This window comes from Perna viridis, chromosome 8 (genome assembly GCF_037379345.1).
Source record: "Perna viridis isolate PV_CMFRI_1.1 ecotype Kerala chromosome 8, ASM3737934v1, whole genome shotgun sequence".
Classification (NCBI taxonomy): Eukaryota; Metazoa; Mollusca; class Bivalvia; order Mytilida; family Mytilidae; genus Perna; species Perna viridis.
The window spans coordinates 17948807-18009889 of record NC_142452.1 but is presented as its reverse complement, the minus strand read 5'-3'; the positions used below and the strand labels follow the sequence as shown (position 1 = coordinate 18009889).

Below are 61083 nucleotides of genomic sequence, written 5' to 3'. Positions count from 1 at the left end.
TTTTTTTTTAATTTTTGTTAATGTTGGTATAAGATTCAAGTCATCAATACTGAAGTTTTATGGTCGTCATCATGAATTCGTGGATCGTTACGGTTTGTCCATTCGCACCATGAACACTGATTTGTTCGTCGTGTCATAGTTTTACTTTACTCTTTCGTCTACTATGTACTTGAAATTTTATGGGCAACACGGCGGTTGATTCTAGTAGAGGACGCTTACCCTAAATGTGCACTTTTTTATGCTCCCCAATTTTTTGTGGAATCCCAGTTGCTCATTTACTTTTTCATGTTGCTTTGTATGTATTATTGTTGGTAATTGTTGTGTTCTTTTTTGTGTGTGTCTGTTTTCTATGTTTGGTCTCTCTCGCTGGATAACATTCTTTTGATTTCCTCTAGAATCTTGGTTCCCTCGATTACTCTATAATATAAATTATATACGCAAATTAAACTTTTAAAGTTATTGAAATATGTGTCAGTTGAGGTTTTAACATTTGTAACATATCAATTATCAATTCTGACATACTGATTAGCTGATATGTATAAATTCTATAGCTGTTACTCATGTACAACATAATCATGTTTTCTGTGAGAAGCCCTCTGGGTCTATAAACAATCATATAAAAAAATCTTTGTGGCCATGTTCAGCTGTCTAGTGAGTTAACGTACATAATACGATGCATCTTAATGATAGCTACATTATTTTTTAGTTGTTTACTGATTGAGATTGAAAACTATGTAGTCAATATATAGATATTTGATGCTGGCAAATTCAAAGATACTTTTAAAAATATGGCTTGCTCAATTCACTTGCCAGATATTTTGATTATTATATAATCTTGACAAAAGCATGGTGTTTTGTTTGATAATAGTTTTGCTTAAAAAAAAATTTTGGAAGGCTATATACAGTATATCTATAAGAGATCGCAGGATCACATTTGAAAGTTTTTGAGTCTTTCCGCTTAATTAAGGAGGTAGACCTAGGGTAAGGGACACAACTCTTAAAAATCATCGGAACGTTTGTATTCAGCATTTTACATCAACCTAATATAAGCATTTAATTAACTTGGATTCCCTTTATTCTGCTTCAAACGAAAGCTTGAGAGGCTTTGGTGAAATTGAATATAATTCAAACATAGCACTGATTTCATGTTATGCCCCTTACCTTGTCTACCTCTTTAAGTAAGAAAACTCTTGTAAAGGAATAAAAATTAAGATATCTGAGCTTAAGCACTAATTGATATATGTAAGTTTTTGTATTGGCTTAGATGACGATAAAGCATAAAACACATCTTTTCGAAACGGATTGATGATATTTGTAGATACATCTAATAACTTCCCCTTTTGTGAAGAAAATAATTTTATTTTAAGAAAGTTCGTTAAATAGCAATAAACATTTCGAATTTATGTTCTTAACTTAAACGTGTAAGTCATAAGTTATATAGAATGGCAGAACCTACACTGAAACAATGAGCAACTTAATTAACTGGCATGATGTTCGGCAACCTTGTACCTCGTGATAAATTTAAAGCATTATTAGTTGTCGTAAGTATATATATTGTTTTCAATGTACATTTTTGTATTTCTACACATTGTTTTTGTGTTTTTTTGTTATTTTTGTGACCGAAAACTCTCAGAAATAATGTCTGTTAGGTTTGAACTTGGTCGTTGCTTTGATTTTGATTATTAAGTTTATAGTTCACCTGAACAACCATTTCGTCATAAAATAATGAACGTGTATTAAGTCTATAGTTCACCTGAACAACCACTTCATGGTTAAATAATGAACGTGTATTAAGTCTATAGTTCACCTGAACAACCATTTCATGGTAAAATAATGAACGTGTATTAAGTCTATAGTTCACCTGAACAACCATTTCATGGTAAAATAATGAACGTGTATTAAGTCTATAGTTCACCTGAACAACCACTTCATGGTTAAATAATGAACGTGTATTAAGTCTATAGTTCACCTGCACAACCACTTCGTGGTTAAATAATGAACGTGTATTAAGTCTATAGTTCACCTGAACAACCATTTCGTCATAAAATAATGAACGTGTATTAAGTCTATAGTTCACCTGAACAACCACTTCATGGTTAAATAATGAACGTGTATTAAGTCTATAGTTCACCTGAACAACCATTTCATGGTAAAATAATGAACGTGTATTAAGTCTATAGTTCACCTGAACAACCATTTCATGGTAAAATAATGAACGTGTATTAAGTCTATAGTTCACCTGAACAACCACTTCGTGGTTAAATAATGAACGTGTATTAAGTCTATAGTTCACCTGAACAACCACTTCGTGGTTAAATAATGAACGTGTATTAAGTCTATAGTTCACCTGAACAACCATTTCATGGTAAAATAATGAACGTGTATTAAGTCTATACTTCACCTGCACAACCACTTCGTGGTTAAATAATGAACGTGTATTAAGTCTATAGTTCACCTGAACAACCACTTCGTGGTTAAATAATGAACGTGTATTAAGTCTATAGTTCACCTGAACAACCACTTCGTGGTAAAATAATGAACGTGTATTAAGTCTATACTTCACCTGCACAACCACTTCGTGGTAAAATAATGATCGTGTATATGTTTGTTACAAGGTTGTGGTATGTAGCAATGTTTGAAGCAAAGTTGTCATTTTGTTAGATTTGATTTTATTTTTCTTGGTAGAGATTCCTCATACTTTGTAAGAAATAATTCCAAATCATCTTCCAAATATACGGAGGAAGATGTTTACAAAATGCTGGAATTTTTAATCGACAACATATTTGTCCAGTATGGTGGATGTGTTTTTCAACAAACGGTCGAAATTCCAATGGGAACAAATCGTGCTCCTTTACTTGCTGACCTTTTCCTTCACTCTTATGAGTCTGACTTTATAGTGATTTGATCCGAAAGAAAGAATATCGTTTGGCTAGATCCTTCAATCTCATTTTCCGCTATATAGATGACGTATTATCTTTAAACAATCCTAATTTCGGTGATTTGATACATCGCATCTACCCTAAAGAACTTGAGATAAAGGATACTACATACACTGTGAAGTCAGCCTCATATCTTGACCTACACTTAGAAATCGATGGTAAATGAAAACTATAGATCAAACTTTACGACAAACGTGATGACTTTTCATTCAGAATTGTCAACTTTCCTTTCATCTGTGGCAACATTCCTTCAGCACTTGCGTGTGGAGTGTTCATATCACAACTCATACGTTATGCCAGAGCTTGCCGAAACTACGCAGACTTTTTGTATCGCGCTAGAACTCTAACAAATAGGCTTCTTGAATAGGGTTATGTTGCTACAAGATTGAAGTCATCATTATAGAAGTTTTATAGTCGTCATCATGAACTCGTGGATCGTTATGGTGTATCAATCTGCACCATGCAAACTGATTTATTCAACGGGTCATTGTTTTCTTTTCCTCGTTTGTCTACCCCGGACTTGATTTTGAGCAACTTGGCGGGTGTTTCTAGAAAAGCAGAGCACCTGGTCCATGCTCCCAGTTTTTAGTGGAGTCAGAGTTGCTAATTTGCTTTTGTTACTTTGTATGTATGATTTGAGTAACTTTATGTTCTTTGTTGTGTATGTCTGGTTTCCATGTCTGGTCTTTGTCCCCAGATTACATTCTTTTGATTACCGTTATAACCTTGGTTCCATTGTTTACTCTTTCAACAGTGTGGTAACAAAGCTGTTCGGCACCGACCATTTTTATACTGGGGGTGGGAGCGGCTAGGATTTTCAATGTTGCTAAATAATTTGTTCCTGCTCTTCTCAAAATTATTTTATCGTTTTTTCAATAGCAGATGAATTAATATTTTTTTAAAGAATATGGCAGATTTGTTTTTGCGGGTCAAATTTGCGATAAACAAAAAAATGGAAATATTATATAAATATCAAAGGAGGGGATATGAAAGTAAAGATTCAGATCAATCAGATATTTTATTCTTGTTACGACTAAATAGAATTAAAACTTTTTTTTCATTAAAAATGGAACGGAAATTTCAAAATCAGGAATTTTTTTTCGCGTCCATATCTTTTATTTAGTTACTATTATATACAAATCTTTCAATTTTTGGTGACTGAAATAATGTTTCCTCTCAGAAACTGATGTGGCTGTGGATTAAGAACATGTGTATACATCAAATAGCTAAAATTAGGCTAGCAAATATTAGGTCAGGAGTAAAAAACAAAAAAAATAAAATCGTTCCCAACCAACCCACATTTTTAGTGAAGGTCGGATGAAATTTAATTGACCTAAATTAGACGTGACTTTCTCTGTAGCCAGGAATTGGATGACGAGCTGCTTCTGTCTAAACCATAACATTAGAAAGTATGGGACTCGTGCAGGCCGGGGAAGCTTCCCCTACAATAGCACAAGGAAGTCTGGGACATGTACAGGGAAGCAGCCTTCGTCACAATACATTATGCATGGCCAATCTATTGTGATCACCTTGTATAGCACCCCAAAATATATAAATCAGGCAAAGAGCAACCTGTGATGAAATTCATGATTGTATAATATATCTAATTTCAATTCTTGCACACTTATAGAAAATAAAGAGTGACAGGATATAACCTTGGCGTACATTGAAGGATGGTGAGAGCGTTGAACTGCAGATGACTTGGCATTTGGTGATTTTGTAGAATCCTTGAATAATCTTTACTATTTGACATGAAGTCTGTAGTGTCTTAGTACCTTCCAAAGAGTATTTATGTCCACTATGTCGAAGGCCTTCTTCAAGTCCACGAAGTTGATGTAGAGAATCGATTGTCATTCTATGGACTGCTTGATGATGACCCGTTACGTGGCATTGTGGTCAATACATGATCGGCCGGATCGGAATCCTGCTTGCTCATCACGGATATTTGTATCTCTTGTTGCCTTGATTCTTTCTTTCCTGAATGACTCGTGCTAGGACTTTACTTGGGAGTAAGAGTAGTTGAATTCATTTACAGTTTATGGCAGTTGTTCAGGTTGCCTTACTTTGGAAGCTCAAGGACGTAACCTAAACTCCACTCATCAGGGATTTCCGCTGTTTCTCAGCTCGTACAAAAAATAATCAAGGGAACCAATGTTATAGCGGTAATCAAATGAATGTCATACAAGGACAAGGACCAGATATGGAAAACAGACATACGCAACAAAGATGCTAGATGCTGTACCAGGCATGGAAAACAGACATATACAACAAAGATACAAGATGCTGCAGTGCCCCGTGCGGGTTCAAGTGTCAAAAGTATAAATATGACCAATATTATATATTGTAAATTTCAATATGCTGTACACAAATAGTCCCGCATCAGCGCTAATCTTGTTGCAAAAGGCGACTAAATAGTTCTCGGTACCCTGGCGGGCGGCTAGGTGACTCTGTCCACTGAGCAACTGGATTGTGTGTCCCAGGTGGTGGAATGGGATAACCCTGGTATTTTACATGCTAGGATTGTCAGGCCATAATACGAAAAACCTGCCCACAAACCATAGTGGTAAAACCTGTTGGGAAAGATGCCACGTTCCTTGCTCGTTCAATTACCCTTCTGTGGTATGCTACTGGAGTAAGAACTATTGTGCCACAGAAGACTAATTTACCTGACCCTACCCACCTCTCCCAATTTCCAAATTTGTCGACCCCATTATTCTTGTGTGCCATCCCATTTTCCATTTCATCATTATTTTATGTTCATTTTATCATCTTTTTCATGTTTATTGCCTGGATATAGCTGAAACATTTCTGCTCGGGCGTTAAACCCCAAAAATTAATCAATCAATCAATCAAGATGTTTCAGATGTTTTCTGGGTTGATCTTCAAGACCTCAGGTGGAATTTGGTCCGGTCCTGAGGCTTTTCCAGTCCTGATTCTACGTATGGCTTTTATGTTTTTGCGATTGGGCTAGTATGCAGATTAAGGTCTTCTCTAGGGGGTGGATCAGGAGCGTCTGGTATATCTTCCCCATTTAAAAGTGGTCAATCTAGGTTTGTTTGGATGTGTTGGTCTTCCTACTTGCAAGTTGGCGTGTGATGTTGCAGTCTTGGTGTCATCCTGGTCATTGCATTCTTTGCTTTCGAAGCGAGCTCGTTGATGTTTCTCTTTACTTCTTTCCTGATGCTTTTGTGTTACCTCGTCAACTATTCTTTCTGCAACCTTGTCTTGACCTGGTCAAGTTGTATCTTAACAGACATACACTTCTTAGTTGCCTAGATTGTATTATCAGATAACCATGGCTTATATTCCTTTGAGAATCCAAGTTCCTCTATGCATGTGGTGTTATATGTGGATTTTACTCTCTCTCATTGTTTGCCTACTGCGTCTTCTCCTTATGTTATACTTTCTGACTATAATCTGATCTTGTCTAGTTGCACTGACTATCTTGATCTTAAATTTAGCCACTACAAGTTGATCGGATGCTATATTGCTATATCAGCACCTCCATAAGCTCTAACGCTCTTTTTCCATCTCCCGGCAACTATAATGTGGTCTATCAGGATTCTTGTTTTCTTTTCTGGAGATACCCAGGTTGCTTTTTGTATATCCTTGTGAAGGAATGGAAATGTCATACCTCCTATGACCATACTGTTGTGGGAGCAAAAATCTGCAAAGAGTTTTCCATTTCCGTTGATGTTACCAATTCCTTCCTTTGCCGTGATAAGTTCTCTCCCTGTGTTATCTTTTCAAACTTTGCATGTCATCCATTAGAATCGAGATGTCCGGTGGTGTATTTCAATTTAAGGTAGCTTGGAGCTAGTTGTAAAGCTCCTGTTTGTCTTCTACCTCTGCTAAATGGGTAGGAGCGTTGCATTGAATGACTGTTACTTTTTTTGTATCTTTGTATAAACCTTGCCATAATATTTTTTTCAATAATAGGATTCCATGATTTGGCATTTTTATTTAATAAGATTCCTACTCCATGTTGATGGTTACCGTCCTCTTTGGTGGTCCAGGGTACAGTAGAGTTTGCCCTGATCATAGAATGACCGCCTCACATGATTTCCTTCTAACTTCGTCCCAAAATATCAAGGTTGTAGCGCTCCATTTCTATTGCATACTAGGCAGCTTTTCCGGTTCGTATAATGTCTGCATATTCCATCTCCCAATCATTGAGGCGGTCTAAAGGGAGAAAAGTTTAATTGACGGATGAAAAATTATAGTTTAGTACAATCGAATGTATTTTGTAATACATATACACATATCACAAGTATATTTCAAGAATGTTGTATTGGCTTCCGATCGTATAGTGAAAATATTAATTAGTTTCTTGATTAAATTTATTTTATGAAAGATGCATATTTAAAGAACGATATTTACAGGTAATGGTTTTATATTAAACAGACATAAATACTATGAAGTAATATTTGTGTGCATTACTAAGGTTTGACCACAGTCTGCTATAATGGTCGTTGAAATAGTTGAGAGCATTCAGGGTCATTAATTAGATAAGACCAGTGCTTTCGTAACAAATACGAGATTGTGTGTAATGTTGTATAGTATTTTCTCAGAAATGTTAATACCTTTTTACTATTTTCTATTGACTTTAAGTTTGAGAATACACGCTGTGCTAGTAGGCAGAACAAGCTGTATATTTTGTAGTCGAGTAGCTTTTTTATGAATCAAATGATATTATACATTAGACACATTGGACTACAGTAACTATTAAGTCTTAAGTGTCCTAAGGTTTCAACCTGTTCCATTAGGATTTAATTACACTTTCTCTAAGAAATTTACTGAAGACTTCGATAACGTATAAGCAAATTTAAGATAGTTCAGGTTCTTATTAGCAATATTAATGTTAAATAACATTCGAAACTGATCAAAAGACTCATTAAAGACAATTAAAGCTTTCATCTCGGAACTAAAAATGTTGTGCTTCAACCAAAAATTTAACAAGTTCTTATGCTTAATTTAATGTCACGTACTAATATTAGACGTAAGCTTAAATGTATAGCAAAGTCTTCTTTTTTATTTCAAAGTAGACGTTTTCAGCGACCTTAACTAGTTAATTACTGAATTTGTTTCTATACATGATTATCATGTCATAAGTACATACATAGGAAAGTTCTTTTCATTTAGAAACTGCAAAAGTTCCGAGCTGTCTCGTACATAAGTTGCGTGGTTTTTAAATATAGCTAGCAAAAATTAGTCAAGAAGTCTATGAAATTTGCATAATGGGAAATAATCGGACGGTCCGGTATTTTTATCTCTTCTCTGTTATAATGTTTAGTGCATTTTTATGCATTTTTCTAATACTTTGTTTAACATACTGGATTAATATGAAACAAAAGTCTCTGGAAAGAAATTGATATCCATTTAGTTGTTTTTTATAACATCATGAATTTTGCAACTAATAACCGTAAAATTTTAATATTAAAGACATTTGTTACATACTTCCGCATACATAATTTAACATATTGAATGGCTGTTTATGATTCATTCACTATATGTAAATGAGATTCTCCTCCTCTCTTTTTAAATTTTTTTTTCCTATCTAAACTTTTTTTTATGAAAAACAGAATGCAACATTATTTTTTTTACATTTATGGTACTTCATTTATTTTTTTCTAGTCACAGAAAAACCATTTTGTTTATTTTTCCTCAAAGTGAAATTAATATTTTTTTTCAAAAATATCCCAGGCCCCCTCAATACAAAAATGGTCGGTGCCTTACTAACCTCTGGTAATGAATAAATGAGTGTCAGAATATTTCTAGAGATGCATCTTCAGCTAAAAGGGGAGATAAGATATTATATAGTTTAACTTAATCAACAGTTTGAAATATGAACGACGATTTTAAATGTAAATAGTGAGTTTCATTTTTGAAGCTTAGCTCTAATCTATTAAAGAAATAATGATGAGTATCATCATCTTGATAGATATACAAATGTATAATATAAACTTTGTGTTTTCACCAAAAAGTTGTAATTGTAAAATTAGTCACAAGTTATAACTTACGACTTATTTTACTGTCACAATTTTCTTTTAAAAAGGGCCACTGATTGGGAAATCTTTCAAAATACGTTGCGTGGTAAGGAAATCAAGGAACAAGGATTCTAAGGGTACTAAGATCTGTTCACTGATGATATCAACCAAAAACCAAATACCGATAATGAAGAAATCCATTCATTACTTAAGTAAAATATAAAGCCTTCCATCATTAATATTAACAAACAGTTACATATGTTATATCTTTTATCATGTGACTTCCATTTAAAAACGAATCAAATAACTTAAAGAATCAAAATGTTATTGACAAAACAAAAACTAACAAGCAAACTGTCGCATTTTGAGATTAATAAAGTATACAGTGCGGAATGGTAACGAACTTTTTGAGATTTTTTTTTGAGTTTCCGGACTAACGCTAATCGGTAACAGACTTTTCGTATTCAATCTAAATGAAAGTGTAGAAAGCACGTAGGATTTTTTCTGGAATACAGTTTGTCCAACATTCCCTCATATTAACCGATTATATCACGGAGAGAAGAAAATATTTCTCTTTCGGAATATAGTCACTAATTCCAATTTCAATAACAATCTGAGTAAAACTACGTAACAAACGAGTGTTGACATTGAAAAAAACTTGGGTCGAAGAGGTAAAAATGCCATATTTTATTAAATAGCGTAAAGTTGTGAGTAAAGTGACTTCTCTTTTGGTAGCATATCAATTGAGACTTACTTTTTTTAAACTTTTAGTTGATAATAAGCCATTTTTAATGAAACGTGTTGAATTTTCTACATTCTTTCAGACTTTCAGTGATCATGGCACAGGACTTACTGTGACTTATTGTGATTTATTTTTACACTAACAAGAAATATGATTTCCTTACGTGCACCACAAACAGTCCTAAATTACATTTTTCACTTTACCTGCTTAACAGCTTAAGTTCCATTTCGCTTGCTGTGGTAACAATTTCGCCGTTCTTTATTATGACGTATGCGACGTACGCTTGGAAAAATCATATGTTTATCCATTTTTGTTCACTTTTAATTGAGTTTTCATGAATTAACCATATGGTAGTTTTTCGTGCTCTATGAATATTTATTCAGTATGACTTTATAAAAATCACAAATCGACCGCAAAACTATTTTAAACTGTTTTGAACTTTAGTAAAGTAAATGAAACCGGCTCAGGGTTGGATCCAGGAATTCAGAAAAGGGGGGCATAAAAGGAATTTAAGGCCGAGCGAAGCGAGTCAAGAAAGCTTTTAATAAACGCAGTCTATGTGTTGCACGAAATGTTGGTCATATGCCTTTCTCTTTTTTCACCATGGCTGTGGTCTAAAGAGCTTTGAACACTTCATAATAAAAAAGGCTTTATTAGTGAATAACATTTTGTAATGGTGTTTGTATTTGCTTATATATTGTGTCATTTTACAGGCCAAAATAAGCATTAAAATGAAATAAAATATTTCAAAATAAACACCAATACAATTAAAATCCAGATTAATCTGTTGTATTCAAAGAGTAATCAAGGGAACCAAGGTTATGATCAAAAGAATGTAATCCAGGGACAAAGACCAGACATGGAAAACAGACATACACAACAAAGAACATAAAGTAACTAAAATCATACATACAAAGTAACAAAAGTAAATGAGCAACTCTGACTCCACTAAAAACTGGGAGCATGGACCAGGTGCACCGGTAGGGTAAGCCTCCTCTGCATTTCTAGAAACACCCGCCGAGTTGCTCATAAAAAGTCAAGTCCGGGGTAGACAAACGAGGAAAACTATGACCCGTCAACGTGCAGATATCTTCATAGTTTTTATATAATTGTGAATTTCGTCGCCATACGTACATACTTTTTTGGAAGACATTAGTGCAGTTCTTCAAGAGTAGTTATGACGTTACGTATTGGCTTGGTGTGTCCAAATATGTCGTTTTATGTCAAGTAATATACAGTTTAATATGTCTCTATAGATGGTCTCCTTCCTTTCATACGAAAACCTCTTGGACTTCATCACTTTAGAACCAAACTTTATTCTATACCTCTCACTCTACTACACTCCCTTTACAAAACAAGTCTTGACACTCCTGTTTCTGACCCCATCTCATCATTATACAGACTTGTTGCCATCATTTTGGATATTGGTTTCCACAGACTCTTTCAACCAGTTTGTGTGAAAAGTCAAGATGAAGAAAAACGATCATTTCTTCCACTACCGTTTGACAACAAAGGTATAGATGCAATTAATTTGGCTAACATACTCCATCACAAAAACGTCACCAACAAAATTCCCCCATATTTCAAAGACAAATCCATACCAATTATTTCATATTCCTATACCTCATCCATCGCATCCGAAATTTTCAATTATAAAAGACTATTGCAGAAACTCGGGAATGAGGACTTCAAAGCTAAACCATCTGACTGTTCTTGCAAAACCTCTCCATTCAAATATGGTCCTTCTGGTCACGTCCTTACAGGAGATTTAACCATTATCGAAAATGAATCTCTGCGTAATATCCTTTGTAAAGGTCCCAAGTACCGTGAACCACGCTCCATAAATTGGAATTATAACTTTAAAGTTTTTTATGGATGCCGCCGAGGACTATGCAAGAAAATTGATAAAACGAGAACAAGAAGACATTGATTCTCTGTCAGAGTGGTTAAAGGCCGTGAGGTCTATAATTTTGAAACGAATGAAAGTTTTAAGTTGGTCAATGAGTGCCAAGGCTACATCAGTTTTCAGAGACCCAGATGTAGCAAAAACATTGTCTACTATACATGACAAATATGTTGTCGTACCAGCAGACAAAGCCCAAAACAACATTGTGTTTGTCTGCAAAACGTTTTATATCCAATGTTTATTATCAGAGGTAGACGTAGAAAATAATAGCAGTGATAAGACCTACACTGCTACCATTCTCTCCAAAGAAGAGATTATGGAAAGCCATAAATCTGTGTATCCTCTTTTGGTCTCTCTACCAAGGACGATGATTGTGATTTACCGTCTATGTACTGGATTCCGAAACTTCACAAGAATCCAAACAAATTGTCAACTTTCCTTTCATCTGTGGCGACATCCCTTCGGCTCCTGCGTATGGAGTGTTCATATCACAACTCATTAGTTATGCCAGAGCTTGCCGAAACAACGCAGACTTTTTGTATCGCGCTAGAACTCTAACAAATGGGCTTCTGGAACAGGGTTATGTTGCTACAATATTGAAGTCATCACTACATAAGTTTTATGGTCGTTATCATGAACTCGTGGATCGTTATGGTGTATCCATCAGCACCATGAGAACAGATTTATTCAACGGGCCATAGTTTTCCTTCCCTCGTTTGTCTACCCCGGACTTGAGTTTTTATGAGCAACTCGGCGGGTGTTTCTAGAAAAGCAGAGGACGCTTACCCTACCGGTGAACCTGGTCCATGCTCCCAGTTTTTAGTGAAGTCCGAGTTGCTCATTCACTTTTGTTACTTTGTATGTATAATTTTAGTTGCTTTATGTTCTTTGTTGTGTATGTCTGTTTTCCATATCTGGTCTTTGTCCCTGGATTACATTCTTTTGATTAGCGCTATAACCTTGGTTCCCTTGAGTACTCTTTTAAGAAACGTATAAAAAAGCCAATGTGTATTTTTTCTAAACATATAAAAATATTTACAAGTCATACAATATAAACTGAGATAGACTTGACAATTTGGCATCCTCGGTAGTTTTGTGGTCAGTATCCACGCCTGTCATACGTAGGACCGGGGTTCGTTTTCACGCCGAGGATGCCAAATACGTCGCGTCGGTCCAGTGTGGTTTATATCTCCAATTATAGCGCAAGGCAACACTGAGCAAACGGGCACATCTATGAATAACTACAAAGTACAACGTACAAAGGGGCCATAGGAAAAAATAACTCAATTCAAATAACGTTTAAATCCGGTTTATTCTCGAGTATAACTGATAAACTAACAACAAAGTTGACAACAGTACAATGATAGACTATTACAATAGTACAACACATGTATGAACTATTTTACAGTGCCTATTTTATTTCACTTTTCATGCAAGTATACAGGTAACAGTAAAACAACCTACATATCTAAACTAACTGAGGAAGCACTAAAGAATAACACCAAATACGGTGCATCTATCTCGCACAAATTACGGTGTGATTCACACCTGAACCTTGTCACATTAACCTAAAAATAACCCGCACCATGATTTCTTGATGCAGTTTTGCAAAATATAGGGCACCTCAAAGCCTTATTATAAAATCATAATTACCATTGCGGCACTCGATTTTAACTGAGACGGAGACTTATTGTTCAGCGAAAACAGAAAGCTGCAATTTGTTTTGAAACTGAATTCATCAACGTCACACTCAACGTCACATTACTTAAAATATTTTTTTTTTAAATACATGATAATAAGTTTCCGGGTAAAACTAATGAATGTAACCACTGCATTAATCATAAGACAGTATAACATACATAAATATAATATATTTGAACTAGTTTACAATTGGAATTTAAGGGTGAACACCGGAAAGTTGGAAAGCACGGCAATAGTTTTGATTTGGTATAGGCTTTTTCGGTTTGGAATGTGGTGGTTTAAACCAGGTTTTTAGCACTGAACATCTTACTACAATTATGGTTTATTATGTCTTGTATATTTCAGCAGAAATTGGTAACTTAACTCTACCACATTAGGTAAAATCAGTTACAAAATTATACAGAAGATTATCGACAATAGAAAAAGATGTCATCTGAATTTGGCATTTTTTTAAAAGTTTGATTTCATTTAAGCTTAAATCATTTCCTTGATATTCTTCATGTTCGTCATTGTAAGACATGGAAGATCGAGGAACTATTATAAGCAAGCCTTGGCCATCTATTATAAAGTACAAAAAACTTGATGCATTTTACTGTTATTTGAAGATTGTCGTATGAATCAAATATTTATGAATTACTTTATTTTATATTCCGTTGTTTATAGGTGCAAAAAAGTAATCTTTGAAGAAGAAAAAATAATTCGAACCGTCAACGTTTCTATTCGTTCTTTGATTATTTCATCTTAAGGTCATTAGGCATGAGGGCTAAATGCGATAAATTAAATTTATCGCTGTTTTGTATTAATCCCCAGGGAGTCTTGATATATATTTTTATTATCTAGATTTCACTACTTCCTCAACAAGTTTGAAACATAGTAATAAGTTCGAGATAAGACTGCACTCAGATTGCTGTACGTTTAGGGGGGAAACACAGTAGAATAATACAATGGTCCAATTTCTACATAAACTTACGACTTTTATTTAACTTAACGGTGCACTTGTTCTATGCTCCCAGTTTTAAATAGAGTCTAAGCTGCTCAATTTCCTAGGTTACTTTGTGTGTATCATTTTGGTTATTTTCTGTTTTTTGTTGTGTGTTTCTCTGGATTACAGTACTTTGATTTCCGATAGAATCTTGGTTCCCTTGATTACTCTTTCATACATTTGATTATAAACATTGTATTCGCTTTTACCTTAGTTTTCAATATAACTTTCAAATTGAAATGTGTTAATTGCTAGTGGATTTAAATGTGTGTATGTGTCTAGGTTTAGTTTGGCCTGATTGTTGTATTGTTAATCTGTATCATCAATATTTGAGATTAGTAATGTAACGTACATGAACAGAAGAACTGAAAAATTGGTTCTTTCTATTTTTTAGTATAAAGGAGTAGTGCATATATACTGATTGTTTCATTAATTGTAGTTTAAGGTCAATAAACCTGTTAAACATACCTAGCTGTCTTACTGAATCGAATTTCAATGTGCTGGCATAGATGCAACCCACTGGACAGGAAGTCATATTAACTTATTCGAAGCCAACCAGTTTGGCTTTCCTATCCTCCAAATACAGCAGGTATACTGAAGAAGCAGTGACTTACAAACTATTTGTTTGAGTCGGCAGGGGTCAAACAAAACAGATTCAAATGACTAATATTGTTACGTGTATTAAGAAACGTTTGACGACTAATCAGAGTTTAGTTTATTCGTAAAATTGCAAAAATTCATAGAACTTTGCATCTCGATGACAATTAATGCCATAATTCCTACGCTACGGTCAATAAACATAGCGTAGAAAACATAGCAACATATGGAAACATGTGTAGGCCTTAACATTGGAATATGCGTTTGATTTCCATATTAAAACTCTTAGAATCATAATATTGCCAAAATCATACAAAATGATACTCTTTTCATATTCTAAACCTTTAGAAAAACATGTGATTGTCATATAAGTTTTGTTTGCTCGTTTTTTGAATAAGCCTTTAGTGATAATCATAAACACATATTTTTTTCCTACAGACTACAGACTTTTTTTTAACTTATTCAAGTAATTTTCCCACAACAGTCCCAGGTTAGGAGAGGGTTGAGCGCTCACAAAGACGTTTAACACCGCCACATAGTTTATGTGCCTATCCCAAGCCAGGAACCTGTAATCCAGTGGTTGTCGTTGTTTTTGTTTTTGTTCATTGTTATTCATTTTACGTTTTTTTGTCTATAGAATAGGTCTATAGATTTGTCTTTTACGATTAGTTTTACTTCATTTATTTTCGGTCCTTTTACAGCTTGTTAAGACTGTGTGGTGACCTGTAGAAGTATACTTGTTCGCTACTTGGCTTTTGGTGGATGACTGTCTCATTGGCAATCATACCGCATCTCAATATATAAAAAAATACTAAACATATTTTACCTTTGATGTGACAAAATAAAAATTTCTATAAAGACAATCATGGTTAAATTGGGCACTACACACATCTAATTAATCATTTTTTTTTCCTTTTTTTTTCTTTTTTTGTTTTGTTTTGTTTTTTTTTATATTTGGTTTTGTTTTTTTTTTAAATTGTTTGTTTTTAGTTGATTTTTGTTCAGTTCTTTTTATAAAAAAATAAAACATATATGCAAAATCATTGCAATATTGTAATTTGACACGATTTTATAATCGTCTTTAAAAATACGAAACTTTACATTCTAATGACAACAGAAAAACTTCGTGTCAGTCAGAGCCATGTCATCAGTGAATATACCTTGTGCAGGCTGCACCCTTGTCTGTATTCCACAGATGGCAGTCCCTGCAGGACAACTGTTACTCCATTCTCCATACACACCACGCAGATGTGTAAGGTCGGTATTATCTGCCTCTATAATACGCGTCCCAGCCGTTGTATGAAGGTTACGACATTTAAATTTGATCCAGTTTGTTCCAGAATTATCGAGTAATCCCTGTAAAAGTATACAGAAACAGAATAATAACTTTTTAAGTATATTTTCCATCGAATGTGATATCTGACCCATTTCATAAATGCAAACCTTTTATGTTACAATAACAGCATTTTTCCTCTTCAATGTCACCCCCATTATCAGATTTTATAGTCCTCAAATAATGAATATATTGATTTATATGGCATACTGTTCTCTGACATGATGATAAATTTATTTTATCCATTATATACTGGTCTGCCGTATAACATGAGACATGATATCACTGATATTATTTTCTTTAAAAAAGCCGTTGACATCCAAACGGTGCTTCCGAGTTCCTGCATTTAAATTTTTTGAAGAATCTAGCAATACTTTACTTTTTCATGTCTTTGATTTCTGTTGGCCTATCTTGTTTCTCTCTCAGTTTTTGATGTTCGTTTTTGCTCATCTCTAACTTTGGTGTTTTGATATTGCTTAACCGTGTCTTTAATTGAACACAGTAAGTAAATCAAAATAATTATTGAAACAATATCCTATATATATATATCCGCTAAAAAAAAACCTGAAATAGTTAATTTTAGAGAACTTCATGCACGATTCTTGATTTTGTCCGATGAGTGAACTGACACAGTCTTGTGACAACATTTTTCCCTTTGAAAATCTGCTGATAAGAGAACTTGAAATTTATACGGAGATAACAATGAGTTTTCAGAAAATTCACAGTAACCGTACTAATTTTCTCTATTTTGGACACAAAACCGCTAAAATAGTACACGCGAAATTGATTTGTAATACTATATTTTTTAAACCGCGCAAGTTGATACGTGCGAATATGTTCACTTGACAGAATGCGCGAAAAGAAGCAACCACGAAAATTAATACGTTTACAGTATTTAAATAATATGATTATTAATTAATTATATTTATATACTATTATACTTTAAAACTGACAAAAACTTTTAGTAATTATAATGATATCAATCCCTCCTTGCCAATTATAGACGTCTTCACGTATGTAAACTACAATGCATTAAAGGAAAGAGTAACTTGATTGTGAAAACATTAATTCTACCTTAAATGCTTCGACTTGAATATTGAATGACTCCAAGAACGTGTTCTGCGGGCAAAGAATATGCCTCTCAATACTATCGAATTTGCCATATCCGGAAGATGCGATATCACCACATATGTATCCACTTCTCGACCCACAAATTATCTCAATAGAATTAGTTCCTGTGTAATCCATGTCTTGGAGCTCTACCTAACAATAAATTAAACATGATAATGTTATGTCTTATGTAAAATCATTCATTTCTTTCATATTGTCTTTATTATTACAGGATATTTGTTTTCCTCCAAGCGTCATAGCTATATATTTTTGAGGTAAATATGACTTCCGACGTCATGTGTTGAGTAATGTAGATCATAATTTGTGGTCTGCGTAAGTGAAAAAAGTGATTCACGTCTGATACATGACAAGAACTATACACACCAAGAAAATGAGATTGACAAACTTACGAAATGTGTATGTTAATAAGATATTTCATGTATAAAAGTAGCAATCTTTATAAAATTCAGGCAGAAGGTAATTCATGCAATTATAAAAAAAACTGCAAATTCAGATTTATATGTTGTTTTAAAAAATTACCGATCACATAACCTGTTTTAGTTTTTCATTTGGTTGTTGCACTTTTGAAATAAAAAATTATAAAGATTGTCGTGAAATTTGTAATTTGCAAGAGTTATCCTTCTTGATATGGTTTTATTTAGTAGACTTTTGTGGAAGATAAATGTATGATTTTCTAAAATGTACAGATCTGAATGCTTTGAGTGCAGTCATGATTTTATTAAGGTTTATGCACATTTATAGCCGTTGTCTAGCAAAAGAATGCATTGCTTTGGAATTTTTTAAATAACAGTCAGATGTAATCATTGCATTTGATATTTCTAAATGCACTTGAAATTAAAGGGACACTTTCTGCTTCACACCGACCGTGCGAGTACCAAAAGGGTAGTCAATGGCTTTAAGAACCCCCTCAGTCAATCTGAGTAATATCGTGATCTTAACCTTGACATACTGACTCTGTTAGATTAAGGACTCTTTAAAAGTTTCAAAATAATTGAAGATGTCTTTAACAAACGTGAGGATTTGATTTTTCCAATTCAAACCATCCTTTTATTATTTTGAATAGAAACATATCTCTACCCTATAAAATTCGCTTTATATATATATATAAGGGTCTGAAAAATTCCCAACGATGTTAGAACTGTCAAGTTTGCGAAGCAAATTTTTGTCGTTCCCTCCGCGGGACTCGAACTCGTACCTACCGCTGTGACATCTATGGCAACACCGCCTGCACCCAGCGCCCTAGACCACTCGGCTAGCTAGGCTATATAAAATATAGCTTTCGCTTGCCGGGTGATTCCTCCTTGTAGGATTAATCTAGGGCTGTAACTTAGTACACGATGTATGGTAGTAAGGGACAGTTCATCTAGGTGTTATTATGTAGTTTTAAATAGTCAAATTAATGATGCATGTCACAACAAATCAATATTATACAACGTCTCAGAATGTGACGACTCTATTCTCTACACTGCTCAATCGGATCAAATTGATACAGGGAAGATAACGTAAACTTTTAGAAGGGGCTGAAAAATTCCCAACAATGTTAGAACTGTCAAGTTTGCGAAGCAAATTTTTGTCGTTCCCTCCGCGGGACTCGAACCGCTTTGACATCTATGGCAACACCGCCTGCACTAAGTCCAGCGCCCTAGACCACTCGGCCAGCTAGGCTATATTAAATATAGCTTTCGCTGGCCGGGTCATTCCTCCTCGTAGGATTAATCTAGGGCTGTAACTTAGTATATATATATATATATATATATATATATATATATATATATATATATATATATATATATATATATATTGTTTTCATATATATATATATATATATATATATATTGTTTTCATATATATGATTGTAAATTGACAGTTTAGGTAGAGCGATGAATTTGTCAAATAAGCTTATTTATGTTATTTTCGGTAAAATTACTGGATTTACAACTAACTTGACGCCCATCAGCTTTTACTCCTTGCAACTTGACGGGTGCTGCGAGCGGAGCAGGACATGATACTCTCCCGAAGCTATTCTGATTTCCCTTTTGTCATTGTGATTAAATTTGAAGTTGCAAAGTTTTCCCCTATAATTGATGCTTGGGGGGAAGGGTTGTTGCGGCATTCCAAAAATGAAAATTTACACGAACCATTGTTCATGACAAATATCATATTTGCCTACCTTTATCCTATAGCCTATTGCAAAATGGCGCTTATGACAAAATTCTGGTTCGTGCCAGTCTCCAATATCAACACCATTCAAAACAACTAAAGGTTCTTGTAGTGGTTCTAATTATAAAATAAAATGTTGGAAAGATATATGTCAGTAGTTGAAATCAGTTACACATTTTGTTGTTAAAGTTTAAAATGCTATATATTATAGTCTTGATAAAATGAATAATGTTATATACCCTATTTTAACGTCTTACCCTTTTACAAAAGCGCTTAGCAAATACTTATTTCTGTATAACTCTTGCATACAATATCAGGACATGTAGAAATAAGTTATGAGTGGATAAAAAAAAACCTTAATTGGCATAACCACTTCAGGAAAATACATTTTATGTGCGAAGGATAAACAAACAGTAGATAAATACGGCTTTTTCAAAGCCGAGAAGATATGTTTTAAGCATGTGTTGTCATGTGTCATACTAGTACGAAAAGGAAAAACAAACGTTTTTAGTAAAACAAACTGACTTTTTTTGTGTGTATTTTTGGGTTTTTTTGTTCTCGGAGGTCATATCGCTAGTGATTTAGCCTTTTGTGTTACGTCTTGTTTGCTTTATATGCGATCTTTTTTATTTGCTTAACTATATTGTGTATGTAGATCGTCTTTGTTTCCTGTTTTCACATTATGGTCATGTATTCGGATTTGGACGTAATTGAAATGTTCTATTGTTCACGCTAAAGTTTTTTTGCCAATATTGTAAGGACATTTTTAAGAGAGAAAAAAACGACGTAGTGCGTAAGTAACTTCGATATAGTAATGCAATGTCATCGTATCTGAATAAATTCGAAACTATTTGTGAATGTTATCCGTCCTTATCATTAGTAAATGTAAATCAGAGATTCTCGAATTGGATGACAAGTTAGTTTTTACTTGATTTTCGTTATTCCTAATGTTTTCCGTTACTTCCAATTCATGGCCACTGTCTGCGAAAATAAATCACTCCTAGCAACATCGAGTTTTGAAGAATTATTCATGTTAAGTAATACATTTCCTGTATTGCAAGTGTCATTTGTATTATTTTGGTCTATTAGCAGTTTACTATCGATATTTTTGTCCGTTCTAGGATGTACTGTGCTGATATAATTTCTGATTATAAACCAAACGCAACTTGACTCTTTATTGTTACACAGAAAGCTTGCAGTCATTTTGAAATTTTTATCGTATTCAAAATAGTTATCGAGATAACACTCTTCCACTTTGGAATTGATGGTGATTATTGTCAGTAGTAAGACATCTACATGCTTGTAGCAAAAAATAAATACAGATATTGGGAGAATTATTAGTTTCATATACAATAAGTTGATGTAAGTGGACCCCATGGCAACCATAACGTTCTGTACTAGGAGATTGGCTTGAGTAATACCGCCTGAATCTTTTGTATGGTCCATATTGTTCCATTGGCGATGTCGATAGAAGCTCATCGCTGTATCTTTTTTTCTATTTCACTAATTGCTGAAGTCATTGGAATTTCTAGGTGGATTGATCCATTTATGAAAAGTCTATCCATTATCAAGTGTGTCTTGTAATCCTTTTTAGCGTCTTTGTTTAGAAGAATAAAGCTTTTTTTTTCGTTTCTCCTGAACTCCCTTTGTGAATTGTTCGTGAATTCCAAAAGGAGTATTTTTCAACAACAATGCTTTCTCTAGTACCAATTTTGTCCTTATAGTACAAAAACTGCTGGTGTACGAATCGACGGCTATTAAACTCAATGTCATCGAACTTTTGCTCAAAGAGATTAGTGTTAATGAGGTTATTTTCATCGACTGGCACGGTAAGTCGGTTATTAAGTGTTGTATCTAAAGTACCGCTGCAATTTTGGACGTAAATGATTAACCAATCAAACAAACCTTGCTTTATAATAGTCCGACCCGCTGAGGCAGATATTCATTGCTTATCACTGAAGCAACACACTGCAAGTAAACATACCCTATTATGTGAGGGTGTCCTCGTCGTCCATTGAAGACCCATAAGCGGCCTTAAGCTAACGTTTAACATCCCAATTTAGATTGTTGTCTCCTTTGTCATATTCACCAAATGCATTTTCCCATTCGGGCACATTACTGTGACTCTGAATCAGCCAGTTGTAACTTTATACCCTTAAATACTATGCGTTATGTGGAGCAGGGGATCGATCCTACAATATCCCGCATTCGAGGCAAGCACACTACTCTGAAACCATCAAGACGGTTCTGTAGTAAGAAAATGCCTTATCATTTTGCCTTATTATCTGAAAACGATGATACTCGGGATAATCGATAATATGATATACTCCTATATAAAAAATAATTGTTCAATTTGTAAATGGAAATATTTTTCTCTTAAAATACTAACCTTCATTGACCAATATAGATTGTTGCAAAACGGACACCCCAGAGCCTGATTCTTCGGGTGTATTACAGCAACCGGTTAATCCTATTCTACATTCTGTCGTAGACATGATATAAGTCGCTTTGCAACATTCACCTCCCAGCTCTGAACATTTCCCTGTGCATGCAATTATAGACATATTACCTATGGGTGTTGATTCTTTTTGTTGTACACCGCTTCTTTGAATATAGTAGTGTCCTCGGTTAAAATCTTTGGTATATGATTTACATTTTTCAATAACAGAAAACGTAATTAATACAATAAAGACTCTTCTTTCCATTATTGTGGTAATTTGCTATTCTGTGGAAACAAATCAATGGAATACCCTTATATTTGATTATTAAAAGTTTATTGTAGCAATTAAAGGAATATCTCGTCGCGCAATCATAATGTAATTATGAATACACAAAGAATTAGATAAAGAGTATTTTTATTTTACAACCTAGATTTATATCGGTTATATTTACACAAAGGCTACATCATAAATAATTAACAGGTTTAATTATTTCAGAGAACGCTTTAATTAGTGAATTTAGAAACACATCTTTCAGGATAAAATCAAAAGATCTTTCGCTACAAACAATCACGAAAACAGTCAAGAATCATGCACAATTATATACTAAACTATAGTATGTGTTATCACAGATACGTTTGTAACAAAGTGGAATTTAATCAAAAAAAAAAGAATAAGAACTCTAGAATCCGAAGACGCACCGGAGAGCAATAACTCGGCGGGTTTTTCTAGAAAATCAGAGGACGCTTACCCTACCGGTCCATGCTCCCAATTTTTAGTGGAGTCCGAGTTGCTCATTTGCTTTTGTTACTTTGTATGTATGTTTTTAATTACTTTATGTTCTTTGTTGTCTGTTTTCCATGTCCGGTCTTTGTCCCTGGATTGCATTCTTTTGATTACCGCTATTACCTTGATTACTCTTACAATAATTACAACTGGCAAATTAACTGACAAATTGTCTAAACAGTAGATACCTTAAATTATACTAAAAGGCATAGAAATTCACAATGTATTTTAATGTTTTATATTTTTTCATTCATAATCGATTATATCCACTTTAGCTTCTGTCGATGATCTTCATCGACAATCGAGAATATAAAGACACAAAAGACTTATTATGCATCGAAAGAATAATTGAAAGGAACGCAAAGCTTTCCTTACCGCTTTTTGTGTCAATGTTACAAAAGAATAATTTGACATAATACCTAACTCAGCAAGAAAAAAAAACTTTTTTTGGTGAAACGATAAACTTGTATTTTATATCGTACGCATTAGGTTCTGATGCCGCTTGTGAGGGTTTTCTTTTTGAAACTACCATACATAATACCAATACTTTGTTAATAAATTGTTGTATTCGAGTGGAATTTTTGTTGTATGTAACTTCATTCTACTTCAAATTCAGCTTCTAAAACAATTATAAAGTGATTAGAATACATCACAAGATCCTAAATGTCATGTGTTCATTAACGTGGTAATCAGCAAGTTTATTAACTGTTGAGAATCTCAATGTCATTTGCAGAATATTTAATGGAATATCAATGGGTTCCTCACATCACTATTGAATTATCATGGTGGATTGAAATTCTGTTTTGACTCCACTCGCACAAAATCTAATTTCAATCTTTCATGGCATAATCTTGCGTAAGCTGTATCTTTCTTCATCTGTCGTGGCTTTTGTTTGGGGTCTCAAACTGCTTATAATAACCGAATTCAAGATTTAGTGCTATACTTTCTACCTTAGCAAAACATATCAATGAAGCTGTTAGATATTTGATATTTTAAATCCTCAAAAAAGTTAAGCCTTATTAGTCGTGAAAATATATTAACAACAAGCATTTGAACTGTTACTATAACTTTATGAAGTTTTCATATAAAATCGACGAGAAAATTTTTATACGAGGCAGACTGCAGCTGCCCCCAAAACATCATTATACACAGGTACAGCGAAAGAAATACCTCCATATACTCAAGTAAGATAAAAAAAAAATAAACGAAAGGTGCAAACAAGACATACGCAGGCCAGAAATTCCTGACTTGGGACAGGCGGGAAAATGCTGCGGGAAATGCATTTTGTCGTTCAAAAGACTGACATACGGTGCAAGTGCGGTGTTTACTTAAGTACGACATCTTATTTACGATTCAAATAATTATATTACAATCCTTGCTTTCAATATCATATTCTCTGTTAATATCTATTTTTAGTTTTTGCAAAGCAATTTTGCTTTTCTAAATATTCACTTTTGAATTTGATTATTTATATTTCAACCACGTCATTAAAAATATCAATTTTCATGTTGTTGTAAAATATCGCTATGATAATTTAAAACTATTGCATGCTAAGAATTGGGACTAATCGACGTGATTTTGTTTTTCTACTTTCAAGTTTTAGATTTAACTTCAAACATAATAAGTTATGATTTCAAATTTACAAATTAAATACAAATTGCTATTTCATTTCTAACCATGTTAACAAAATTTAGTTCAGCCTATTAGAAACCTTGCAGTGATGATTTTGAAAATGGTTTAATCATATATATAAATTCAGACTGATAATTCTTACAGGACAAGTTATAAAAGTTTAGTACATTTTTTTTCAATTTTAACAAAGTTTATTCGAGTATTGGAGATACGTATGTTATGACAATATAAGTTGATGATTGATACTCTTTCCTCTACAACTTTTTTATCCATAAAAAAGAGGCAAGGTAGATTTAGTTTCTACTTTAAATGAAAGTGTTCAAAATGTCCTAATCTGGGCAAGGAAATTCTAGGGAAAGTAGGTTGTCTCAATTATTTGTGACATGTCATTGGTGAATTATTTTTTTCTTTTTTGGGAAAATCAATCCTACTAAAGTGTAATACGATAAATGTTAATGCATATTGTAGCAAAGATTAAAGCTTTTTTTGTCGTAAAATTGGGGTTCTTATCATCGGGTTAATATAATTCGACCAGGTATTACAATATAGGTAATTATAGTTTCAGCACATTTCTTTATTTCATCATCATATCGCATAATATTTGTCGTTTGGTTTAACCTGAGTTATTGAGTTATTTTGTGCATGTAGCATTTCAAAATTAGTAAACACTGAGAAGGATTGGTTGATATTGTAAGGTTATCATCGTTTAAGCAATAAAGGATGCAACTGAAACAACAGCTGTCTTAAGCAGCAGCCAAATATGTGAATAAAATTTCTAGAGAACACAAGGATTTAATTAACTTATTGTCACTTGAAAATGTTATTTATATATTGTGTCAATTTTCTTTTCAGCTACGAGAGTTGTTGCAATTATTTTTTTTATCAGATCCTGAAACAGATGTAAATCGACGTAAACACATTACGATTCTATGGACGATTCAAGCGACGATGTTGAGAAGGTCAACGCGAAATGTTTCAGTCTGACACTTAAGTTCTACAAGATACAACAAGAAACAGTGTGAATCAAGCAAGGAAAGAAAAAAATACCTTGAAGTAAAGTGTCACATTTAAGCAGAAAATACGCCTACAAAAAAAAAAACCCATAAATTATAGCCATAGATCATAAGAAATAATTTATCTAATGTGTGGACCGCCTCGGTGATATCAGAGTAACATGCTTGCCCCATGTGCGGGACGTCGTGGGAAAGATCCCTGGCCGTGTCAACAACAAAGGCTTTAAAAGTGGCAGTCACCACTACTCTGTTATGTTTTTAAAGAGATTGAGTGCGGAGTCAAGACGGGTGAAACGTGTCTGAGTGGGGTGGCATGCCTACATGTGGGCTGTTGCTTCTGTGAAATCTGAATTAGCGTGTCAGTCTAGTTCGAAGCGTGATGTGTTCGATTGGTAAATCCTTTAACTTCTCGTCCTGAAATGCATGAAATATCGGTAATTGGACTTCTTTCCATTATCAATCAATCAGTCAATCAATCAATCAATCAATATAATTGTTAGACCTTAATTCAGCTAGATACTTATAGAAATTCATTGACCTTGGAATGTGGATATTCGTTGACCGTTCACCGATTTTTTTTTAATAAAAGGAATTTTTCGTCAATATCTTCAATTTGAGAAAGTCATAAGATAGATCTTAAAAATAACGTCGCAATCTTTTTCTTTCTAAAGACTAATTCATAAGTTATTTTTATCATTGCAGTATTTTTTTCTGAAGAAAAATTTTAGAATCAAACTTCTCTCTTTCTTTTAGATATATAATAGTTATGTGTTTAATGTCAATATCGTTAGTACAGATAATGTTGACAATATTACTTTTCAATTGTAGTATATGATGAAATACTGCTTTTTAACATAGTTTTCGATGTGTAAATCGGGCCGTTTACTCACAAAACGAATAAGTGTCAGGTTTTGCGCCTGAATGATCTGGTTTTTCATTCGGTGTTTTATTCATTTTGTGGATAAATGGTCAAATGTTCGCGAAAAACTGTGCTTATAATTTTGTAAAAATTTGAAATGTATTAATAATTTGTTTTCTTGGGGAATTTCATCCTGTAAAATTGATACCCTAAGTTGACATTGTAAATGGCTACATTCAACTGACAACGTGATATGGTTGTTCAACTTCAATATTTGAAGTAAAAAGAGGCAAATAATAACCATATTTGTGGTAGAGTCTGGCACGGATTTATAATTCCAAAGACGTGTAAAACTGACTGTATCGTTTTTTTAGAAGAGTAAAAGCGAGCTCTCTGAATATACAACATGTTCAAATATATATATATATACTATTCAATTATATAAGACACATCCATCAATCAATGTGAATCTGGACATAAACATCATTTAAAGCCGGTAATGCCGTTTTACACATTAAATCGGCTCTACCATGGTATGTATGTTTATTTATTTAATGTACGTGGCATTTCCATAGTTGTAAAGTATGTCATCTCGGAGGTAGTAGAGTGTAAAAAAACAATCATAATTCACGAAATAGATTGAAATAATTAATTAAAAAATACAGTTGGTACGTTCCATGCTTTATTCTGACTTTTAATTATCATAATGAAATCTGACTTTTTCGGATAATTTCAAGCCATTTCCGCATTATTGACTTTGTTTACTTCATGAGACTTTGCTAAACCACACGAGACCTACAGTTGTATTCGTTTACTGTAGTAATTCCTAATAACAACAAAAAAATTTTACGTCAGTGAGAGCCATGTCATCTGATTTCGGTCGATACCGTAGTATTTTCGTCTGTACTCCACAAATTGCCGTTCTTGGAGGACAACTGTTACTCCAATCTCCATACATGCCTCTCAAATATGTTAAGCCAGATCTTGATGCCTCAATCTCATTCAAACCAGTCAGTGTGTCAAGGTCTCGACATCGAAACTTTATCCAGTTAGGACCCGAATTATCATCGTTGTCTGCCTAATTAACAATAAATAACAACAAAAATATAGTAAAAGCGAATAGTTTTCACTTATGACTTCTGTTGATCGAGTTTGTACTGTTTCTTATTCGCGGGGCAATGCTTGTGGGAGTTATAGTTCTTTATAAACATATCCGGTTTTTTTTTTAGATATTTTATGTAATAATAATATAAATTATAATCACCCAGGTGACACCGAATCCCTCCAACAGATCTACTAACTGTCTAAATAAGCATAGACTTTGCTTATCTACATTAGGGGGAAAATGAATTAATCTTTCTGTCTAAATATATTTATTCGAAGTTAATTTGAAAGTATTCAGTGGTTACTAGTTAAAATATATTTTTGTTTTGGCGTCCTGGTCACACATGGGGCGGTGGTGTGTTGAATTATTCAAGTCAAATTGTTTAAAATGTGTGTTGTTTCGTTGACAGAGCTATATCAGTATCATTCTACAACTATTGTTATCATTGGTGAATGGAATTTTCTTTTATGATCAATTGCCAATTTCATTCAAATATTTCATCAATGGCGGATGTGTTTTTCTTAATTTGCATATTGCAGCTTTGGTTATTTATACCAACGGCTTGACGACTGGTCAACACAACGCAACTTTCTCTATCATTTTGGTAAACTGAGTGTTAATTGCATTAAAATGTACTGCTAATGAACAATTAAGAAGGATACAATTCTGTCAAAAAAACTAGATTTTCTAATATTATGTTGAAAAACTATCCAAATCCATCCAGTCATGCAGAAGTTCACATAGAGAAAAATATCTTGAGTCAAATTTGCGTAGTCAGATTGTTTATTTTGACACCACGTGTATTGCACTGTTTTGCCTAATTACTTCCCTTTTTTAAAACGACGATGTTTTTAATTGATACAGAACTAATCTATTTATATTCTATATATTTGGAAATGTGAATGTTGCATTTGTGCTGTGTAGTTTTGTCGACGTTTTGTATTCGTTACACTTGAATCTTAATGAAATACATGTTATACATCACTTTTGCAAAATCTCAAATAAAAACATTTCACGTAAACCTGCGTATTATTTTGGATGAGACAATATCGAAATAGAAATCAATTGTTGTTTGTAAGAAGCAATCACGTGGAAACATGTTTTTATTTTTTTATAGTGTCACCAAAAATTACGGACAACCCTTATAAGTTCTATAAAAATACATGAACCAATAAACTTACACTGTATGGCTCAACTTTCAAATTGAATGACTCTAAGAATGTTTTCTCTGTACAATAAATGTTCCTCTCTTTATCCGTCCAATACGATTTTCTTGATGTTGCCGTATCACCACACACATGCCCTAATTTTGATCCACAGATTATCTCAATTGCGTTAATTCCAGTAAAGTCTTTTACTAATTGTTCTACCTTAAATCACAAACAGTACTTACTTCTCTTCATGATAACCTATATATATATATATATATATATACATATATGCTTAATTTGGTATACTTTAATTTCATTCTTACTTAACTTACATAAATAGAGATTCATTCATAAAAAAATACCTACAAGCGTTACTACATGCGGAATGACACCAAGAAATTGTAGGACTTGTACTTCAAACAGACGTGCAGGAAGGCTATCTACATTTTCATTTTTTTTCAATATGGCTAAGTCAAAATTCGAACTCGAAAGGGACCAATTAAATGTGTTAGAGTTTGAGAAACTGAATATTCTCACCTTATTTTATACAGTTTATCATATTCATAACCAAGTTACAGAGGATTAAACAAAACAACAATATCATTTATAAAGAAAAGTAGTAGGTATGTCTGTTCAATCTTTTTTATTTCCTTTCTTACATATTTATGGAAAGAAATACAGATTACTTCACCTCATTTGAAATTCAGTCTTTTTTATGGCACTAAAACTTCCAAATCCCCCAAACAAAGAGGCAAATATCTCTTACATTTTTCATGATGAATAATTTTTTTCAAATGTTATTCACTTGCACTTGTGAAGTAGATTCAAAGTTCATTCCTATAATGATTTCTTTCAAAATAAAAGGTACTTACCGTGACTTTATAACCTACTGCATAATGACCTCTGTGACAAAATTCTGGTTCATGCCACGTCCCATTTTCTAAACCATTCGTGACAACTAAAGGTTTCGTTGGGGATTCTATCGGGAATTAAAGTTAAACATGTTATAAGTGTTTAAGGATATATATTAAGTACCGAAGGGAAGTTACTCTCAATCATTTATCTGCATTGTCATCTCCTACGGTAGTATATAAATTTGAGCACTCTCGGTGTATGTGTGTGTGTTGAAATTCCGTTAAATCGGGTGCAAGTACGATGTGCATTGGTAGGTCCTCTGTCTATTACCACGGAGTTATTCATAAAATTTCACATCCGTTGAAAACGAAAAAATATCGGAAAACTACCATGCCAAAGAGTAATCAAGGTATCCAAGATTCTAGCGGAAATCAAAAGAATGTAGTCCAGAGACAAAGACCAGACATGAAAAAGAGACACTCACAACAAAGATCATAAAATAACTAAAATAGCACATTGAAAATAACAAAAGTACACTATCTAATATAATGACGACTATAATCTTGTAGTAAATGAGCTTATGTAGTTATGACTTTAATCTTTTAGTATATGAGCTTATGTAAAGATGGCTTTACTCTTGTAGTAAATGAGCGTATGTAATGATGATTTTAACCTTGTATTAAATGAGTTTATGTAATGATGACTTTAATTTTGTATTAAATGAGCTTATGTAATGATGATTATAATCTTGTTAAAACAGGAAAATTGACAATACAAGAAGAGAAGTTATCGAGTTTGTCGTATAGTTAAGTCTTAAGTTTTCCTTTTCCATCGGATTTGAAGTAGGTTACGATATGAGGTTGACTTCTAAAAGTATCCTTTATCAAACTATATGTTGAAAAAAAAAACGACTGATGCTTAACTATTGGTAGACTGTATGTACACATGCATTTGTGTTCAATATTAAAACTGTTTTCGGGAAGTAAATTTACTTACTAGACATGTAGTTTGAGGAAAAATAGAAAAGCAAAAGTTTCAAGTCAAGCCACTCCAAATATGTGTTGTGTACAAGGAATCGCTCTTTTGTTTTTATTTTTGTTTTTTGTTTTTGTTTGGTTATTAATTTGTTTATTCAATTTTTTCTTTCTTTATTTTGGTCATGTTTTATCTTAAGTTATAAAATAGTAAGAAATGAAACTGGTGTGACGTTTCAATTCTAACACGAGCGTAATTTTGTTGTTTTTGTTTTAGTATCACGCCTAATAAAATTCCTTAAAATAACTTGTACCTGACTTGACCTCATTTATTGACACATATATTACGAACTGTGACCAATTGTAGACAAAACTTGAGAGTAAGAGTATTCAATTTATAAAAGTCAGTGAGATTGATTGTCTCTACCACTATTTTTTCTTAAATTTTGAAATGACCGAGACTCGTACAACTTATTTAGCACAATTGTACACGATGGTAAATCATCACTATACATTTAAGACGAAGATGACATGACATAATTTGGAAGAGTAATCAAGGGAACCAAGGTTATAGCGGTAATCAAAAGAATGTAATCCAGGGACAAAGACCAGACATGGAAAGCAGACATACACAACAAAGAACATAAAGTAACTAAAATCATACAGAAAAAGTAACAAAAGCAAATGAGCAATTCGGAAGTATGGACCAGGTGCACCGGTAGGGTAAAGGTCCTCTGCTTTTCTAGATACACCCGTCCAGTTAAGAAAATTAAGAAAATAGCAGTTAAAATTATGATAGGATTTTTCCACTCGATTGCATTCCTTACACCAGTCGTACTGATTTCAGCTAAATCATCTATTTTTAACAATAACTTCCTAATTAAGTTAGATTTTTAGCGGTTATCTTCCTTGAGTGACGTGTATATGACGTATCTATTTCAAACATCAACAATTTAAAATATTTACTAAAGTAGGACCATCACATTAGTCACCCCTTCCCCCTTGAGAGTAGATATAAGTACGTTTAGTGTTAAATTAGAGGTAACTTTTACTTCATTCAAACGTTTAGAAATTTCTTCTACATCCACCCTTGTACTTGATCATCATACTTACGAACCTTTATAAATCCGTGAACTTATCAAGACAGATTCTGTTATTACATCAACTTGGTAATTGCAACAACCGTTTATTCCTGTTTTGCAATCCCCCGAGGTTATGTTGTACGTCGCTTCACAGCATTCGTCTTCAAGCGATAAACACTTCAAAGCACATTGTTTTTTTGACATACGTCTACAATCTGTTGTTTGTGGTTCTGGTGAACTTGAATGCTTTTTACCCAGAACAGAATAAATATCGTCTCTAAATAGAGTATTTGTGAACAGCTTATATCGGTTAAAACAAAAGAATATAGCCAAATATAACATCATAGTTGTTGTTTTCATTGTAAGCATTTTAAGTTCTTACAATAAGATGAAACAATTGGAAGCCTTACACTTTAAGTTATCAAAGTTGTTATTTCTTGCAGTATATATTTGTATTCATTAAATATATATATTTTCTATTCTCATCTGTCAAATATTGCAAAATTAATTTCTTTGAGAAAAAGATATTACAGAAATGATTACTTAACTTGTTTCATATCAAGTCTTTTATCAGCAGTTTGTCTTTGTTTTGCCCTTGAGTCAATGTGCTGGATGTAGATATATGTGCAGAGGTTGTAAAAGAATAATTTATTACAGTATTCAGTGGTCCTCCAGACATTTAGCAATCCCATCCTCAAAAACCATGTTTTGATCTTAATTATATTTCTTCCTCACTTTACATAAAAAAGCAATCACATTCACATAAACAAACTCGTTTGTACTTTTAGAGGAGAAAAACATATGACACATTTTGGGAATGAATAACGAAAGTGTTGAAATAACAGCCATAGAAGGAAAGTCATAAATGTAAGTATGAAGAAGTAACCAAGGGAACGAAACAAGTTTCTATCGGAAATCAAAAGAAAATTATCCAGGAAACATGGAAAACAGACAAACACAACAAAGAACAATAAGTCACTAAAAAAATACATACAAAGTAACAAAAGCAAATGAGCAACTCGGACTCCACTAAAAACTGGGAGCATGGACCAGGTGCACCGGTAGGGTAAGTGTCCTCTGCTTTTTTAGAAACAAACAATAACAATGACAAATGAAAATTACATTGCTATTTAGAATTATTTATAGCAGAGAACAATATAACACAATGGTAACAACTTATTTCCCACCTATGATGAAAGATTTAAACTTTACACCTTCTCTGAAATATGTATTAGATAAAATAGTTGTCGTCATATGCATACCATGTACATGCATTTAGTTGTTGAAGAATAAAATCAATGTGGTTCTGATTGTTATATTGGCATTATAGAAACTACTCGTACGACCAACACTACACTTTTGTCCATATGTTGACAAATGTTGGCTTTTTTGATGGAAAGTATTATGTAATAACATCTGCTAACATATCCTCTGTTAAAAAACAGCTTCCCTAAATGAAATATAAATATAACGCAGGATATTTTCCTTATTAAATGTCGAGTGATATAATTAATTTGCAGAATGAATTCTGGAACAAGGTTATGTTGTTACAAGATTGAAGTCATCACTACAGAAGTTTTATGGTCGTCATCATGAACACCATATTTTTCCCTTCCTCGTTTGTCTACCCCGGACTTGACTTTTTATGAACAACTCGGCGGGTGTTTCTAGAAAAGCAGAGGACGCTTATCCTACCGGTGCACCTGGTCCATGCTCCCAGGTTTTAGTGGAGTCCGAGTTGCTCATTTGCTTTTGTTACTTTGTATGTATGATTTTGGTTACTTTATGTTCTTTGTTGTGTATGTCTGATTTCCATGTCTGGTCTTTGTTCCTGGATTACATTCTTTTGATTACCACTATAACCTTGGTTTCCTTGATTACTCTTTGAATATTTGATATATGTATGTAAATGGCGGTTTGTCTAACTTCTTTAATTGGTTGAGCTTGATTAGTCGGGACGGAATATCAATTTCATTGGAAATATTTGCGAACCCTCATTCCCCATGTTACAATAGTTCATTTTGTGGTCTGAGCGGACGTTATTTACTGTATGTTGGTATGATCTACATGGCATCACTTGGCATAAATCCACAAATAAATTTACATATTTTTGTTACAATATCTGCTTAACAAGACATAGACAAGTCCCTACATAAGCATGTCATACATATCATGTCATATTATACGTAAACCTTTTCGGCATTTCTTATTAATTTAAGAAGTGTTATATTCGTTAGTGTTAATAACATTTAATAACGATTTGGTATCATAAGGTGCCTGCAGGTACGAGTTCTACAAATCTTTTCTCAACTGTAAAATAATTTTGTTTTTAAAAAATGGTCAAAATAGAATAATTCAATATGCGCATGTATATGCTTATTGCATTTTATTTTAAAAATGACATTTCAAATTGTCTTCTATACTTGCCAAATATGTTGTCGTACAGTCAGTCAAGGCCCAATATAACATAATTTTTGTTTGCAAAATGCTTACAACTAATGTCTTTATCGGAGGTAGACGTAGACAATAATAGCAGTAATAAGACCTACTGCTACGAGACTGCTATGGAAAACCATTAATCCATATTATCCTCTACTAAATACGATGATTGTGATGTAATGGATTTCCTAACTCTACAAGAATCCATACTAACAACGCTACATAGCTAGATTTGCAAAATCGTACCACCTAACCTATTTCAAAGTGATATACTCACAGCTGTCAAAATGAGTCTCCCGCCCTACTATGACACTTGATACTCCCGTAGTGGTATTAATTCAATGTGGATCCTGAAAAACTTGGAAGATTTTCTGTAAACTCAAGATTTTTATCAGAATACAATAGCATGTTTTTCAAGGCTACATACTCAAAATAGTACACATCGTTGTTACTCCAATAAAGACGGTATATATAGATAAAGAGACGTAGAAATTCTTGGTAGAGATTTCGTATACTTTGTAAAAAATAATTCAAAAGTAATTCCAAATACTAGTATACCGAAGAAGATGTTTTCAAAATGCTGAAATGTTTGATTGACAACATATTTGTCCAGTATGGTGGACGCATTTTTAAACAAATGTTCGACTACTTGCTGATCTATTTCTTAACTTTCTCTTTTGTCAACTTTTCTTTCATATGTGGCAACATCTCTTCAGCACCTGCGTATGTAGTTTTCATATAACAACTCATATGTTATGCCAGAGCTTGCCGTAACTACGCTAACTGTAATTGTTAGATAATGTTTATGTAACAGTGTTAAGTTACTAAATACTTGAAGTCATCAAAACAGAATTTTTATGGCCGTCATCATGAACTCGTGGATCATTACGGCGTATCCATCTGCGGTATGAAAACTGATTTGTTCAGTGTGTCATAGTTTTCCTTTTCCCTTTCGACTACCCTGGTTTTGACTTTTTATGAGCAACTCGGCGGGTTTTTCTAGAAAAGCAGAGGACGCTTACCCAACCGGTGCACCTGGTCCATGCTCCCGGTTTTTAGTGGAGTCCGAGTTGCTCATTTGCTTTTGTTGTTTTGTATGTATGATTTTGGTTACTTTATGTTCTTTGTTGTGTGGGTCTGTTTTCCGTGTCTGGTCTTTGTTCCTGTATTACATTCTTTTGATTACCGCTATAACCTTGGTTCCCTTGATTACTCTTCAATAAACTTGACCCGATAGACTATTAGTGAGAAGTTGAGAATGGTCCAAAAATCCTTGTAGTTTTGACAAGCTTTGGCATGACGTATTAACTGAGCTATATAAACTTCATATGCAGGAGCTTAATAAATGTAAATAAGTAAATAAATCAACCGCAGAAATATTTGCAATAGTTTTGCTCAGTCAACATTTATCAACTGAGTTATCCAAATTTTGATCTTTGTAAAAAAAATTATTTGTCTTCATTATCTATTGGCCATGTGTATATTCACATTGGTTCCCTTGATTCCTCTTTTAAATCTATTTTTTCCTCTAATTAATAAATTAAGGGATATACATGTGCAGTAGTTTTAGTTTTCCGTAAAATTCAAGGCAGAAAAATGATACATTTTGACTTTAAAGTACTAACTTAGATTTCTTTAGATTTATTCATGTATAGAGAAAACACTTTACAATAATGTACTGACATATTTGCTCAAATATTTTAATATTCATTTACGGTAATTCAGAACCAATTTCTGTACATTAAACGTAGATTCAGGGATGATAATGAACAAGTATATCATCTTTACTACTTTCAGTATTCTTACTCGTTACAAAGAGTTTTTTCATATGTTTGATGCATGTCAGAAATGGAAGTTTCCGCAGAAGATTTGGACATATCATTACTTGCCTGATTTTTACTTGGCAATGAACTTATATAAAAAAATGTATAATCTTGTACAAAATTAAACGGAAGGAACATGTTTCTAGTAAAACCAGTATGCGTGAATGTTTGTTAGAACTATGACATTTTTACATACTTTTTGTATCGCGCTAGAACTCAAACAAATAGGCTTCTGGAACAAGGTTATGTTGCTACAAGATTGACGTCATCACTACAGAAGTTTTATGGTCGTCATCATGAACTCGTGGATCGTTATGGTGTATCCATCAGCACCATGAAAACTGATGTATTCAACAGGTCATAGTTTTCCTTTTCTCGTTTGTCTACCCCGGACTTGACTTTTTATGAACAATTCGGCGGGTTTTTCTAGAAAAGCAGAGGACGCTTACCCTACCGGTGAACCTGGTCCATGCTCCCAGTTTTTAGTGGAGTCCGAGTTGCTCATTTACTTTTGTTACTTTGTATGTATGATTTTAGTTACTTTATGTTCATTGTTGTGTATGTCTGTTTTCCATGTCTGGTCTTTGTCCCTGGATTACATTCTTTTGATTACCACTATAACCTTGGTTCCCTTGATTATTCTTCCATGTCTGGTCTTTGTCCCTGGATTACATTCTTTTGATTACCGCTAAAACCTTGGTTCCCTTGATTACTCTCTCTTACACAATTAAATCAAAACCTAAGAATCCATTCATTATAAAATATAAGTATATATAATAATTGTCACAGTTTTTGTACAGCTACATTCAATCAGTTATCAAACATTTAGCCCGAGAGTTTTGAAAGAATACCTTCACTTTTAAAACTGTGTTTGTGACATTTAAAGACGTTATCAACATTTTTGCAGTGTTGGCGACTAATTTCAAATCTTCTATCTAAAGATATTTTTTAAAACCTTTGCATGACATCAATATTTTAAATTGCTTCCGAGATGCTACTTCAATACATTCTTTCAAATACTTAATTAAGAGATATGTTTCTACCGCAAGGATGTTTTTAACCAACTGCCTTGATGTTGATTCGGTCCCTTTTGTGAATACTGAAGTTGCTAGAAAATTTTCGATTGTCCTTAAAAAAATTCATTGTCTGATATTCTATTAATTCTAAAATGTTGTGAACGTGTTCATCTGAAATGAAAATTGAGAGATATTGTAAAAGGTCTTGTTTGCTGCTGTGGATGAACTTGTGATCTTGAACAAAAACTACAACTAAGTATCTTCTTTGTGTATGGATCTTTAAACATCGTTTTCATTAAACGGGGCCAGTAATTCTTTTTTGCTTGAAGAACATATAAAATTTTCTTCGGGCTCTTCATTAAACATTTCATAAGTGGGTTCTTACGGATATACAAAATCACAATTGTCTGGCATCATGACGAAGAAATTAAAACAGAAAGGAAAAGGCAAACGGTGATTATAAATTATGGTTAATTAAAGAATTTAAAGTGCCAATCTGAAATTGTTATAATGCAAAATTAAGAGTAAGTGATTCATATAAAACATTCCAATGACGAAACAAAACAAACTAACAATCACACACACACACAACAAAGGAATTCATACCATATTTTTTATTAGGAAAGTTTGCTTGAGTCATGTTATGGATAATGATTTTCATAGGATACATCCTAGGAAAAGATTTATAAGTATGCACTAGAAAAAGTAGCGCTATCTCCCTTTGCAAGAAAATTTAAGTTCATTCCATTGTTTGTTTATTTTTTCGGCACTAGTTGATATAATAATAATTTGTAGTGTAATTTAAATGCTGTAAAGCATTTAAACAATCGATATAATAAACCATGTGATCTGTAGATCCATAAATAAATAAGAAGAATCTACAGCTACCTAAATTTATCTAAATTCACTGTCGCACACCTTGTTCGCTTGTATGATTTTTGATGGAATCCAAGTTGTTTACTGGATATTTACTTTTGTTTCTTTTTGTGTTTTACTTTGTTTACTAGTACAAAAAATGATCTTTTTCTAAATGTTTCCTGATTATCCTTTACTTTTAAAAGTCAAATGTGTAAAATGACATCTTGAAATGCCTAAAATTATCAAAATGTAACTTATTATGTTCCTAGTGTTTGGTTTCTTAATCTAGATATCATTACTAATTTTACTAATAAAAGAATAATAGAACTTGGAGTAAATATTAAAATAGATAAAGCTTCAAAAAGTAATGAATTAAAACAAGTTATATATTGTTTACCTGAACAAGGTCCAAAGTATAATATATTTTACCAACTACTCTGATTTCAGTCCAAAACAGGTGAGTTAAAAACTATATATCGATTGATAAGTCTTAAGGTGAATAATCTCTCCTGTGGCTAAGTTAGCTTGTGCTCGCATTCTTATTCATACGAGTTCGTTTCCCTCTATAACTTAAAATAGTACGCTAATAAATAGTAGACCAAGATGTCAAGAAGAACAATTGACAGTAAGGAGTGTTGAGCAACTCACTAGAGTAGTCTTTCTTATTACATTATTAATGGACTTAAGTAAGTGTACTTATCGGAATCGAACTCTTTGAATTGTTTATATTAAACAATAAAACAAATGTTCTTTAGACATATAATGCTGAATTATACTCATTGGGTACCGGTTAAACTTTTTTTTTATTTAAATATATTTCGATATTTATACGGTGAATGTTATATAAAGTAAGTAAGTAAGTAAGTAAGTAAATACGTAAGAAAGTGATTGTTTATTAAAGTGACTTGTGCACATCATTATACGAAAAACAAGTAGGTGATATTTACATACCTATATATATATATATATATATATATATATATATAGAAAGGTCTGAAAAATTCTCAACGATGTTTCCGCCAAGTTTCATTTTCTATTTTTAATTTTTTACAAAATAACACCAGTCCTCAATCCCATCTGTATAGTAAAATCTTGACTCTAGAAAACGGAATGAATAAAATAAAAAACTTGTTTTTTCATTAATAAGGTAATTTGCTTTTCTGTAAAAAAAACATATCAAATACCCTTTTATTTTATTATTATTTAAATTTTATTGCACAACTATAATGTAACAATGAATTCACAATGAATCAAATAAAGGGCATTTTCATTTTACAAGCTATTTTTATATCGGTTATACTTAAGCAAAGGTTATATCATGTATATTTAATAGGTTTAATTATTATGCCGTGCATTATATATATAAGTGCATTAATGAAAGATCTTTCAGGATTCAATCAGGTTTTGTTACAAAAACAATCACAAAAACCGTCTAGAAGCATGCAAAAAGTATATACTACACTATCGTATTTGTTTTGCATACTTTTGTATCGAAGTGGAATTTAGTTAAAGAACACAAAAGCATAATTTTTCCCAAGAAGCAACGGAGAGCAATAATTACAACTGGCAAATAAATTGACGAAGTGTCAGAAAAGTAAATACCAAAGATTATACTTAAAACAATAAAAAATCACATTTTGATGTTTTAATTTGTTTTCATTAGTAAAGTCCGATTATATGCACTTGATCTTCTATCGTTGTTCTTCTTCGAAAATTACAACTATTTAAAAAGATATCGGAAGAATAATTAAAGAATAACCAAGGGAATTACAAAACATAATCCAGGGACAAAGACCAAACATGGAAAACAGACATATACAAAAAAACAACATAAAGCAACAAAATTAATACATCCAAAGTGACAAAAGCAAATGAGCAACTCGGACTCCACTAAAAACTGGAAGTATGGGCCAGGTGCACCGCTAGGATAAAACTTCACCATTTTGCACCTGTAGGGGTAGGGTAAGCGTCCTCTGCTTTTCTAGAAACACCCGCCGAGTTGCTCATAAAAAGTCAAGTACGGGTTGGACGAAAGAGGAAAGGAAAACTATGACCCGTTGAATAAATCAGTTTTCATGGTCCAGATGGATACACCATAACGATCCATGAGTTCATGATGACGACCATAAAATGTCTGTAGTAATGACTTCAATCTTGTAGCAACATAATCCTGTTCCAGAAGCCTATTTCTTTGAGTTCTAGCGCGATACAAAAAGTCTGCGTAGTTTCAGCAAGCTCTGGCATAACGTATTAGTTGTGATATGAACACTCTATACGCAGGTGCTGAAGGGATGTTGCCACAGATGAAAAGAAACTTGACAATTTTGAATGAAAAGTCATTACATTTTTCGGTAAAGTTTGGTCAATAGTTTACCTTTACCATTGATTTCTAAGTGTAGGTCAAGATATGAGTCTGTAGTATCCTTTATCTCAAGTTCTTTGGGTTAGATGCAATGTATTAAATTTGTTCCCATTGGAATCCCGATCGTTTGTTGAAAACACGTCCACCACACTGGACAAATATGTTGTCGATTAAAAATTCTGATAATAGTCTTGAACTGATTGTCTCCAAAAGATCTTTCGAATTGTTAAGGATCCACATTGCATTAATACCACTACAGGAGTACCAAGTGCTGTGGTAGGACTGCAGACCCTCTTTGACAGTTGTGAGTACAGAAGTTAAAAGTTTTGAAAGAGGTTTGGTGGTACATTTTGCAGATCCAGATGTGAAACATTGTTTGTATGGATTCTTGTGGAGTTTAGGAATCCAGTACATAGACGGTAAATCACAATTATCGTCCTTCGTAGGGAGACCAAAAGAGGATAGCATAGCTTTATGGTTTATGCAAAAGACCTCATGGTTTTCGGTATAACCCTAACTTATATTTCACTACTTGTTTTTTTATGCTCTGATATGTTTGTTATGCATTTATTTGATTTCTCTGCGTGTTTGTCTGTCCTGTTCTGTTTTTTTTTTATTTATTTATTTTTGTTTCATCTATCTTTTCAGAATTTTATCAGGTACTGAAACAAATGGTAATCGACGTAAACAATTACCATTTTATAGACGATATAGGCGATGAGGTTGGAAAGATCAACGCCAAATGTTTCGAGCATGGACCTGGTGCACCGGTGGGGTAAGCGTCCTTTACTTTTTTAGAAACACCCGCCAATCAAGGTAATGAAAAATACCATGAAAAAGAGGTGACAAATTCAAGTAGAAAACGCACCAAAAAAAGTGTATCTCAGTAAGGTGGTATGCCAATATGTGAGTTGTTGCGTCTGTGAACAAGCCCAATAAAAGTCCGGCTCAGCGTGTTGGTCTAGCAGAAATGATGGTCTGTTCGATTAAATTCTCGTCATGAAATGCATGAAACATCGGCAATTTGACGTCTTGGTATTATCAATCAATCAATCTAATGGTTAGACCTTAATCCATCTAGTTATCGGAATGTATTGACCTTTACATGTGGATATCCATTAACTGTTCACCAATAGAGATTTTTTAATGAAAGATTTTTGCGTCACTGTCTTAATTTTAAGAAATGTTTAATAAAATAGTTACTATAATGTTACTACGCAAGATTTTTTTAACAATATAAGACTGAGTCATATCGAAGTTATTAAGTTATATCGAAGTCGATTTTACTATGATGAATTCTTTCAGAAATATAATAGTCATTTGTTCAATAATATGGAAGATATGATTTTTCAATAGTATTATATGATGAAACACTGCTTTTTACAAGAATTGTATAAATCTAAACATTCACTCACAAATCGAATTAATGGTATGATTTTCCATTCGTTGATTTATTCATTTAGTGGATGAATGCTAAAATGTTACACTTCGATAAATTCATTAAAAAAAAAAAAACAATGCTTATAATTTCGCTCCCAAAAATGTGAAATATGTTTTCTGTTTTGTTCTTGGAGAATTTAATTCCCTGAAATTGACACCCGGAGTTGACATCGTAAATGACTACATTCAACTTACAATTATAATATTTGAAGTAAAAAGGGGCTACTAGTAACACATTTTTTTACTATAGTTTTAATTATGCGATGTCAAACATAATGATATAATGCTGGTAATACCTCTTTACGTCTTTTATCGGCTTTGCCCTGTTATCTCTGTTTGTTTAGAGTATGCTCTTGGCATTAACAGAGTTGTAAAATATGTCATCCCTTAGGCCTTAGAATGTAAACAATCAATCAAAATGCACGAAATTGATTGAAACTATTGAATAATTAATTAGTCTGCCTATAGAGTTTCTTACCCTACCGGTGTACCTGGTCCATGCTCCCAGGTTTTAGTGGAGTCCGAGTTGCTCATTTGCTTTTGTTGCTTTGTATGTATGATTTTAGTTACTTTATGTTCTTTGTTGTGTATGTCTGTTTTCCATGTCTGGTCCTTGTCCCTGGATTACATTCTTTTGATTACCGCTATAACATTGGTTCCCTTGATTACCGCTATAACCTTGGTTCCCTTGATTACTCTTTGATTACCGCTATAACCTTGGTTCCCTTGATTACTCTTTGATTACCACTATAACCTTGGTTCCCTTGATTACTCTTTGATTACCACTATAACCTTGGTTCCCTTGATTGCCGCTATAACCTTGGTTCCCTTGATCACTCTCTCTTAGACATTATATATTTTATTAAATTCAATAACTTACCAATCTTACTATCTACCGAACTTAATACTTACGTGCTGCCGTGATATAGCTCCATCAGCATAACTGTATAGTTGCAAAAGAAAAGAGCTAGGTCATACGATTCAATCGTTCATAATTACAAATATAAATCATCACATGAGGATGTTGCAATTACACAGAGAATATATTTTTTTTCTTCGAAATCAGTAAATTTTTGACACGAAGTTTACACAATCGCATGATTTATTGTTTTGTTTTATCAAGTTCGGCGTTTTTGAGGTATACATTAGGTATTGTTCCATACTTTATGGTGATTTTTCAATTATCTTGATTTAATTTGACTATCATATAATTAGTTTCCAAACAATTCTGCATTATTGATTTTATTAACATCATGATACTTTTTAGTGTAGTCCGAGTTGCTCATTTGCTTTAGAGTAAATATACATCGTTGTTTTTCCAAAAAAGATGGTACACCTAGATACAAATATATAGTTCTTGGTAGAGATTCCTCATACTTTGTAAGAAATAATTCCAAATCATTTTCCAAATATACAGAGGAAGATGTTTACAAAATGCTGAAATTTTTAATCGACAACATATTTATCCAGTGTGGTTGACGTGTTTTTCAACATACGATCGGCATTCCATTCGGAACAAATTGTACTCCTTGACTTGCTGACCTTTTCCTTCACTCTTATGAGGTTGAATTTACAGCTGATCTGATCCGGAAGAAAGAATATCGTTTAACTAGATCCTTTAATCTCAGTTTCCGTTATATAGGTGACGTATTATCTTTAAACAATCTTAATTTCTGGGATTTGATACATGGTATCTACCCCAAAGAACTTGAGATAAAGGATACTAGAGTCACTATGAAGTCCGCCTCATTTCTTGACCTACACTCAGAAATCGATGGTAAAAGTAAACTATCGACCAAACTTTACGACAAACGTGATGACTTTTCATTCAAAATTGTCAAGTTTCATTTCATCTGTGGCAACAGCCCTTCAGCACCTGCGTATGAAATGTTCATATCACAACTCATACGTTATGCCAGAGCTTGCCGAAACTACGCAGACTTTTTGTATCGCGCTAGAACTCTAAGAAATAGGCTTCTGGAACAAGGTTATGTTGCTACAAGATTGAAGGCATCACTACAGAAGTTTTATGGTCGTCATCATGAACTCATGGATCGTTATGGTGTATCCATCTGGACCATGAAAACTGATTTATTCAACGGGTCATAGTTTTCCTTTCCTCTTTCGTCCAACCCGTACTTGACTTTTTATGAGCAAATCGGCAGGTGTTTCTACATAAGCAGAGGACGCTTACCCGACCAGTGCACATGGTCCATGCTCCCAGTTTTTAGTGGAGTCTGAGTTGCTTATTTACTTTTGTTACTTTGTATGAATGATTTTAGTTACTTTATGTTCTTTGTTGTGTATGTCTGTTTTCCATGTCTGGTCTTTGTCCCTGTATTACATTCTTTTGATTACCGCTATAACCTTGGGTCCCTTGATTATTCTTTTGCCTAATTGAATGATATCGTTTAGGATGAATTGTTATGACCAAACCCCTTCATGGTTCATGTCCAGGTGCAACATTATTGTTCTTACACTATTAACATTTTGTACACAGTTGCCAAATTACTGATGACTCTAGTACAGCATAACATGTTTATCCTTCCGGAGCAACTGATGTTACACCGGTTATTTGTGGGAATTTTAGTGTGACGTCCTGTTTTAATAACTTGAGTTTGTATGTGTAATTTACTATATTTTGTTCGTTACATTGTATATGGAGATCGATTTTTTTCCCTGTGTTCACGTTGAACCCATGTTTATCGAATTTAAAGTATTCGAATTATCCGACTACTGTCGATACAGATATGTTGTGTAGACATTCATTATAGATAACAGTGTTAAAATCTATGAAAGAGTAATCAATGGAGCCACGGTTATAGCGGTAATCAAAAGAATGTAATCCAAGGATGAAAAAAATGTGTTTTTATTATAGAAAATGTCCACGCGATTTCTTCCCTTATAGGTTACAGACCACCAATTCAATCAATGAGCATTTGGAACGTACGCAAAAATAGTCCTACACAGAAATTGCCCCTGTTCCTCATAGTGCTGTGAAAAAAGTTCTCATCTCATTTAAAAAATTTAAACAGTTTCTGAAAGGAAAAACATTTCCGTACATTTTATAGGTGCATTTTGCTTCTTGTGATGTAAAGCCTAATCTCCATAATGATTTCTAAATATACCCCTATCTTGTGAAAACACTGGGATTTCCCATGCTATTTATAGACACTTCACATCCGGTGACCAGTACTGCACTGTAAGTCTGCTAACCCCACATGCCATTCTGGGGATTGTGAGCTGACATATGTAGAATCATGCTGATATATAGTCCTCTGCAGGTTAAAGTTAAGGTAAAGTCCAGAGAAGCCATTGAATATTGTGAAATTAGCATAGAATCCTATGGGAAGTGGAATTAGTGGTTTTTAGCCTATATCGTTGACATCAACAACTTTACACATAGTTTAATTGCTTAGCAGGGAGTGGGATAGATGTTATAGCATGAATGAAAGGAAGACAACAGTGGGAGACTAATATATGCATGCACGGTTTCAGAATTTAAACATGGAATATTCTTTTGTTTTGAACATAAATATGAACGAAAGTGTTTTTGCAAGTATCATCGTCATTGCAAACTTTAAGGCTTTTTATTTTGTTTTGTTTTGTTTTTTCTTGTTTTGTTTATTTGTTTTTGTAATGCATGTCTACGGATCCGCAAGGCAAACATATGATAGTGCAGAGTTAATTTGTAATCAAAGCTTCAATATCACACTGTCCTACATAAAAATAAACTTTGAAGGTAGGTAAATCACACAAGACCTCCAATAGTACTCGTTTACTGTAATTAATTTCTAATAACAACAGAAGAATTTTACGTCAGTGAGAGCCATGTCATCTGCTTTCGCTTGTAACCTCAGTATCTTTGTCTGTATTCCAAAAATTGCCGCCCTTGGAGGACAACTGTTACTCCAATCTCCATACATGCCTCTCAAATATGTCCAGTCGGATCTTGATGCCTCAACCTCATGTACCCCAGTCAATGTGTCTAAGTCTCGACATCGAAACTTTATCTAGTTAGGACCAGAATTATCATCGTTGTCTGCCTAATGAACAATTAACAACAATTAAAATATAGTAAAAATGAATAGATTTTACATACGACTTCTCTTGATCGCTTTTGTATTGTTTCTTATTCGTTGGCAGCGATTGTAGGAGTTGTAGGTTTTTTTTTTTTTTTAAATATCCATCTATTTTTATATTATATGTAATGATAATGTTATTTGAAATGTTATCTCTATTTTTCCATTAGTCCACGTTGTCACCTAATAATGATAAAAAATATATTTTTTTTTAAATTATGTATTTTGTTTCTAGAATTGCTAACAGATTTAATAGTGATATGTAAGAACAGTTCAATAATATATACGTTGGGACGACTACAATTTAAATTCAAGTTTTTGTGACCAGGCTATGGGTGAATATGTTATGAATTAATACATCACTTGGACTGTGGGATTTGACTACTTTCAGCATCAAAATAAAGGAATACAAGAACATTTTGAGATCATTTTGGTAAATTGAGTTATAATAACATTAAAATGTATTGCTAATGCACAATTCAGGGGCATACAATTCGGTAAAAAATTTCAATTTTCTAAAATTCTGTTGAAAATGTCCAAATTCATCCAGTCATGCAAAAATACCATAGACAATACTATCTTGAGTGAAATTGCGTTGTCAGATCGGTTAGTTTTGACACACTTTATGTTGCCCTGAGTTGCCTAATTTGCTAGGTCAATTTTTTGAAAACGTTAATGTTTTTAATTGATACTAAACTCATCTATTTATATTCAATTCTATATATTTTTACTATTTCAAATTTGAATGTTGAAGTCGTGCTTTGTAGCTTAGTCGACGTTTTAGATAAGTTATCGCAATATATCGAAGAAACATTTCTGGTAAACTTGCATATTATTTTAAATGTGACAATATCGACACAGAAAACAATCATTATTTGTAAGAAGCATTCACATGAAAACTTATTATTTTTTAGCTTGTCAACAAAATTAATGGACAACACTTATCAGTTCTATATAAATACATGAATCAATGAACTTACGGTAAATGGCTCAACTTTCAAATTGAATGACTCTAAAAATGTATTTCCTGCACAATGAATCTCCCTCTCTTTATCCATCCAATACGATTTTCTTGATGTTGCCGTATCACCACAAACATGCCCTAATTTTGATCCACAAATTATCTCAATTGCGTTGATTCCAGTAAAGTCACTAATTGATTTTTCTACCTTAAATCACAAACAGTACCTTCTGCTCTTCATGAATACCTATATATGGTTTAGTCGGTAAACCTTTAAATCGATTCATACTGAAGTTATATAAATAGCGATTCATTCATAAATAATTACCCACAAGCAATATAAGATACGAAATAAGACATAGAAATTGTAGGATTTGTATTTCAAACATACGTATAGGACGGCTATCTTCATTTACAAACTTTTTTTTAAATCGGTCTTATTGTTTAGTCAATATTCGATAACCCGAACTCGCTGGGGACCAATCAAATGTGTTTAAGATCGAGAAACTGAATATTCTTACCGTATTTTCTACAGTTTATCATATTCATAACCAAGTTACAGAGAGGACTAAACAAAAGAACATTAACATTTACAAAGGAAAGTTCTAAGTATGTGTGTTTCAAATCTTATTTTTGTCCTATTTCGTACACATTGTTGGATCGAAATACAAATTAGTTCATCTCATTTGAAATTCTTTTATGGAACTAAATAAAGATGCAAATATCCCTCAAAGTTTTATTGATGTTTAAAACTTTTCATAGGTTATTCACTTGTACCTGTGAAGAAGTTTATAGGTGCATTGCTATGATGATTTCTTTCAAGTAAATGCTACATACCGTAACCTTGTATCCTACAGCGTAATGACCTCTGTGACAAAATTCAGGTTCATGCCACGTTCCATTTTCTAAACCATTTGTAACAAGTAAAGGTTTCGTTGGGGATGGGGATTCTATCAGAAATAAAATGGAAAAATGCAAAACGACTCCCGATCCAAGAGATAAGTATATATATTTATTGTAATTCGTACAACCGCTTAAAGTACCAAAGTTAAAAACTCTCGATCATTTATCGACAGATTGTTATCTCTTAAAACAGTAGATAGAGTGTGTGTTATACATGCTAAACAAAATATTTTGATCATATTATTTGTGTGTGTGTGTGTTTTTTTTCCCCCATCCTTTATCTAATGTAAAATAATGGATTGTGATATTAATAAGTAATTAATTAAAAACGTTAAATATTACTTTATGTTTAACATTAAATAAATGTTATTCTCATTCAGAACCGGGATTCGAACGGTAATGAAGCGCACATTAGACCACCAGGATTAGGTAAAAGCTAATTTTGGGGGAGGGTAAATAGGAGGTGCACTTATAGGTTTTTGGTGTATTAACTCGGAGTTGTTTATTAAAATCACATCCATGTAAAACAAAAGCGAATTGGAAAACTACCATTACAAACTTTGATCTTGTAACAACAGGATAGTTGACAATACAAGACAAAAAGTCACCCAGTCATATAGTTAAGTCATAAGTTATTTTTTATTCATGGAAATTGTTATAGGTAACAATATAAGGCTGACGTTTAAGTGTCTGCAGTAACTTTTATCAAACTGTATGTTAAAGGACTGACGCTATTGGTAGACTGTGTGTAAATACAAAAAATACCAGTTTAATATATTGTTAATTTCGATATACTGTATGCGTGTTTCAAGGAGTAACCTTTTATCAGCAGCGTTAAAATCCAATATGTAGGAAGATCATAATCAAAATATCAATTGTATACAAGAAATACTCATAACCAAAATTATCTAAAGAGGAAACCAAATCAATCACCGAGAGGTTCTACCATATGCTATGCAATATTAAGTAAATTTACTTCCCGAAAGCAGTTTTGATAATGAATACAAATGCAAGTGTAAATTTACTAAATATACATACATTCTGTAGAAAAGCAAATTTTCAAGTCAAGGCACTCCAAATATATGTCTCTGTACAAGATATTGATCTAAAAATTTCAAAAGTAACTTTTTGTATACTCAAAACTGCTTTGTACCATCAAACATGAGTATAAATGCATTTGTTTCCGGGAAGTAAATTTAGTTAATGCACATATTGTTTGTGGAAAAGCAAAGTTTCAAGCCAAGGTACTTCAAATATATGTCTTTGTACAAGATATTGCTGTAATAAAATTTAAAAGTAACTTTTTGTACAATCAAAATTGCTTTGTGCCATCAAACAAGTAATTGCTTGTACAAAATGAAAATCAAATACACGTCATATGTACTTGTTTAGAAAAGTTAGTTTCGTAAATAAAATTATCATCTTATGTCTGAACATTAAAATTGTGTTGCACATTTATCAATTTCTGTTGTTTAAATATGCTCTGGGAAAGTTTAAAAGTATTTTAAGAAATTGGCGGTCTTTTTTTCATTTGCTTTCTTCCTTTATTCATTTATGTCTTGTTTTATTTTAATTTTGAAATGGTAAGACATGAAACTTGAGTGACGTTTCAATTTTAACAAGTTGAAAATTATATTGTTTTGTTTTTAGTATAGAATACAACGCGTCGGATAAAATTCCTTACAAATAACCTATACCTAACATGACTTCATTTATTTGTACATTGATTAAGAACTGTGACCAGTTACAGACAAAACTAGAGAGCTAGAGAATTTAATTTATAAAATTGAGTGCGAGTGCTTGTCACTATTGCTATTTTTCTTAACCTTTGAGTTGACCAAATCGTACAACTTGTTTGACACAGTTGTACAGGGTGGTAAATCAGAACTATAAACTTAAACAGAAGATCCCATGACATAATTTGCAAAACAGCAGAAAATTATAATCAGATTTTTACACTCGATTGCTTTCCTTATTTCAGTAGTTCCGGTTATACCTAAATTATCTATTTTTCACAATATTTCCTGATAACTTACGATGTCTAATGATCATCCTCCCTGAATAATGTATGATGCTTCTTTATCTACTTAAAAGCAACGATTAAAATGACTTACCAAAGTTGGATCGGCACACCAGATACCCTTTTCCTCTCTGGAGAATAGATATATGTAAATTAAGTGTCAAATTAGAGGTGATTAAAACTTCGCACCAGTACTTGATCATCATACTTACGCACCTTTATAAATCTGTAAACGTATCAAAACTAATTCTGTTATAGCATCAAATTAGAAATTGCAACAAGCAGCAATTCCTGTTTTGCAATCCCCGGAAGTTCTGTTGTACGTCGCTTCACAACATTCATCTTCAAACGATAAGCACTCCAAAGCACATTTGATTTTTAACATACGTCTGCGATCCGTTGTTTGTGATTCTGATGAACGTAAATGGTTATTACCCACAACAGAATAAAAATCGTCTCTAAACAGAGTATTTGTGAACAGTTTTAATCGGTTTGAATAAAAAATTATGGCCAATTTTAATACGACGGTTGTTGTTTTCGTTGTAAGCATTTTAAGTTCTTGCAATAGGATGAAACAATTGGAAGCTTTATAATTTCAGTTATCAAAGTTGTAATCTGTGGTAGTGTATATTTGTATCAAGTATTCATTATTGCAAAATTAATTTCTTTGAGAAAAAGATTTCATAAAAATGATCACTTAATTTTTTTCATATCATTTTTTTTATCAGCCATTTGTCTTTATTTTCCCTTTGAATCACTAGGCTGGAGGTAGATATGTGTGCAGATGTTGTTAAAGAATAATTTATTAAAGAATTCAATCGTCTTCCAGACATTTAGCAATTCCATTCTTAAAAACAATGTTTTAATCTCAATTGTATTACTTCCTTAAGTTATATCAAAAAAGCGATAACATTCACATAAATGATGCGATAAAGGGCTTGTTTGCACTTTTAAGAAGAAAAACAGACAACAGCAACACATTTTCTGAATGAATAACGCAAGTGGAAGCCATACGAGGGAAATTTTGTACTTGAAAAAGGGCATTGTTTTACTTTCCCATCCGCGGTTTTTTTCTGTCATGAGTGTAAACTGTAGATAATTAAAACGGCCAACGTAGTTTAAATAAGAGAAAACTAGTAAGGTGGAAAAATCGTTCTTGTAGGTGACAAGTTTACAATATTTAATATAACAAACGTTGTATTTTTTCTAAGCTAACTTAAAACTTGATTTGTGTTATAACAGGTTAGTCTATTCCTTACGTGACTGCAACCCTTCACAACCGGGTAGGGTGTATACTAAACTGTTCATTTTCGCGATATAACACACTCATCTTGATATATTACTCTCATGAATGAAAATGTCTTCCCAATTCGATTCCTTTTACTTGCAATATATTAAATTAAGAAATTGGGATTTCTGCATATATAATTACGGTTAAAACTTACGAACTCATAACAGTCCGTTGTGTTGTATAGATACATCACATCTCACCGAAAATCATTCGATAAGACCCAAATAAAATAAGAAAGATAATATTATGTCTTTATTACGTAAAACTTAAACAAGCTATTGCAAATAATTTTTCATAGAGAGAACAACATAACTAAATAGTAACAACTTATTTTACACTAATGATAAAAGCTTTGTCTGATATAAGTGAAATGAAGGTGTAAGAGTTGTTCATGTTTATATTATTTTTTATTCAAAATCGATTTAGCCATTATAGAAACTACTCGTAGTACCTTCATTACACTATCATTTCCATGTCTCATTTGCCATTTCCTTCATGTGGTGTTTTGTCTATGTTCTTATTTGTTTTGCCCTCCATTCTGACTTTATTTACAACAAATTGACATTGTTTCAATAAAAAAAAACAGTATTGATATCTCGTCATCGAAAGTTGAGATTCCCTTTTTTTTCTTTCTCAAGTTTTATTGTTTTGTCTTCTTTCTTTTCATTTTCCGTTTAGAGACATCACTTTTCACATGGATTTTACTTACATTCTGACCAACAATTTAAGTACAAATTCAATAAATAATCATGCATTAATATAAACAAGGCGATAGGTCGAGACTTTTTTAAGACCTATTTGTTCCGAAAGGTCACATTAAAAAACTTGAAATGTTTTCCATCATTTTTTTGTCTACATATTACTATAAATTCTTGTTAATCTGTTTCTATACGTTTCTTAAGAACTTCATTACATATTTGTTATCAATTCATTTATTAGAAAGAATTGATGGTTTAACATTATTAAGAATGATGGCCCGTCACACTTTGAATCTTTTAAGACAGACAGACAGACTGACAGACACCATTATTACACATTTATATACACAAAGCCCAGAGCCCAAGCTTGTTTAGCTGTAAATAAGAATAAAATCGGTTTTCTGATAGAAATTACCATATTGTAACGTCTTCACTGTTTAAAAAAAAACATCTTCATTAACTGCAAATGTAGTCAAAAGAACCAAGCTTTTAGCGGTAAAAGTATGTAATCCAGGGGAAAAGGCCACACATGGAATACAGACAAACACAACAAAAAAACACAAAGCAACTAAAATAATACAGACAGAGTAACAATATCAAATTAGCATCCCGAATTGAAATATATAGAGAATGCAGGATAGTTTCCTAATTGAATGTCGAGTGACTTAATTTATTTGCAGAATCAATTTGAATAGAATACCAATGGGTTCACCTTTCAGTGTTGCAGAATCATGACTAGTTAAACTTCTGCTTTAATTCCATTTACACAAACTTTAATTTCAAGGCTAAATAAAACAATCTTGCATTAATTGGTTTGATTGATTAGTTTGGAAGGAATTTCACATTTTATTAGAAGCATTTATTTTACAAAATTACTTTTTCCCCATGTTACAATAATGCATTCTGTGGTATGAGCCCATACTATTTACTGTATATTGATATGATCTACATGACATCACTCAACATAAATCCACGAAATACATTATTTTTGTCACAGTATCTACTTAACAAAACATAGAAATGATCGCACATAAAGGGTCCTATAACTTCTATTATCTGATTGGTATTCTTAAATTTACAAAATATAATTAAAATTTGAAGTCATTGATGTCATATAAAGTTACTATATTTATTGCCACGATGTTGTTAAACCAAAACATGCTGAATATTTCCGTTTAACGACGTGGTTTTGGTATTTTTAGTGTTTTTTATTATTATTAACTAAAAAACGATTAGCATGAGTTCAGTTTTGCATATTTATTTTCCTTAACATGTCATGTGAATTTTAATTTAAACCCTATTTAAAGCTTGCATTTTAATCTATGAAAATGTTCATTGTCCAGTTTACAGAAAATAGCCAGTATAAAAGTAAAATTCGAAAATAGAATGGGCACACAAAAATAAAAATGCCATGAGCTGACATATATGTCTTCCCAGTTCTTTGACATATTCACCATATCTATTCTAGTCGTATTAAATGTTGCAAATAAGATATAAAAGCGAACATAGAATTATGAAGTTTTTCTCGTATGTTTCTATGTGTGTTGGAAGCATCTCTACATGATGTATGCGGACGATTAATACTGTTTTTACTCTATGTATTTCAGCCTCCAAACTGGAGCTGAGTTGAGTTTTGATCACTGAAGGTGCATATTTTTGTAGTGTCTTTTGTTATTATTTGAGTAAAAAAAACATCAAAAAATCATTTACTTAACGTAAATTAACTCGATGATATTTTCCATGTCGCTTTTTAATTATTTTGGTACATGTCGGTAAAGGTTACAAGTTCAAACTAAATGATAATCTTTTACAACTGACAAAAATACAACTTTAAGAAAATTAGATTGAATAGATAATATGCAAATCGGAATATTGGTCTGTTCTTCTAAATAAAATTTGAATTTACTGTTATATCGGTGTATGTTAATGTGTATGAAAGCAAATGTTTAAATATATTTCATTTCGAGCGGTGTTTTGTTTTGTCATGCACAACTGCAAAACAGTCCTTGCACATTTATTATGTTAAAAAATACTTATAGGTCGTACCAAGAAATGAGTCTTATTGAATTCAATAATTAAGAATGATTCAATTGATATTGTATTGTATACGAACTGTTGGAATAGTTTAAAAGAAGTTTGTTATAATGATTTATACTAAAAATAGAAAAATAGAAAAAAAAGACATATTAATTTTAAATAATCTAATTGAATAAGAAAAAAAGGTTTATACATGGTCTATTGAGCAGTGAAAAAGTATTAAAAGTACGGTGTGCCATTCATAGCCAGTTACTTATATAATACAAGAAATGTTCGATATCAAGTGTGACCGATGAATATTTTTTTATAATGAAGTCGATTTTTGGCCATCGTTTGCGTTGGGCCGTGACTGAAATGTACCGAGTTAACCTGTTTAGATCACGTGACCAACACAAATACCTGCACTTCATATATGTGTGTAATGTCGTAGAAAGTTTTACAGTTGTTCTCAAAGAACTGATATCTGTATGTCCGTCAATTATAGTCAATGATTACATTGTAGTTATTTCAATGTATACTATTCTTTTCTAGGACTTCAAATAAGCTACATTACATCATGATAAGCTCTATTTTATTACCATATTATACTACAAGCAATAGCCTCCATTTGTTCTCAGAGTTCGATTGGCTATAAATCGATTGTCTTGGACTCCATCTTGAATCGCCTTGATTGCCATTGTAGTTATATTTCAGTTAAATGAGATAATTTTGGTGTTTTCTTACCATACTTTGAATAAGAATTTTGAAAGTAAAATATTGCAGGTAAAGAGTCTTACGTCTGGTCAGGTCATTGGCTTGATTATTATACGAACTCACAAGCCCTCTGACTTGTTTTATGCTACTAATGACTTTCTTACTTGCCGTAAATATGAAGTGTGTATGGTTGCAAATAACATAGGCAAACCATTAGAAGGTCCAGTGTTAGTTTGTGATGTATTAAAATTATGTAACTAAATCACAAGTGTTGGGCTGATCTCGAACTTTCTGTAAAACTATGACTTAGGATTTAAACAAACAATGTAACAAAAAGAAGCTGTGCAAACCATAAAAAGAACTTTCTATTTTCTATATATTCCGTGAATGTGAAATAACTCACTTTCTTTGAAATGCCCTAGAATGTATGCTGTTTCACAATGAGGATTTGCACATGGTTGAATATCACGAGACTGTAATTTTGGCTGTCGCTCCTGTGTCTGTTTATACTCTTGTGCAAAGGTTGTTTACCAAAATATTTAGAATCAACGACAGGACAGCATACCACATTTTAATTTTCTCACTGCACGTTAAAAAACCTTTCACAACGTTTCCCCGTGACCGTTCTGGTGAATATTGCCGACTGGTGTATCTAGTTCCATTATTTATACATTTCATAACCAGAGGAGTCATTCTAGAATGAATTTAAGATGGGCTTATATTTTTGCCCACTTTTTTCAACACTTACTTTATGCTACGGTTGTATCAAAAATTAAGAAATAAATTGAGCTCTAACTGTATTTTATATTACGAGTATTCGATTTATATTATTGTGCCACTCATACAAAGTGATGAGACCTGTAAAGTTATCGTCGGCAATTTAAAGTTAATGTATTATTTCAAAGTTATATCACTTTTAACAACTACAGTGAAACCTTCCAAACCTGACACCAAGGGGACTTAAGTTTTTGTTCGGTTTAGACAGATGTTCAGTTTTCTCAGTGTCACTTACAACCAGACAGCTTTGGTCTTCTTTAAGGCCTAAAAGCGGCAGTAATTTTATACTGCAAGTAGACCAAGATTCATATGTTTTGTTTATAATATTATGACAGTCAAACTGTTCGCTTTAAGATGTTTTTATGAAGATTTGTTTGACAATTCGCTAAGAAAATGGGCCTGCCAATTAAACAGGAAGTTTACAAAAGATTCTTGTACATTATTATGACAGAAAGTTATTGCGGTAGAAAAGTAAATAGATTTTCCATCCATTTTATTATTATTGTAAACTGAATTGGCAATACATGATAGATAAAACATGTAAGAAAAAGAAATGAAAACATTGAAATATTATTTTTTGTAAGGTAGTCAAATAAAAATTAACTACGCATGCGTAATTAATCTACCGCACATGTCGGAGATTGAAAAAAGGCATTTCTAATTTATAATGCTTCTAACGACAATTTAGATAAATTAAAATCAATTCTATAAACGATTTAACTTTATATTAATGTTTTAATTAATTCTTTCACGAATATTGTACTTACCTGTTAGCAGTTCATTCAATTTCAGGTGAGTGATCAATCGACCTAATTTATAATTTGGCTTCAGAGATGTCAATGTTCATTGTGATTTACCGTCTATGTACTGGATTCCTAAACTTCACAATAATCCATACAAACAACTTTTCATAGCTGGATCTGCAAAATGTACCACCAATCCTCTTTCAAAACTTTTGACTTCTATACTCACAACTGTCAAAGAAGGTCTACAGTCCTACCACAACACTTGTTACTCCCGTAGTGGTATTAATTCAATGTGGATCCTGAAGAATTCGAAAGATCTTTTGGAGACAATCAGTTCAAGACTATTATCTGAATATAATAGCATTAAAACCTATGATTTTTCAACACTGTATACTTCTATTCCCCATACTCAGTTCAAATTCCGACCTAAAAACATTATACATCGTTGTTTTTCCAAAAAAGATGGTACACCTAGATACAAATATACAGTTCTTTGTAGAGATTCCTCATACTTTGTAAGAAATAATTTCAAATCATCTTCCAAATATACAGAGGAAGATGTTTACAAAATGCTGAAATTTTTAATCGACAACATATTTGTCCAGTGTGGTGGACGTGTTTTTCAACAAACGGTCGGCATTCCAATAGGACCAAATTGTGCTCCTTTACTAGCTGACCTATTCCTTCACTCTTATGAGTTTGACTTTATAGCTCATCTGATCAAAAAGAAAGAATAATGTTTGGCTAGATCCTTCAATCTTAGTTTCCGCTACATAGATGACGTGTTATCTTTAAACAATCCTAATTTCGGGGGTTTGATACATCGCATCTACCCAAAAGAACTTGAGATAAAGGATACTACAGACACTGTGAAGTCAGCCTCATATCTTGACCTACACTTAGAAATCGAGGGTAAAGGAAAACTATTGACCAAACTTTACGACAAACGTGATGACTTTTCATTCAGAATTGTCAACTTTTCTTTCATCTGTGGCAACATCCCTTCGGCTCCTGCGTATGGAGTGTTCATATCACAACTCATACGTTATGCCAGAGCTTGCCGAAACTACGCAGACTTTTTGTATCGCACTAGAACTCTGACAAATAGGCTTCTGGAACAGAATTATGTTGCTACAAGATTGAAGTCATCACTACAGAAGTTTTATGGTCGTCATCATGAACTCATGGATCGTTATGGTGTATCCATCTGGACCATGAAAACTGATTTATTCAATGGGTCATAGTTTTCCTTTTCTCGTTTGTCTACTACGGACTTGACTTTTTATGAGCAACTCGGTAAGTGTTTCTAGAAAAGCAGAGGACGCTTACCCTACCGGTGCACCTGGTCCATGCTCCCAGTTTTTAGTGGAGTCCGAGTTGCTCATTTACTGTTTTTACTTTGTATGTATGATTTTAGTTACTTTATGTTCTTTGTTGTGTATGTCTGTTTTCCATGTCTGGTCTTTGTCCCTGGATTACATTCTTTTGATTACCGCTAAAACCTTGGTTCCCTTGATTACTCTTTTATTTAACGATTTTTAATTTAACAACTGTACATTGGCAGAGGTTGGTTTGTACATGTAGAAATACTTATCAAGTAAGGGAATGGATACGGAAAGAGTTTGGAATTCGGATTTAATAGGATTCCGTTTAGACAGGTAAAAATTTCCACAGTTTGAAAAGGGAATTCTACGGGATTTGAAATTAGTTCGATTTAGAGTGAATTTCGTTTTTCTCAGGATTCGGTTTACGCAGTTTTCACTGACTTAGTAATATTTTATATATGTGTGTCTATTTTCCTCTTTTAGTCCTTATCCCTGATTTATGTTTTGTTTGATAACCCTTTGAGTCCTTGATGTTCCTTTGATTTCTCTTTAACTTGATAAAAAGTATTTATCAAATGAAACTATACCGGTCTATTGAGCAGTGAAGATTTATTGGCTCTACAGTATATTTAAGAGTCCGAGTTTCTCATTTACTTTTGTTATTTTGTAAGTATTATTTTGGTTGTTTTACGTTCTTTGTTGTGTTTGTCTGTTTTCCATATCTGGTATTTGTTCCTGCATTATATTCTTTTGATTTCCGATAGAATCTTGGTTTCTTTGATTTCTCTGATTTTCTTTGTTTTTAGAGATTATTTTTGGTAACCATACTTCAAAATCTTAATTAAAATCAACGGCTGAAGTCTCCAAAGTCACTAATCGTCAAATATTCACTGTCACTGAGTTTGTATTACTTTCAACATCCTAAATTGTACAAATGCGATATGAACTAAAATCGGTGACTTCTACTAAAATCTTTACAAATATTAAATATTCCTTCATATCATTGCGTACTCTTTCGTAACCGTTATGAGCCCAATGTTTTCAATCATCCGGAACAAGATTAAACAACTGGGAATGGCTACATATAGATATCGGTGTCCTGATAATATATATGACCTTTGTATAATCAATTGTAACAAACGCCTGTGTTTGAATCGGAAACTGGGTGATATTACATTCAATGCTAACTGATAATTTTATGTTTTAATGTAAATTTCCCGTTCTAATACCAGCAAACAACACGTAAAGACGTGTATGATATGCTTTAAAAAAAGGTACGTTGTAGCGATCTTTGGGTTGCTTATGATATTGACCAGGGAACCAGTTTGTGAACCAGATTCAGCAGCTGGCAATGGATATTCATATATATCGGGGCGTGCTTATGTATATGACTATAAAGTCTTGTAAAGAGCCTCAGTGCCTGAATCGAAAATTGGTTTATGTTCAAAGCTAACCGATCATTTCAGGTAAATTTCCCGTTCTCGCACAAGCAAGAAACACACGTGTATGATGCTTAGGAGGTACATTTTTATCTCGCATGAAGCTAGAACTATGGCGCTACGTCGGTAAACACAGCGAGGATCTGCAGCAGTACGTGGCATTTAACTACATACTTATGCAAATCATATGCAAATATTTAGTACTGAAATTACGAGTGCAAGAAGTCGCTAGAAATATTAGCGACTTAAAAATGGTCACTAACATAGACTTTGTGGTAATTGTGCCGAAATATTGGAGATTATAAACAACTTTTTATATATATTGTGTGGTGAAATAATCTTATCTCGCATACAACTAAGAAACTTATCTGTAGAATTTTATTAAAATTGTGAAAAATGCTTAATTGATATTCTGTCATATTCCAAGAAGAAATGTTTCATGTTACTTTCACAAACCCTTCATTTTCATTATATTTCAAATGAACATTTTCCAAACATTCATCTGTCACTAAAACATTTTTTTAATATCATGTGAATAAATGTGTGTAATGATTTTACAATGTATAGTTTTAAAGCATTGTTTTAGATAAAAATAAATTAAGGATATGTTTATACACCACTTTAAGGACTATATGTACATTGAAAATACAAGTAACTGCACGAGTTTGCTTGGAGACATAATAGATACCTAGGAGATAGGTTTGATTAACCTTAAAAGTTTATGACGAATTGCTTTTGTCTTTTTATAATAAAAGTTCTTGTTTTTTGCCGAGTTGACATGTTTGTTCGTGTTACCTACACATATTTTCGATTTCTTGTTCAGTTATACCAACAATCTAAGTTACTTGGCATATAATTTGAATTATGTTTTTTCGTTGAAAAAAAAAATTGTGTTATTTCTGCTGTTAAAATGCTTTATGTGACATTTAAGACATGTGCTGCAGTTTGACGACGATATCAGTGCACTGACATGATAAACCTTTGGTATAAGGTAGTACGCTCTACTTTGTGCTGAGCGTTGGGTTTTTAAGTTCTCTTCGTAGATTGGTTACGGCGTATACAAATAAAAATAAATACCTATCATACAAATATTACGTATTTTGGTACACATGTTTCGGGCAAGACAAGTCTGATTACTGAGCTGGTGAAAAATTTCAGAGATATATGGTCCACAAGCAGTGGCATCGACCCGATGGTTTCAAGATTTGAAAATGAATACAATCATATTCATGTTACTAACTTCGGTATGCTGTACAGATGTTTCAAAAAAGTGACATCTTGTCGGTAGCATTAAAACCATATTCTTCATAGGAAGTTCAAAATAAAAAAAACAAAGTATACACAGGAAGTATTCAAAACTAAAAAATATCGAAATAGGAAGCATATTCTATCCCCGGTAAATCAAAGGTGCTGCATCATTGTAGCTACCTTGTTTAATACAAGAAATGAAGCATCAGTGTTTGAGGAGGTTCGAATTTTAGTCTACGGAATATTTCGGTATATAATATAGACATACAGTTCCTTCAAACAAGTCTGACAAGTGGGAATGTAAATACCCGTTGGGACCCATTGCCCACCAGTATTACATCGACCCAGTGGTTTCTAAATAAAAGAAAAGATCATATAAATATCACGAATTTCGGTGTATGCATTCTATCTAGTTATCAATTGAGTCTGCACAGCGTATTACTTTATGTTAAGGCTATAAGATTGGTGAGATCAACGCGAAAAGAATTAAATGCGACATTGAATTTCCATAAAATAACAGCAAAGAAGGACAGCAAAAGAAAGTAAACATATCCTTAATCTAAGGGTGTCAAATTGAAATTAAAATTAAATTACAGCAGCATCGAAATGATTGCGTTATAGATTATAGTTGTCGTTCAGTAGAAAGAGAGTTTTTGAATATTGGTAATTAAATTGAGCAATGACTTGCATAACTTCATTTGCCTCTACTTTTGCGTCAGCAATGAAATAAAGTCGTCATAAAATGGATTTCTAAAGTATAATTAAGGTTTGAATCGGATTTGTTACCTATCTATGTCCAGATGTGCAACGAAACTTTCTGCATGGAACAGATCTAATTCATAAAAGTGATTTTATTACGGAAAATCATAAAAGTGATTTTATGATGGAAATTCGGGTTCTTTATGCTAAATGGTCTTAAGCGAAGATTGTTCAAAGAAAACATAAGATGTAGTTAAATGAACAAATCATCATCATGTTTAGAAATATCATAAATATGTTGTTATAAGATGTAATAGTATTTATAAAACAGATTTGATGTTTTCGTGTATTATATCTTGATATATTCTATTGTTAAACAGTTCTATTTAATATTGCAATATTGAAGTTTATTTATCTGCAACAAACATGTTTTACTTGCAGAAAATATCAAAGAATCCGGCCGATCGATTTTGGTGCAATGTGGAACCAAAAGAAAAACAACAAAAAAACGAGCTTCTTACGTCTTATAACGTCCTTAAATTGATTAATAAATTGAAGCATAACTACAAAAATGGTGAATAATATAACCTTATTGATTCCAATAGCAGATTTGTTCTCAGTGTAACACGGAACAAACCTGAGTGGTATTTTTATGTTCTTGAAGCTTTGGCATTATGTGATTAAAAAAGCCATACGCAAATGCTTAGGGAATGTTGATTAGTAAATCGATCCAAAATATTCGCAATAGTTTTGATCAGTTATCTTAGTACTAAAGGATCCGAGTTTTGACTTTGTCTTAATGTAAGGTAAAAAAAATGGTACATTTACCAGAGTAAAACGTGAAATGTACTTA

General features: G+C 32.8%; 3 protein-coding genes across 3 annotated transcripts; all 3 read right to left on the bottom strand.

The window, feature by feature from the left end:
• Positions 1-15894: 15894 nt before the first annotated feature.
• Positions 15895-22057, bottom strand: LOC148609602 (vitelline membrane outer layer protein 1 homolog). Its single transcript, XM_088543131.1, has 4 exons — positions 21868-22057; positions 19489-19595; positions 17262-17450; positions 15895-16210 (listed from the first exon to the last, which is right to left on the bottom strand). The coding sequence occupies exons 1-4, from the start codon at positions 22040-22042 to the stop codon at positions 15959-15961; spliced, it is 723 nt and encodes a 240-aa protein (XP_088399257.1). The 5' UTR covers positions 22043-22057; the 3' UTR covers positions 15895-15958.
• Positions 22058-26954: 4897 nt separating this feature from the next.
• Positions 26955-30320, bottom strand: LOC148609601 (vitelline membrane outer layer protein 1 homolog). Its single transcript, XM_088543130.1, has 4 exons — positions 30314-30320; positions 29335-29441; positions 28493-28681; positions 26955-27284 (listed from the first exon to the last, which is right to left on the bottom strand). Exons 1-4 carry the CDS (start codon positions 30318-30320, stop codon positions 27033-27035), a joined length of 555 nt encoding a protein of 184 aa, XP_088399256.1. The 3' UTR covers positions 26955-27032.
• A 14425-nt stretch (positions 30321-44745) lies between these two features.
• On the bottom strand, positions 44746-46568 carry LOC148609600 (vitelline membrane outer layer protein 1 homolog; the record flags this gene model as incomplete). The annotated part of the gene is made up of 2 exons (XM_088543129.1): positions 44746-45324; positions 46374-46568. Coding segments are annotated over 2 exons (414 nt in total), but the record flags the coding sequence as incomplete, so codon positions are not given.
• Between the last annotated feature and the right edge of the window lie 14515 nt (positions 46569-61083).

Excerpts from the sequence above, each read along its gene's own strand:
- LOC148609602 (XM_088543131.1), bottom strand. The coding sequence starts at position 22,042 with ATGTCTATAATTGCATGCACAGGGAAATGTTCAGAGCTGGGAGGTGAA. Across the intron at positions 19,596-21,867 it reads ATCTATATTGGTCAATGAAG|AACCACTACAAGAACCTTTA; the intron begins GTTAGTATTTTA and ends TTTTATAATTAG. Across the intron at positions 16,211-17,261 it reads TTCAAGTCGAAGCATTTAAG|GGATTACTCGATAATTCTGG; the intron begins GTAGAATTAATG and ends ATACTTTTACAG.
- LOC148609601 (XM_088543130.1), bottom strand. Across the intron at positions 28,682-29,334 it reads CAGTAGGTTATAAAGTCACG|GTAGAACAATTAGTAAAAGA; the intron begins GTAAGTACCTTT and ends TTGTGATTTAAG. Across the intron at positions 27,285-28,492 it reads TGAAAGTTGAGCCATACAGT|GCAGACAACGATGATAATTC; the intron begins GTAAGTTTATTG and ends ATTGTTAATTAG.